Source organism: Oreochromis aureus, linkage group 3, assembly GCF_013358895.1.
Source record: "Oreochromis aureus strain Israel breed Guangdong linkage group 3, ZZ_aureus, whole genome shotgun sequence".
NCBI classification, from domain to species: Eukaryota; Metazoa; Chordata; class Actinopteri; order Cichliformes; family Cichlidae; genus Oreochromis; species Oreochromis aureus.
In genome coordinates, this window is record NC_052944.1 from 104,802,232 (window position 1) to 104,870,684 (window position 68,453).

At 40.3% G+C, this 68,453-nt stretch overlaps 1 protein-coding gene and 1 long non-coding RNA gene across 2 annotated transcripts; both read left to right on the top strand.

Annotated features, from left to right (window-relative positions):
- Window positions 1-23,898: 23,898 nt before the first annotated feature.
- Window positions 23,899-31,628, top strand: LOC120438646. Its single transcript, XM_039609088.1, has 6 exons — window positions 23,899-23,940; window positions 27,637-27,982; window positions 28,063-28,182; window positions 28,930-29,259; window positions 31,046-31,139; window positions 31,305-31,628. Exons 1-6 carry the CDS (start codon window positions 23,938-23,940, stop codon window positions 31,354-31,356), a joined length of 945 nt encoding a protein of 314 aa, XP_039465022.1. The 5' UTR covers window positions 23,899-23,937; the 3' UTR covers window positions 31,357-31,628.
- A 6,264-nt stretch (window positions 31,629-37,892) lies between these two features.
- LOC120438695 lies at window positions 37,893-42,987 on the top strand. Its single transcript, XR_005612052.1, has 4 exons — window positions 37,893-38,196; window positions 39,315-39,377; window positions 40,423-40,515; window positions 41,462-42,987. It is a non-coding gene; the product is annotated as an uncharacterized LOC120438695 (long non-coding RNA).
- The last annotated feature ends 25,466 nt before the right edge of the window (window positions 42,988-68,453 follow it).

A 68,453-nucleotide genomic window follows, 5' to 3' on the forward strand; every position in this document is an offset into this window, starting at 1 on the left:
CATTGGGCAGGGTCTTTGTCACGCTGCACTGAGACAGCAGGTCCTCATTCACACAGGGTAGAAAGGAATGGGGGACACAGCCCACACTTGGCAAGTCCATATCCCTCACAACCTTGCAGTCATTTTGTGTTAGTGAATTACACAATAAATGGGGTTGTGATAACTGATATGTATTCAGAACACCTGATTGGAGGCAGGCGTATGGCTGTGATATGTAAAGGTGATCAATCAATGTGTGTTTTTCGGTAGTTGCAGCAGTAATAAGTTGTGCATATCCTCTTGACTGAAACAGTTCTTGGATGGGTTTTTTTCCTCTGCTCATAAGGTCCTCATTGAAGTCTCCACAAACAATAATTGGTTGGCAATTCATCATTTCCAATGAGTCCAAAAGACATTGCATTTGTGGTAAAAACCTCACGTGGTTGTAATTTGGTGGCCTATACAGTTGCTATCAAAGCTGTGACTGACGATTCAACCTTGACGACAACAAATTCAAGGTCAGTCACATTTTGCAGGTATTTTCGAGACTCTGCTGTAAGAATTGTCTTGTAGTACATTGCAACTCCACCGCCATTGACCTTTGCCATGTCTGTATGGTTTGTGTAAGAGACGTCTGTTGCGTGTGGCCATGTTGTACTGTTCCAGCTGGAAGCGGGGAGAAACTGATGATCCAGACAAGTGAGTTTCTGTGATACATAAAACATCAGCAAGGCTGAGTTCATGGTGGCATCTCATGTCCTCCATGTGAGTTGGGAGACCTTGTGCATTGTGATGGATAATTGTCAACGTGGGTACTGTGGGAACTACTGATTTTGAGAATTGCAACAGTGGTCTTGCATTCTGAAATGATGCATGTCTCATATTTTTGAGTGCATCTGTGATGGCAGGATCAGCATAGATTTTCCTTTCATCAAAGTCTGTGATGTACAGTCCTTTAAGTGAGGTTGTGCGGCTAAGTGCAACATAGGCCATTCCAGGTTCAAAAACACGCTTCAAACATACTACTGCTGACTCCATTGTCATGCCTTGTACTTTGTGAGCTGTACATGCAAAGGCCAACTTCATTGGAAATTGCCTGCGAAGAACTCCTTTTACTTGTGGATTCTTCACATTTCTCAATATATACCAGGTTGTCTGAGGATCCTTGTATTTTTCTACAAAATTTTTGCCCAGAATTTTGATTGTCCAGCGTAAGTCCAATGAGATTCAGTTTTCGGTCCATCCTGTGTGGCTGTCACAATGTTCGTGATTGTTCCGAATGTCCCATTAACAAGCCCATCTTCAACATCCAAATTTCTAATAATCATAACACGCACTCCAGGTGCAGCTTGTATGTTATCAGGTAAATCTCTTTTGTTGCCTTGCATCATTTCTGCCAGGAGGACCATCTCACCCGTTCGTGGGTCTGTTCTGTAGTCTTCTGCCTGAATATTTATGATATCAGAATGAAGAGCAGTTACAGTTGCTGAATTGTCTTTGTCGACCTCTTTGTTTGTAGCATAAATGTGTAATACATTAGATGGACAGTCTTTTAGGTCATGGATAGCCTGAGTGAGCAAGGCTTTATCATTGGCTTCAAGAGAATCTGTTTTTTGCTTCACTCTTATCCTGTTCAGAACTTCAGCAAAAGAATGATCATCTTTCTGTCGCATGATTTCTGTCAGGTTGACCATGTGGAAATAGTCTTTCCAGAAATCAAGGACATTGTCCTCGTACACACAGAGTGGTTTGGCTTTTCCAAGGGGTGGCAGCTGGTAAGTCTCCTACTGCAAGGATAGACATCCCACCAAAAGGCTTCTTGTTTCCTTTAATCTGCTGAAGTCTCCAGTGGATGTAGGCAAAAAGGTCTTTAGAAACCATAGATATCTCATCAATGATCAGAATCTCTGCATTTGAAAGTGAAGCTCTCACTTCATCCAGTGCATTCCCCAGTCCCTGATAAGGCGGTTTTGGCAGCTTTAGCAGAGAGTGCACTGTTTTCCCAGATATGTTAAAAGCTGCAGTGCCAGTAAATGCAGTCAGCAGTACTGCAGGGTAGGACATGTCTGCTTGGTCACGGAATCTGGGGAGTTGGTGCAAAATCTTTGTTGCCTCCTCATATATGCACTTGATAACATGTGATTTTCCACAGCCAGCTCCTCCAGAGACAAAATAAAAGAACTGCTCAGGACAGTGACCCCACACAAGTTTGAAACACCACTCACGCACTGCGTAGAATATGGATGCTTGGGTTTCATTCAGACTTTGGTACATTTTTCTGACAAAGTCTGGGCTCAGCTTTGGTGCTATGATTGCTGGCATGGTTCCACTGCTGCTACCACTGACTTGGTAGTCTGGAACAATGTCCATTTCATTTTCGTCAGTGTCATGTCTGGATTGTCGTTGGGCCACACACTCTAAACGATCTACTTCAACCTCAGGTGCAAAGGTGTTCCATGCATTGATAAGTGGGCCTTGTTGTTCACTCTGTTCCAGTGCCCTTTCCATTGTTTTGCCATGGCTTTCATAACGCTTTTTGTTAAAGGTAACAATTGGCCGTACTGCAAAACCATGTTTTCGTCCACTTTTGTAGAACTGGTCGGATGTGGGGTATGTTGTGTTTTTAAGGTCATCATTTGATCGATGTGGAAAATAAAGTTTTAGTAGTCTGCTATAAAACTTCTCTGGTTGTTTCTTTTCTGAGAAGCGAGGATATCTGATTATTGCAGGTTTCCCTCTTGTTCTCTTTTGAATATAACCCATCTTATTCAAAAGAGGGATGGCATTTTTTGACTCTGTTTGACGGCTGTAGAGAATCCTGTACTCTGAAAGAATGTGTTTGGCTGAATTTGCTTCAAACTCAGGTGTTCTGGGTCTGTTTGCATATTTTTCTGGCAATCCAGACATCCACACATTTTCATCATCTGGTGCCATGCTCTGCAACCTGCTCATCGGGAGACTCATTTTCAGGGCATCATCATCAGTCTGTATGAACACCACACTGCGTGAACACTTTTTTTTTTAGTGGCAGGCTGCACGTCCTTGCCACGGATTCTTGGGCACTGACTTCTCTGTGTTTAGCATATGCCTGCATTATCTGTTTCATTTCATCTCTTTCATTGACATTGGACTTTTTTACCTCCTGGATGACTCCATTAAGAAATTGTCATCTCAAATTCGGGTTTAGAGACATAAGACATCATGTGTCTTTTCAGTTGTACCTGCAGGAGCTGGGCTTCATTGCTAGGTCTGGGAAGAGAGTTTACTGTGGTTTCCACATCCGACGGTACACAAACAACAGCCCCATGTACGGCTCTTTGCTGTCCTTTTGTTAATGCAATGATTTTGGCAAACGGGAGAATTTTAGCAATCAGTTGTCGTTCTAGTACATTTAATTGACTCAGTTCAATTGGAATGGGTGCTAGTGCTAAATTGTTTGCCACTGCGATGGAAGAGATCTTTCCTCGTTGTAGGTGGCTGTCACAGTTGTAGCAAATCCACTCTTGCATTCTTTGTTTTGGAAAGGTACAATTAGCTGTACATTCACTATGACAAACATGGACAAATTTTTCCTGTCAAGCAAGTGTCAACAATGTGACTATTTTTAACATAATTTGTTTCCTAATCAAGTTAAACACTGCAAAAGATCAGAGTTCTGTGGCACACTGTACAGACATGAGTGGGTCCTAACTGAATTGTTTCACGGAAAGCTAATGTGGCTGCTTGCATCACACTATTCACTACAAGCTGGGGCTGTGCTTCAGACTGTGGACCCTGCTGGAATTGTGTTACTAGTTGTCTGTATTTCTTCTTTATTCTCTGTGCACACAACTTTTTATAAATGGCGAAAGAGGCAGTGGTAGCCATTTTGTGTCTCTGGTACTGGGCACAGCGCTGTATATGGTGCAGTCTGAATCGTGAGTCATTGTGGTACCTGGCATGAATTGATTTTTTTTTTGTTTGTGCCTGTAGTTTGGATCCGATGCATATTTTGTTCTTATGTATGCCTTCTTCCTTTCTCTGACATGATCCTCTTTGTATTTCTGGTCCATATATTGTTTCTGTCTGGTTTGAAAGCTGGCATCCGTGTTGTACCTTTGGACCATATATTGTTTCTGTCTGGTTTGAAAGCTGGCATCCGTATTGTACCTCTGAACCACATATTTTTTCTGTCTGATTTGAAAGTCAGGATCTGTGGTATATCTTCTGATAATGTAGTCTCTCATTTTTTGTTGAAAATGATGATCACTTTGGTATCTCTTCACCTTGAGGGCTTTTACTTTTTCTTGAATATGAGGATTTGCATAATAATTTTTGGCTGATAACAGTCTTTGTTTACGGTAATGACAGTTTTCAGCATATTGAGTTTTCATAGTCTGTAATCTTTTCATTCGAAATTTATGACAGCAGGCATATCGTTCTCTTTCGTGTCTTTTTTTTTTTTTATTCGTCTTCCTTGCCACTTCTTCAGTTGAAGATTTGTCTTTAGCTTTTACATACTCCCTCTGACTTGTTTGAGCTTGACGAATAGCTTTCTGACGTCGTTGTTTATTTAATCTGCTCACATTTCTTGCTTTTTGGCGGGCTTTATCTGTTACTTTGGCCTCAATAATGAAAGAATTTTTTCTTGTTGTTCTTTCCGGATGTTGCTTGTTGGGTCAACAGAAGTTTCAAGTTGATGTTCACAGATTTGATTTGAAGCCATTTTGTCATGTGGTGAGTTTAAAGTATTGTCTAACATCGTCATGTGGGTTTGGGCTGATTCTGGTTCAGGCATTTGCGCAGTGGGATTCGTGATTTGTGGTTCATCATTTTGTGGTGATGATGTAGCTGTTGCTCCTTTTGCCCGAGTTGACTGTGCAGGCTGTTCGTTGTGAGTGCTGACTCTTTTGAAAGAAACAGGCACAAATTCATATCTTGCATACTTGCCCTGATTTTGAAAAAGGTTATACAGGTGGGTGATCAGGTCATTCACATGAGTGAAAGTGAGCATGACTGCTGTTCCATTTGGCTGGGGTAAACCTGCTGCACTTCTTGAATGTGAATCAAATAATCCATACCTCCCAGATTTGTCACGGAAAACTGCAATGCACTGAGGTGAGACCATGAGCAAAGCATAGCTCACATCTGTTGACAGACATACAAGGCGACTAGCAAGAGGCAACTACCACTCTTTTCTTTGATAAGTTTTGTCTGCTGCTTTCAGGTATCCATACCTTATGTTGTCCATTTTCACACTGTAGACGTTTATGTCAGCATGAACTTCTTTGGGCAGGTCCTCCATGGTCAGATGATCTTGTGTATAATGCCTCTCCTGCTGAAGATTTGTTTTAATCCTACAGTAGAGTGCATCTCCCTGTTCAAGCACCTTATCAAGTCAGGCTGTGTTGAACTGGTGTTCCTCATTAAGGTAGGCCAGGAATGTGAGGGCATTACATGTGCACTGATGATTTCGAGAGAATTCTGTGTACCTTTCATCACTTTGATAATGAGTTGCACTGACACACCAGAAGTGCTGAACTGCGTTGCTCTGTAGCTCCTCTGTCACTAGTTCTTCATTTGTGTTGTGGAAAGGCTGATCAAGGAACAGTAAAGGTGACATGTTATTGTTTAGTATTTAACGATATGCATTTCAAGGTTGAGCAAAAACATATGCAACTCTTGGTACAATGATGGAAGACATTTAAGTGGCAAGGGTTGTATAAATTTAGATTTTCTTTAAAGTAAAAACATTTTTAACTATGGTAAAACAATGAAGCAATGTTCAGGCAAATTAAGCCAAATTATATCACTCCTCAATCATATTACAGCATAATCTAAAGATACGCAGCATCAGATAAGCCAGAAAGAGGCAGGCAGAAAGAGTGAACAGTGAGAGAGAGAGAGCAGAGGTGGGAAGTAAAAATGACGAATATTTTAGATATCTGTAATTTGCTTGAGTGCTGTTTTTTTTTCCATATAACACATTAGCTGTGTCCTAAAACGTCGGCTGCATCCTTCGGAGGACCCGGCCTTCGCGGTCTACGTGGGCTGGGTCCTTCAAAGACCGAGAAGGCCGGAAGTGCGAGGCTGTGAAATGGGACGGTCTAGCCTGCAGATTTGCGTCACCACTGTCTCGGTGGAGTTCAATAAACTCAGCTGTCTGCTCCTTGCTATCTAAAATATAACAGGACACTGGCGAAAATTCTCGACTGTCTCACACGTCTGTTTAAGCAGTGTCACAAAGCCATGTTTGTATTTATTTGCACTGCTTTTCACTGTGGATGTCAATTTATCTGAAGCTTTAAGTATAAAATGGTATAAAAAAAATTTTCTGAACAATATATATAGAAATAGATAAATAGACAGAAATAGCTGTTGAGATTTCTGCATTTTAGGAATCTGATTAAATAAATAGACTAAACATGTACATTTGTCAATCATTTTAGTGTATTTAGTACGAGTTAGCAAGCATACTTAAGGTGAAAAGACTAAATATCAACCCCGGTTATTATACAGCAAAATTCACATGTATACTAAATCGTTATAGACATTTGTGGGCATACCTTTTTAGGTGGAGAATTTGATGCCGTGTGGAAATCATCAGTTGCCCAGACTCGTTTTGCTGGTGGACGAGTGTCTGAAATCTGATAATGATTAATACAGTTAATCAAAATTAGAAAACCTACTAACAAATTTGAAATGGAGTGTAACACTGGATACTTTAAAGAAAACATGAAACAGTAGTGGTTACTAAACTTACAAAGCAATAAAAAAAATCCCAGCTGTTTGCATAAGTACTAAGAAATTTGAAAGTGTGTGTAACTTTAGAAACTTTAAAGAAAACTAACAAAAGCGATACAACAAAATTCTTGCTGTTTGCATAATGCCAACATGTAACCATATGTCTTTAACATTTAATGGCAATGTAACTGTCCACTAAAAATCCTTAATGGAGGAATACTTTTTTTTTTAAATTTACCTTGCTGTCTGGAAGACATAAGGAGGTGGGCCTATTCTCCGTTTCCAAGGACAACCTGGCTGGTGCTGTCTGCTAACCCAGGAAAAACAGTAAATAATGTTAAGACATTAAGTGACCTGACACATTAATTTCACTGTAAAATGCAATGCATGGCATGAACTGGTATGCCAGTTGGGTAACATTACAAGATACCCATACAGTTGACCATTTGTAAGTGTTATAAAAATATATTGTATGTGCTCACTACCACTTCAGAATTACCTGTTCAGAGCCATAATAAAAACCCTTTATCATATTTGTCTTTTGTTTTGGATAGAAATTAGACAAAACCGAGTTAGCAAATATGCTTTAAGTGAAAGACTACATATCAACTGTAGTTATAGACACCAAAGATCAGAGAGATACAGACATGGGGGGGGGCATACCTTTTTAGGTGGAGAATTTGATGGTGTGTGGAAATCATTTCCCCAGGATCGTTTTGCTAGTGGATGTGTGTCTGAAATCTGATGAGAGGTTATGTACAGTTAGTCAAAATTATAAAACCTACTAACAGATTTGAAACAGAATGGAACATTTGATACTTTAAAGAAAACATAAAAACAGCAACTTACAAAGCAATTAAAAAAATCCCTGCTGTTTGCATAATGCTGAGATGTAACCATGAATATGCCTATAACATGTAATTGTCTGTTGTAAATTCTTAATAGAGGAATATTTTTTGATATTTGCCTTGATACCTGGGGAACATAAGAAGGTGGGTCTATCCTGTGTTTCCAAGGATAACCTGGCTGGTGCTGTCTGCTAACCCAGGAAAAAGGGTATAGAAGACATTAAGTGACCTGACACATTCATTTCATTTAAATGCTCTGCATACCATGTGCTGTTATGCCAGTTGTGTGACATTATAACAAAAAGTCCTAAACTGTATGGGTAGGTGTTCTTAACTGTCTCAAACGTGTTTCGAAAACTGTTCGACTGTCTGTGATCACTACCATATCTTCATTACCTGGTCAGATGGAAAACTACTGACTGCCTCATCTTGGTTGTGGCCAGTGAGCATTGGGACAGCAGGATCGACCAGGTCAAGTGGTTTCCAGCGCTTCTTTTGTGCCTGGGACCTTTTATTTTTTCTCGGCATCTGGTAGAATGTCAACATAAAAACAGAATATTAATTGTTGGCATTTCAAGCATGTGATCAGACCCAGCTTTCATTATAAGTGAAGCATAATAACCAGGTAGCTGCATTGGTAGCCAAAAGACTTTACCTTGAAGTAAATGGACAAACAGTAAACGAATCAAAAATTCTGATGTATACCAGCAATTTGTTATTTTAATCCTCTGATAAATTGATAGACAAGATGACTACAAGAACAAAAAAAAATCTCTTTTCTTTAAATAGACATATTGATAGTGTCACTACCCGGTCTTAAGGCTTTGTTAAGTAAAGTTCCATAACAGTTTGTATATTGTAATTGGGAAAGTGATTACCTTGAAAGTTGGGAGGCAGATTTGTTGACCATGACAGTTACTCCGTTTTGGTGTACAGTAATTGGGAAAGTGATTACCTTGCAAAGCTGGGAGGCAGTGTTGTTGCTGGGGCGCTGGTAGAATGCCAGCAGCAAGCAAACCCAGATGTTCACAGCTCACAGTTACCACCTCAAACTTTTTAAACAAATCTTACAAGAACATTTTGCAAAGTGATTGGCTTGCAAACATAGGAGACAGTCTTGTTGCCCACAACAGTTTTGTTATAGAGTAATTGGAAAATTGGGTACCTTGCAAGGCTGACAGGCAGTCTTGTTGCTGGGGCTCTGGCAGAATGCCAGCAGCAAGCAGACTCAGATGTTCACAGCTCCTACTTAACACCTTAAACTTTGCAAACAAATCTCACAAGAAAAATTAGTTTAAAGTTCTTTGTGTGATTTCAGATCAGTAATACTAATGCAGTATGTCGGTAAAAAAAACAACTAAATTCAGTTGAGCTGAAAAGAATGATGCCAAACAAGGCAAGGGGAAAAAATAAAATGAAACAATTTGAGGGTGAAATACAAACGTAAACTCAAAAGGAGTCAAAAATGTCCGGTTGTATTTCAGACCTCAGTGGGTTAATCCACCAAATCAAGAAAAATTAGGTTTAAATTTTTGTTCACGACAGTGCAGATTTCTGACATTTTGTGTAATTTAAGCTGTAACAATGTGATTGTTTTCTAACAAAAAACAGTGTGAAACTTAAGTTAGACTGTGTTTGTAAATGAACCGCCCCATGTTGTGTAGCTTTCTGGATTTTATACTTATTGGGCTCCATATTTATTTATTATACAGGCTATACAGTACATAACATCAAAACTCACATGTTTTATGTAACTAAAGTGTGTAATTATGTGGGCTACAGACAATAATTAAGTTATAGACTATATTTATATGAAAAACGTGTGTACTTACTGCATTTGAATCATTTTAACCATATGTAACCACCTGCATATGTGTTTGAAAAAAAAAGGCTTTGATTTTGCCACCCCATTTGATTTCTTTGCCACCCTCATGCCACCCTAAGAAAATTTCTCTAGATCCGCCCCTGTCCCAGACAGCTTAATGCCCACTCACACCCTGGGCCATCTGACCTCAGGAAATCGCATGATAGGGTGGGGCTAGGTTTCATAATGAGCTCATCCGAAACCCTGGCTGATTGTGACCCACACCCATTTTCACACCTTGTCTCATGTGATTAGGTAGAGGATCATCAGGGGGTCCTTTGGTCCCTCCTTGGGATACTCTCACGGGATTTTAAATCTGCCCTGAAGGAGCTACCCCAGGACCATGATTATTTTTAGCAGGCAAGGTTTCTGTTAGTAGTGCATTTTTTAGGGATTAGATCTTTATTAACAGGATTGTTTTCACCACTTGTTTTGCATCTTTCTGAATACATCTTAGTGACATGGCAGCGGTCAGTTACATCAGCCCTGCAAACCCAGGTGACAGATGATGCAGTGGACAGTGGAAACGACCATCCCTAGACCTTATGGAGACCAGCCTGTATGATGTTCCACTTACTAGCTAGAAATACAAACCAAGGTCTTGCTTGTGGCACCTCCTCCATCTCTCTGGTGCTGGTCCAGCACATTCAGCAGCACTGCTCGAGACTTCCTGCTCAGCCAAAGATCAGGCCTGGTTAAAAGTACCTGTGCTTACTGGGACACAGGTTAATCCTGGACTGTAATAATAAAAATGTTTTTTGTTTTTTTTTTTCCCATTGTTACTCTTTTCAGACATTTTAATTAATTGTGTTAAGAAAATGTATGTTGTAAAAAGAAAAAACAATGCAAATAAAGGTGAAACATTTACATTTTTATTTACAGAAATTTAATCTTTTTTTTTTTTTTTCCAACAAGTTTCTCAAGCAAGCCAAACAGTCTGTCCATTCTCTCTTGCCTCCTGTGCTCTTCTTTCCTCCATTTCCCTCTGCAACCTCATGTCCTCTCTGATTAAATCCAACAACTCATCATCCCTGTCCTTCTTTCTTTTTGTCTCTCTTATTGCTCCACCTGGCCCTCATCCTCCTGCTCTTTCTCATCCAACACTTGGTTGCCCACTGCTGGGTCCTGGAGTGTCCTCATGGATGGAGGCAATTAGCACTGGAGGCCTGGTAGAAGGCCTCTGTCCTAACGCCTCATGCATGGGAGCAAACCAGGGCCATGTAGCAGCAGTGGGCTTCCTGCTACTCCCTTGCCTGACCCTGGATACTTGAAATCCTAAAGGCAGAGGAAATAAAGTGGCAGTTGACAAAAAAAGCAACAGTACAGGTTTACATGAATAAGTTTATAACTAGTTAAAAACCTGTATTTGAATACAGCTGTACATACTTTGTATTTCTTTTTTAATTGTCCCATTTTTTTGGGCCTGCAAAGGGGTGACTTTTCCCTGCAGACCCATCTTCTCAAGAATCGCCTAACAGACAGAAAGCAATAGAACATATCGCTCTTGTTAATTCCTGAACAGCATCCACAGCAAAATGTACAAACTTCGGACTAAAAGAAAGAATAAGCACGCTCCCTTATGCCTAACAGATTAAAAACGGCACACTGTTGCTGTACCTCCGACCCACAGTGGCACCGGTAAACAGGTGCTTATTGTCGCTCCGGAATTTAATGAACTCAGTTGTCTGCTCTTTGCTCGCTAAAACATAACAGGACATTGGAGTACAATCAACCATCTCACATTTCTGTTTAATGGGTTTTCTGTTTGATGTTCATTCAGCTGTGTCAAAACTACTATAACTTTAATCTCAGCCAAACCGATTTACTGAGGAACAAATAAAACACTGAACATAGAAGTTATGTGAAGTCACTTAGAAGTGATTTAAGTAACTTATTTATCATGTTTAAAATAGTAGCGAAAGATGGCGCAGGGTCGGAAAACCGACAACTAGCCAGTGTTCTCGGTAGGTAATAGACATCTCTGAAAACGTCGGAGCACTTTTGCAATTATGTGATGTCTTGATAAACCGAGTAGATATTTGAAGTTTACACAGATACATTCTTGCCTGAAAATATGTTAAAAGTTTATATTGTGACACTGAGTAATATTAACTAACCTTTTAATGTTTAAAAATGAGCGGAACTGTATGTCTACGTTACCCATGTACATGTCATAAGTTTAACGACTGTAAAAATTACTTCCATTGAACTGCCTTTAACATCAACATCTTAACATTTGTGTCGCTACTTCAAAAACAACTGGCGTTTAAAAATGTAGTTGTCCTCGACCGCCGTTTCTACCGCCTCCATAGCTGCCGCAATTGCTGGAAACTGGAATCGGCAGAGCCGCGCTATGAATTCTGGGATATGGTGGGCTACAAACGATACACACGACCCATCCTTCAAATTCAGGGAAATGACGGACGCATTTGTCGCCACATTTGAAGGAGTCGACGAATTGTGACAGCCTTCGTCACCTGGCTATGACGTAATCGGCCTTCAAATGCGACCTCCAAAGGATTCAACCTATGGTTTGGGACACAGCTCATGTCTTTATCCTGTTTTCTTTCTCTCACCCCAACCGGTCGCAGCAGATGCCCCGCCCCTACCTGAGCCTGGTACTGCTGTAGGTTTCTTCCTGTTAAAAGGGAGTTTTTCCTTCCGACTGTCGCCAAAGTGCTTGCTCATAGGGGGTCATATGATATGATTGTTGGGGTTTTCTCTGTATGTATTATTGTAGGGTCTACCTTACAATATAAAGCACCGTGAGGCAACTGTTGTTATGATTTGACACAGTGTAAATTGATTTGATTTGAAAAGCAGTGCCTCTAGAGCCTCAAAAGGAGATTTGAAAAGGATGGTCGCTATAAAGACAAATACACCGCATGTGTAAACAACATGCTGGAAGGATATGCTGAATTTGTGTCTGCAGATCGTACGAGTTCTCATCCGATTTAGACAAGAGCCTGTTGCACTAATGGCTGACATTGATGCCATGTTTCACCAAGTTTACATATTAGAGAAACATGTCAAGTGTCTCTTTCCTGTGGTGGCAACATGGTGACACAGGAGTATAGGATGAAAGTGCATTTTTTTTTTGGAGGAGTATCTTCACCAAGCTGTCCAAATTATGCTCTGCAGAGAACTGCAAATGATAATGCACAACAGTTTCCAGCTGAAGTGGTGAATACAGTCAAAAATAACTTTTATGTTGATGAAATCTATTGCTTCATAAGAAGAAAAAGTACATATGGCGAAGAGCCTGACTGATATTTTCACTAATGGATCAGCAATACTCGCACAATGCTCATGTCAATCCCACAGGAAAGGAGAGCAAAGGAAATCAAGGATCTGGATTTGGACACAGATCAACTTCCAAGTGAGAGAGCCATGGGTTTACAGTGGTGCATAGAAACAGATGAGTTCACCTTTGTGCAGGACCATCCACCAACCAGAAGGCGCATTTAGTCTGTGGTCAGCTCATTGTATGGACCTTTGGGAATCTTGTCTCCCTACAGTATGCTATCTAAACTGTTGCTTCAGGAGATTGGTTGACAAAATTTGAAGTGGGATGAAGTTATTCCCCACACTATCCCAGCGGTGGTGTGATTGGCTGGAAGATCACCAGCTGATTTAAAAGTGAAACGCTGCATTAAACTGAGTTTCTATGGAAGACCAGATAAGGCACAACTTCATCATTCTTCTGATGCAAGTCAAGATGGTTATGGAACAGTGTCATATTTAAAACTGGAAAAGAATAACATCTCACATGTTGCCTTTATCCTGGGAAAAGCTAGAGTTGCTCCTCTTAAGAAAACTACAATTCCCAGGCTGGAATTCACTGCTGCAGTTCTTTCAGTTCCAGTGAACATGCTTCTGCAAAAAGAGTTGCAGATAAGGTTGGACAAATCATTTTTCTGGACTAATACAATGCATCTCCAATGAAAACCAAACATTTAGTATCTTTGTTGCAAACAGAATTTCTGTCATTCGAGAAGCAACAGATGTGAATCAGTGGAGAGATGTTTCCTCCAAGGAGAACCTTGCAGAGATGACCCATCCAGAAGTATGAAAGCTGGGGATTTCCTCAAATGTGCAGATGGTTAAATGGTCCAGAAGTTCCCTACAAGAAGAGGAGGAATGGCCTAAACTGGATATGTATCACAGTGTGATTCCTGCAGATGACCCAGGGATCAAAAAGGACCTGACAGACTACCTTCCCAGTCAGCTGTCTTAGATAATTATGGGCTATCATTGACCAGTTTTAGGTTAATTATGGAGTTCCACGCAGGTGTGTGTGTGTGTGTGTGTGTGTGTGTGTGTGTGTGTGTGTGTGTGTGTGTGTGTGTGTGTGTGTGTGTGTGTGTGTGTGTGTGTGATGGGCGATTACAGTGACTGCTGGAAAGTTTTAACATGAGAGTCTGTGGGACTGACTCACTGCTGCCTGTGCAGCAAAGGAGCTGCTTGATTTCTCAGCTCGGGTTGGTGAGCATGTTTTTTTTTTTTGTTTTGTTTTGTTTTTTGCTTCAGACTACGCAGTATTTTAAACAGCAGATTAAAATGCTGATTTCTGAATTTTCACACTGACATAGAGAGCTGCTCTGACTCGTATGAGGGTTTGCTGCCCCCTTGAGGACAGATTATGTTCTTATGGTTTAGGACAGAACGTCCTGCTTTTTCCTCTGTTTGTGTTCACACTGAGAAATTATACAGTCTTTGTTCAGTCATTGTTATTGAAGTGTGGAGGAGAACACACAGCATAACACTTTCATCAGAACAGATTTATTAAACCTGCACAGTTATCAGAACACTTAGCTTGAACTATACAGTACTATAAATTATAGCATATAGTATACTATAGTACAATTAAATAACTGTAAACACAATTTTGTATGTAATGTTTGTTTTTTATTGCATTACAATATCTCACTAACATTAAAAGTCCCTGAAGTGCATAGCTTTGTTCCTCAAATGACTGTCCACATTTCATCTTGCCAACTCTTTTACTTGAGGTCTTTGTTACAGTGAAGTTAATCTTCCGGCATTCCCAGAATTCCACCTTTGACGATGCAGTAGGTAACAGCCAATATGCTGTTTCTTGAGTCGCTGTCTTTGAGTCTCTCAACTTCACTGTTTCTTCAATGAGAAACAACAATGCAGCAACATGTGTGCACGTCTCTCCGAGGCCCGCCATGAATGTACAGCGGGCTCCAAGTATCCGGCCAGACTTCTCAGCATTTATCCAGGGATCCAGGGGTGTTACTCGGATTGATTGAGAATGGAGTATCTGAATATAAGACAAAGCAACAAAATAATACTGTATGAATAGAATAGAATAGTTTCTCACCATTTTACTTCAAAAAATAACAGGTAGCCTTATATATTATTATACATTCATACACTGCATTTTTTGCACTGTTTTCTTACATTTCTATTTCTATTTCTGTATTGCTACTGAATACTTGGTTTTAAACTCTGATAGTGATAAGTGCTCTGTAGTTTTTAGTGTACAGCGTATATAGAAATGTAGACAGTGCATATCAAATACTAATGCATATCAAACTGGAGGTCCTTGAAATGAAAAACTCATGGCTAACATTACACCCATGGTATTCATTCCTTACCAAAAAGTAGATATGCACGTGTGCTTCAAGTATACTAATTTTAAACTAAAAATAAGTATACTTCAGTTTACTCTTAATGTACTTATTTGAAGATATAATTTGCAAAGTTAATATTACTTATACTTTGCTTTTGCTAAAACAAAATATACTAAAAGTCTAAGTATTCTTAACTCATACTTATATTTCAACTTTTCACCGATATACTTAAGTAGTAGTTTTTTAATAGTACCTTTTACTTCAGACAGTTTTACACTCAGTGGACTGTTCTTTACACTGCAGTGATAAGGTTAGAGACTGAGGTTACATTTTACTGGAAATACCATCCATCCATTTTCTTCCACTTATCTGAGGCCAAGACGCGGGAGCAGCAGCACAAGCAGAGAAGCCCAGACCTCCCTCTCCCTGGCCACCTCCTCCAGCTTATTCGGAGTAACACCAAGGCGTTCCCAGGCCAGCTGAGAGATATAATCTCTCCAGTGTGTCCTGGGTCTGCCCCGGGGCCTCGTCTCGGTGGGACATGCCCGGAAAACCTCACCCAGGAGGCGCCCAGGGGGCATCCTTGTAAGATGCCCGAACCACCTCAACTGGCTCCTTTCGATGGAAATACTTTGGAGCCAAATAAAATACCTGAATCTATGTTTGTCACATTTTTTACTTAGCATTAAACATGGAGAAGAAGTATAACTAGAAGTTTATTGGTAGTAGTAATAGCAAACCTAAAAAGTTACATTCAGTATACTTCACAGTGTACTTTTTGTAAACTAAAATGGGCACTTGAAGTTTACTGGTAGTAAACTAATAGTATACCTAGAAGATGACTTTCAGTACACATTAAAGTGTACTTTCATTAACTAAAAGTAGATTTAAAGATCATTACAAGTAAACTAAAAGAGTACCTGAAAGATTACTTTAAGTGTACTTCAAAGTGAACAATATACATATAATATATAGCTTGACATAACTATTGTACCACTACTATTCCTATGTATAGACATGTACACACACACATGTACACAGTAAATATACATATGTATACATATACATACATATATACCTGCACATGTCCATACACATGGAAGGTCCATTATGCATGAAGTGGTGACCGTGGATGTTCAGTGTCCAGTGACTTATGACATCTTGATTGAGGAGTTATAGAGTCTAACTGCTGTTGGGATGAATGATCTGCGAAAGCGCTCCTTCCTGCAGTGAGGCTGTTTCAGTCTCTGACTAAAGGAGCTGCTCAACACACTCACAGACTCATGCAGTGGGTGATGTGGGTTGTTCATGATGGATGTCAGCTTTACTAACAAGTTAAGTTAACTACACTTCTTGGTAAATGGAGGCAAAGATGGACATTATAAGACAGATTAGCTTCCCCATAGAATACCTCCATGTCTTTCACAAAATCTGTTAGAAGTGCCTCAGACTCAGTAATCTGCTCTCTGGTTATATTTTCGCCCAACAGAAGGGATACTCCCTTGACTAGTTTAGACCAGTGATTCAGTAGTGGTTCTGGCAAGACACCTTTTAGTACAGGTAAGCTATAATAAAAAAGCCACATATACCACTCGTGGGCTTTCCAAAATTTCCTCAATGTGACAGACCTTGGCACACGAGGTACATTACATGGCGGTTTAATCTTTAAAAGCATTTCATCTAACAGTTTTGTAGACCTACCTATATACCAGTGCTTTTCAAAGTTTTCACTGTTTAACCACAGCCCTGTTACAGTTCTTGCGACACCCAGAAGTACTGAATGCATATAGTCTGGGACAGACCCTTCGATAATATCAAAACTGGGAAGTCTACACAACATACTTGGCCCTTTAACACCCATAACAGCTTTACCAGACTGTAGCGCAGCTTCTACAAATTCATTAGTTTGTTCCTGATTGCGGAGCTGAATGTCCTGCTGAAAAGGATATACATGAGTGGATCCTCTGCCTTTTTCAACTACCTTTCCTTCATGAAGGCAGTAGGAGCATCCATGCTCACCATTAAACTGTTTAAAATTCTGGATCAGAGGTCTGGCAACTGAGTCACTCATTAGAATTAGAGGGATTACTTTTGTATTGACAGAAACTCCTTTGTCATTTTCCCATGTAAAACCACTGTCCTGTAGGTCCACACACTCATCAATGAAAGGTTTTAAGAAACTTCTCACGTGAGGCTTCTCATCCCCAAACCATAGTCCACAAAGGAGTACATTATCCTGTCTTGTTTTCAATGGCAATTCATTAATGGTGCATAAAAGGGGCCAAATACTGCAAGGGGACTTTTTAAAAACTGGCACACCATCACAGCTAAATGTTAAGCTGAGGGTTTGAAGGGCTGTTTCTGAACCACTTAAAGCTTTCTGATACAAAAAACCATCACAAATGTCACTGAGAGAAGTAGATGTTTCTGCTTGCCTTCCTATTAATTCATCTGTAATTCCTGGCATTCTCAAGAGATTTTTGATTTGATTTGTGATGTTGCATTGAACACAATGAACTTGGTCCAGCTCAGCTGACATTATATTACTACACTGCTCACACACATAACAGATTTTCATGATGTCTTTTGTATCATCAAAAGCTTTGTAAAATGAATATTTTGTCCTGCATGCTGAATCACTGCCACCAACAACATTAAGGAATTTCATGATATCTTCAAGACAGTCATTGGTCAAACTGTGTTTGAGCTTAAGTGCCAGAAGTAGTAGTTGGTTTTGCTCTTTAGTTTGACCTGAATCCACTGGGACCTCTATCTGAACAGGACCTGCAGTGCACTCTTCATCATTAGTCATCAGCAGAGTTCTGTCCTCTGGAAGGGTGTCTTGGATTTCCTTGAAAAGAGAAGAGAGAGAGAGAATTATGGGTCCTGTAAACATCACATTATAAATCTTCAGTGTAAGAGCATTAACCTAGTGGACTCATAGACGCATTTATGTCTATATCGGTGAGATTTGCCCTGTAACCATCTTCTCTCAACTTTATTTATGCATCTCTTTTTTTAACATTACAGCAGACATTTGAAATTGGCCTTATTCACTAATTGTGCACTCTTTGACATGTCCATTCAGTCTTGCCAAAATCTAAGTGTGCTTTGGCTGTCCAAGATTAACTCTCAAACTGAATGCTTAGTGCTTTCTTTCATGATAAATTCTGTAAGAATATATGATTGCAGTAGAAAGTAGAAATTACCGTAAAAATCATAATTAGAACAATGATTACTTGTTTTATTTTTTCTTCTTCAATGCACTAATACATGAATATTCATGTATTAGTGCATCTGTTTATTAGTTGTTGTTGTTTCTTTTTTTTTTTCTTTTTTTTTTTTCAAATATAACCGATGTCTCTGAGGCGCAATTTCCAACAGTGAGTGGAATGGCCGAGATACAGACGGGACACAAGCGGATAATGTTCGCGTTAATTAAGTGGTTGGAAGATGGAAAGTTTTCAATTATGCCAACTGAACATATTCGGGATTTTGATGAGGAGGAATACTTAGACGTTTGGAGGAAAAGGACGTTTATTTGGTGGAGTGGTGACAAGGCGTCAAAGAGCCAAAAGGCGGGTGGCCGGTCTGTGAAGCCTCCATCATCAAGCTAGCAGGTGCCTTTTCTCCAATATAATATTACTTTATTCTCGCTTATTTGTTAATCAAAATATGTAACTTAATTAATTATATTATGATGTACTTTAGCATTTTTTTAAAATTATTCTGCCTCCTCAGAAAGGGAAAAAACTTTGCAAACAAAACTTAAGGAAACTGAAGAACAACTACCCAAGCCAGAGGTGGTTAAGAGAAAAAGTAAACCTTCTATGGTACTCCTTGAGGCCACAGAGGTGAGAGATGAACCAGCAGCTAGGAAAAAGGTGAGTGTTTTGCCACACGTACACACACTCACACAGACATATATACTACTATATATTTTTTTTAATAGTTGGTGCAGGACACTTTTTTTTATTTATGTAGACCAAACCCTGTTACATAGGTATCTGTAATTTTCTAGATGAATTTGTCCTTACAGTGTAACTCTTGAGTTTTTCTCATATTTTATTACCATTTTCTATAGTTACGACTGGTTTTAGTGTTGACAAAACACATTGCTGGCATTGCACCTTTCAACATGCCGGTGGGTGGATTTGGATGTAGCAGGGGTAAGTGCAGCCACTCAGCCTCTACTCAATGTGATCATAGAAGCAGGTGCAGATGTGTCACAAGTTAATCTAGTAGTAGGCTATGGTATTTGGCCACAGGTGGCAGCAGTGGACTGACCTCCAGTGGAGACTGCTCCAGCTGCTATGTGATAGTGGATCTGCTACAAATTGAAGATCATATGCACGTTTTGGAAATTAACCCTTGCATTATGTTGGGAAAAAAAATCACATTGATTATGTTGCGGGTCATTTTGACCTGTACTGTGTAAATCCACTCAGAATTGTCAAAAAACTGCAATATGACAATAGCAACTTTATTTTCCATTAGATAAACATTTAAAACACAGACATACAACAGTTAGACTTTCCATAACTATTTTTAGGAACAATTTGGTAAAGGTTTTTCGTTCCTACAAACACATTTCTTTTGAACTTGCCCGATGTTCTCAGTTTTTCAATGTTCAACATTTTCAATTTTGTCCACATGATGGACAGAATGTAACTGTGTGCTTTCTGCAGATGTACTTCTTGCATTTCTGACAAAAAATGCTTGTTTTAAAACATGAATCTTCCTAACTTAGATTTAAAACGAAAGATTTCTACGTCTCCTCCAGACTCAAAAACAGATGACAAACCAGAGTCACTGACTTTCTTAAATCCACTCACTCTCACTGGCTCTGTTTATTACTAATCACTGTGTAACTGCCGTAAATTCACAGTAACTGCCATCTCCTTACAAATGTTTATTGGATTAACCACACTTATACAGACTGTATATAACTACCAACTCTCCAGCCATGTTGATGAATTGCCTATATTGGCTGGAAATATTCATTTCCAGAGAAAAGACACAGACAGAAGATGCTTACAGGATGTGATGTGACAACACCAATGAACTATTGATGTGTCATATTTGTCCAAGGCGTATTTCATTGTTATGGAAAACAAAAATATTAAAACCATGAATACCAATTGGAGTGGTGATTTTGACTTTGTGTATATAATTTGGCATTTCTTACTGATGTAGGCCAAAAATAAATACATGATATCATTTAATTAATTTCAAAGGTTTATTTGCATGACGCACAAACAGACAACATTGAAAGTTACAAATGTATTGTGCATGAAACGATTTCAAACGTGGTGCAGATGTGTGTCACAAGTTGATCTGGCTGTAGGCTGTGGCACTCGGCCAGAGATGGCGCTGGTTGACTCGAGTCCATGTTAGTGCACACAAAGTAAACTCCAAGCTTTAGTTGTGAAGCAAAAACACTGAAATTGGAGAAATAAAACGTACGAGGGGGACGATAACGACGACTAGAGTCTCCCGATCGTTTACTCTTGCTGTCCTGTGAACAACATCGGCGTGGTGTTAATTGTTTGCTGTTTTCGCGATCGCGTTGCGCATGAGGATATCACCAGGTAAACTCGGACATTTTTAAACATTTTGTTGTTCAACAGCATCAAGACTGACGGAGTGTGTTTGAGATAACCTCACAAGTGTCACGGATGACACATTTGGCGTTTGTTGGTAGCAGCTCCTGAAACGCAAGTCTGCCACACATCTGTTCGACCAACGCCAGTTAATCTAAACGCCAGTTAATCTGGAACACCGGTCGGTGGTTCGATGAGGATCAGCTATAATGGGACATTTACCGAGGAGGAGGATGATGATGATCGTGCTGCTCTTACTCGGTAAGAAACCTGCTCTGAACACATACACACGCAGAGGTTGGTGTGGCTTCATACCGAGTGTGTAGCGGGCCAGTCAAAGCAAGCGAGCCAACTTCTGCTAACATCTAACTCCGTAAAAATCCACAAATCCTGTTTTCATGGATTTCTGGATGTTAAACGTAATTGTTACATCTGGTAAAGCAGCAACACTGATCATTTCATTAAAGGTTAAAGAATTTAGACAGTTTTTCAACACTCAGTAATGCTGCAGTGATCGTTTGACTTTGGGACCTGCAGCGGAGTTTGGGCCCAGACATGGCTAATGACTCAGACTTAAAGACCGGATAACTGCTCATGTCCACGTTCATTATTCTGTCATCTAGCTCGTTCATGCGATAAAGCTCGTCCCCACGGCCGTCGCTGGGCGGACCCCGCACTTTCAGCTGGTTTGATCCATTGACTGTAGAAAACATGGACAACGCCACAGCTCCCCAAAAATGAAGCCAAAACGTCTCTATCGCCCCCTGGTGTCTGGCTGCAGTATAGGTCATAAACCCCGCCTCCTCCATGTTAGCGGATGGGACTGGGGTCAGACTAAAATAAATTTATTCTCCTTAGATAATTTTTTTTCCAAAGATTCTTTCTTTTGTTATTAATAGTTCTCATCATGCTGATTGATGTCCAAGGGGTCTCCTTTCCCATAAGTTTGATTCTAATTCCTACAGCGGCGATGTTAAATTGGGGTGAAACGTCATCATAGCAGCTTTGACTGGAAGCTGCAGTAACGGAGAAACTTGCGTATCTCTGTTCGGGAATAGCAGATAGAGCGTAGGCTCTGAGAGGAGGGCCAGCGTTTACGCTATGAAAACACGACCGAGTGTTTTAACCTGACAGCCTGAGGTGTTCTTCAGTAAACTGGACTACCCGACAGAAGGACCCGAGGCCCCGCTGCACTTTTTCGGTAAGTTAATCGTGTTTGTAAGCTAATCCGTAACTACTGTCCTTAGCTAGGTCCTGAGACCTAGCTAGCTAAAATGAGCACTCGGCTGTCAGGGTTCGTTCAGCTAATCTGTGCAGGTGAATGAATTTACTAAAGAAATTAAGAGAAACGTTCCGGGCTAATCAGTCACTAATTACTGTTACTGTACTTTTATTACAAGTATTATACTGTAAAAGCAACAGGCTGCACGCTGCTTCAGCTCCTGTGCAGAGCTGAATATCAAATATATGCAAACAACAGCATGTTTTCAATCTCTTGCCACATCTGTAAAGACAGTAACATTTTTTTTAAAAGCTTGTACTTCAGTAACTCCTCATTAATCAGGAACTATGGATTAAAGTACTGTAGTGAACTGTAATACTAAAAAAAAGCAAGAGAAGAACTTCAGATCCTGAGTGTGTGAGGACAGAAGAATCAGCTTTATTTCAATTTTGAGGGATAAAATTTATATCTGAGTTTGATGGTTCTGTTCTCTTTGTGATTACAGGAGCTGCCCTCAGATTCAGACCTCAGCACCACCCAGTGACAGCAGACAGATCATCCAACATGTTAACTGCAAAATGAACTGATGAAAACAGTACAAAGGTTAAAGTACCACATGTGCTGTAGTGAAAGCTGCAGCTTTATTGATAAAGTTAAAGACAAAAAAACAAAAGGATTAATCACTCATGTAACTGTGTCACTATATATCAGCATTAATAGGACCTCAGTTTGGTGTTTCACAAAGCTGCTGATCTCAGACCTGCACAGCTTCCGTTTTAAACACTTGATGTACTCAGCTGCATGAAGAGCATATGAGATTTTTCTCTGGCACAATTAAATAAAACCTGATGAAGGTCAAAGGTCGTCACTTGTATGTTGAACTACAAACTTGTCATCTGGAATTCTTTCACAGTTTTTGCAGATAGTGTGTTATTTACCATAAAGTGATTCAGAGTTATTCATACCAGAGTAACCAGAGAGGATCATATATTTTTAAATATATAACTTTCTACAGGACTGAATATAATATCTTTATGTAAAAGTCTGGAGCCTCTGGGGAGTATCTGAGTATTTATAACATTACACAAAGCAAAGGTCTCCATCACAGTGTTCATGAAATGCTGGGTGTATCCATCTCCTGGGGCGGGCCTACGGAGGAGTGCTGAAGATTTCCCTGTGAGGGAGCTGCTGGTGAAGATCATGAGTCCTGCTTGATCAATGCGATGAGCTTCAGTCTTCCTGGTGTTTCTTAAATGAAGCCTCTCTCAGTGGGTCAACAGAACATCTGGCACAGGACATCTGTGATGAAAGAAAAGGAAGAAGTTTCTCCAAACCTCTGGACCCAGGAAACCCAGCTTGGTCCTGATGGTCTCCCTCACTAGTTTCTCTCCAGGGTGAATGTAGCTGTTGATATAATATGGACTCTGTTATTAAATGAAAAGAACAAATTAGACTGCACTACTGAAACGTTCTGCTGCTGTTTTTAAAGTCTCCATGTTACCAGGCTGTAGAGGGCTCTGAAGATTTAAACAGTTTTAGATCCATTACACTCACAATCTTATGTTAAAATCTCAAAGGACAGCATTATATTTTTGATATTAACAGTAACTCTGGGCTTCTGTAGAGTGTGCAGCTGATCTCATCGCTGTCTAAAAATGGATAAAAACAAACATAAGAAGTGCTGGATCCTTCAGTAACACAGACTATTAGAGTAGCAGGTGTGTAGCATCGCTAACTAGCTAGCAACAAGCCTCCAACACAGTGCGTATGCTAGGGGCTAATCTAGCAAACGAATTAACAACAAAGTGATTTTAGAACTATAAGATGATAAGCTGTGCGTCTTTTTTTTATAACAGTGACGTGGTTGTATTTACCTTAATTAAACGAGTCGTCAGTCGCGGTAAACCAGCAAAAAAACTGGAGCAGCCGGGCTACGTAAAAAGTGTAGGGGGGTGTGTTTGCGGTCATGTCCAGCGGGTGTGTGGGCGGGAACGTTACACAGTCGCTCCACCTCAAGTCACTACTGCGCAGACTCTGGCTCCAAATTTGCAAGATGGCAGCCTCCACAAGCGGGGTATTTTGGCTTCATTTTTGCACAATGGTAGGAGGCGGAGTCGCGTCGTCCATGTTTTCTACAGTCAATGGTTTGATCACACACACCGATCATGTGTGTATTTAAACGTGTGTAGAACAGACAGTGGGAGTGAAGGCTAACAGGCAGGACAGTGTTGACTTGTACACTGTTATACAGTACAACAGTGTACAGCTTACGTGTGTGTGCGTGTGATGATCTGACGTGTCTAACCTAAGCTGAGCGGTCAGCTCAGTGCTGTAACTACAGCTTTAATACTGATGGAGCTGAGACCTCCACCCACATCGCACACTCACACACACTATCTCTAAGGGAGAGGCCAGTTACACAGTCTGCTTGTATCCGCAATAGCGTTCTTTCAGTCACTACCCACAGCTCGTGATCATAAGATCACCTTTATTAGTCCCACATGTGGGAAATTTGTTTTGTTACAGCAGAAAGTGAACAGTGCAAAGATACATAGCAAAATTAGAAAACACTGGAATAGAATAAGAATAAGATACTGTACACAATAGAATAAAATAAAATAAAATAAAATACTATATACAATAGAATAAAATAGAATACAAATACTATATACAATTGAGTATAATACAATGATGCCAGAAAAGAGTATTGCACTTAGTGTTATTGTGTGTGTTTGATCGGTTGAAGTCTTTGTTGTGGAGTCTGACAGCAGTGGGGAGGAAAGACCTGCGAAATCTCTCCGTCCCACACTGTGGGTGCCGCAGCCACTGAAGGAGCTGCTCAGTGCTGTCACAGTCTCCTGCATGGGGTGGGAGATGTTGTCCAACAGGGATGACAGCTTAGCCACCATTCTCCTGTCACTCACCACCTCCACTGGGTCCAGAGGGCATCCTAGAACAGAGCTGGCCCTTCGGATCAGTCTGTTCAGTCTCTTCCTGTCCCTGGCAGAGATGTTGCCGCCCCAGCAGACCACACCGTAAAAGATGGCTGAGGCCACCACAGAGTCATAGAAGGTCTTCAGGAGTGGGCCCTCCACTCCAAACGACCTGAGTCTCCGCAGCAGGTACAGCCTGCTCTGCCCTTTCCTGTAGAGGGCGTCTGAATTATGAGTCCAGTCCAATTTGTTGTTCAGATGAACACCAAGGTACCTGTAGCTGTCCACAGCCTCAATGTCCATACCTTGGATGTTCAGTGGTTGCAGTGGAGGATGTTTGTGCCTGCGGAAGTCTACCACCAGCTCCTTGGTTTTACTGGTGTTGATCTGGAGGTAGTTCTGCCGGCACCAGTCCACAAAGCCATAGGTCAGTGTTCTGTACTCCCTGTCATCCCCATCAGTGATGAGGCCGACTATTGCAGAGTCATCAGAGAACGTCTGAAGGAAGCACTGGCTGGAGTTGTGGGAGAAGTCTGCAGTGTAGATGATGAAGAGGAACGGAGCCAGAACCGTTCCCTGTGGGGCCCCCGTACTGCAGATGCACCACCAGATCTGTCGATCTCCCACTCCCTTCTCCCATCACTCGTGAACAAGACCCCAAGATACTTAAACTCTTTCACTTGGGGCAGGAACTCGGTGACAAAGGGAAGCCCTGACGAGTTTATGACATTTCATTACAAGCAGACTCAGTGCGCTTAATACAGAAGAACATTTAAACCTGTGTAGGTGTCCACAGGCAGTGAAAACGGCAACATATAATAAAGTAAAACAAAATAGAACAGAAGAAAGTATATCACTACAGAGCCGTGCATTAAACAAAGCATCCAAACAAAGGATTTGGTTTGAGGATTTTTCATTATTGAATTATTCAAATTACTCAATCAGTCATTGCAGCCCTAGATATGACTGTTCAGCAGCCCATCAAGGACTGTTATTACATCCGTGATGGGCTTCTTCCTGCTGATGCACACGTATTTACATCAATATAAAATCACTCCTCCTCATCATCATTGTGATGCTATGTCTGTGAAGGTTCTCAGTCATCCAGGTCATCGTAGTCTAAGGAGCTTGGAAAGAAAAGTGTCTGGACTCTTCAAGTTGCTTCAAGACGTTTCACCTCTCATCCGAGAAGCTTCTTCAGTTCTAGGGTCAAATGTGGAGAGTCACAGATTTAAATCCTATGGGAGTGTCCCTCCAAAAAGGGACAAATGGACCCCCTGATGATCCTCTACCTAATCACATGAGCCAAGGTGTGAAAACGGGTGTGGGTCACAATCAGCCAGGGTTTCGAGTGAGTTCATTGTGAAACCTGGCCCCACCCTATCACCCTGTCAAAAAATGTTTTAGTCCGACTTTGATTGCTAGCGACACAGCTATGTTAGCATAACATAAACAGTGAAGCTGGAGGATGAACACTAACTTTTTTCCACTCTGTAAAAGTTAACGTGAGGGTTCCCGATGGTTAGGGACAAATGCAATCGCATGGCAGGATGCTGTAAATGGACCAAACTTCAGTCAGGATAACAACTGAGATAATCCATCCACAATACCAGGTTAGTCATTAATATACTGCAACAACATGGGAATAGAGCAGCTGTGAGAGAATTCAACATTAATGAATCAATGGTAGCGTAGTTTTTGGCTTTCTTCATATTCCAAAACATGCTTTGTCTCTTTGCTATTACTATCTCCTGGCATAATCTGCAGTTGATGCGATGCTTTCAACCAAAATAGGCACAGCTTGATGACATCATCAACATGCGCTATCGCAGTAGAGCGGTATAGTCAATCTCTACCGTTGGCCAAATTCATATCGTTTCTACCGTATACCATTTATACTGCCCACCCCTAGTTCTAACCTTTAGGGCCCTATATGGTCAAGCTCCCCAATATTTATCTGACCTGCTGAAACCACATTCATCTTCTCGAGCTTTAAGGTCATTAGGTCAGAGACTGCTGGTGGTACCGCGCACTCGTTTTAAAACTCGTGGTGATCGGGCCTTTCAGGCAGTGGTTCTCTTCCACTGTCTCTACGCTGTACGAACTCCATTGATTCTTTTAAAAAACAGCTGAAGACATTTTCATATAGAAAAGCTTTTGATTAATTTGTTCTTATGTTCTTTTTATTGTTTTAATGTTTTACATTGCTGTTTTATTTACTGTTACATTGTTTTATATTTCCTTTTCTTGTGTTGTAAACCACTTTTTGATTATTATCTGTGAAAAGCACTATATAAATAAATTTTACTCACTTACTTACACGTGACTGCAGACAGATGAGCTTTATCTACCTGCCTGAGTCTGTCTTTCACTGCTCACCTGTTGATGGACCTGAGTGACACTCACAGCAAGCTTCTTTCAGCTGTTTCCTCTGTGATGTTCTGAGTACAGAGCAGGTTTCTAACTGTGTGATAGGAGAAGACAGGGCCTGCTGTGTGTGCATTATTGTCCTATACTGCACACTTGTGTTTGTGTTGTGTTGGTGATTTGAGCTGGATGGAGACACTGAGCTGGACAGGTTCACCGTGACAGACCTGAGCTGCGGTGTTTGTTTCTTTCTTGTCCTTTATGTTTGTTTTCCTGAGAGTTTAGGATGTGTTTGAAGGAGTTAGCAGAGACTTCATGGTGACAGGAGAGTCTCAGATCTGATGCTTGGATCAGCTTTAAAGTTCAACTACAGCTGAAGAGTGTGTGGGATCATTAACATGCAGAGACAAAACATCATAGAGAACATCACTGTGTGTGTGAAAAGTCATGTGACTGTGAAGCACAGATCTCACCTGTTTCATGTTTCTCCTCCTCAGTTTCCCAGCATGCCTCAGGGGTGGAGGTGTATGAGGGGGGTGGAGTCTGTCCTGCTGCCCTGTCAGGTACCAGCTGATGTTTCCAGGAGCTCCACATCAGCAGTGTGGGACTGTGAGGAGTTCAGGAACCCAACAGTTCACCTGCGTCTACAGAGCAATGACGATCTTAGTGGTCAAAACGATCGTTACACCAACCGAACATCAATGTTCACCGACGCTCTGCAGACTGGAGACCTCAGCCTCACTCTGAGGAACCCCACAGTCTCTGACAGTGGAACCTACTGCTGTATCGCCCTCAGGTTTGGAGACAGGCTGAGCCAGACTGAAGTACAGCTGAAGGTCTCAGGTCAGTGGACAGAGGTCAGATTGATGTGAGTTCATATGAACATGTTGATGATGTTCATGTCTCCTGTGTTTGTGTTACAGAACCTCCTCCAGTGTGGCCCAAAGTCCTCTCAGCTGTGCTGGTTACTCTGATCATCCTGGCTGCTGCCTTTGGTCTGTTTGTGTGCCGTGCATATGTAAGGATGAAGAAGAGGAGTGAAGGTACGTGTGTGTGTGGCTCAGTAACAGAGCGAGCTCTACCATCACTCTGACTGATGTCTGTGACCTCTGACCTCCACACATGAATCCAGCAGCTCCTCACAGATCACTGAAACCAGCTGCTGATGTTTCCAACACGTCTGTAACATCTGGACGCAGTGTTAGCTTCAGCTCCTCCTTTCACAGGTGGAGGCTCCACCCACTGAGAAGGAGTCATCATGACTGTAAATAACAGATCACATGGATACAAACGATCTAAGGAGCGTGGAAACAAAAGCAGTGTCTCTGAGTTTGAGATGTTTCATCTGAGAAGCTTCTTCTGACCAAACGGTGGAGAGTCCCAGATTGACACCCTGTCATCTATGTCCAATGACCATCTTTTTTTAACAACTACTGGACTGCTGCTGTGTTCAGTGTACAGCAGCACTGCTTCATGCACAACTTCCACTTTTACTCCATCACCTCCACCTTTGGTTGTATATAAAGAGCTGCTGGTTACATGATGGAGGATCTGACTCACTGACATCTGTGTAACAAAGATTTATTATCACCGTCACAGTGTCGGACTAAGCTAAGAACACTACTTACCTTTGTAATGACACTGTGGTGAGTTCGCCAAACACCACCAACAGCATGTACAATAACATATATACACATGTGTAATAACACAGGTGAGGTCATTGTATATTACTGTGTTTCACATTTAAATACAAGGACACTGATGTCTGTCTGTACATGTTCTCCTCTCAGCTCTGCAACAAGAGGTGGTGGAGGCACCACAGGGGGAGGAGTCTGTCCTTCTACCCTTTAAACCCACAGCTGACCTTCCTCAGGACGTCACAGTGGAGTGGACACACAACAACATGAAGGTCCACGTGTATGAGAGTGGAAACAATCAGCCAGATAAACAGGACCAGAGTTACAGAGGTCGCACAGAGATGAAGGAAGATCCACTGAGAACTAAAGACCTCAGTCTGACCCTGAAACACCTCCACCTCACTGACAGTGGAGTCTACACCTGCACCGTCTACAAGGATGGAGACATGCTGACACAGAAAGTAGTGACTCTCAGTGTCAGAGGTGAGAGTAACACATTACAGGTCACAGAGAAGCTAAATAGATGATTTCTAAAGACTAATTAATAAATGATGAGGTCATTGTGAGCTCCTCCTAAATGTTTGAAGTGTGGATCTGTGTCTGTGTCCAACACCAGTGTTTCCTTCACCTTCATCCATAAACTGATATTAATACCTGATCACATACTACTAACAGTAACAGTAAAAATACATTTTCACCAATTGTATGAATTATATGTGCTGTTAATGCAGAGAGGTTCATCTGAACCAACTATTGTTAAAAAAAAAAGAGTTTGTGGAGTACACCTGCAAACAGCAGTCAGGCTCACTCACTCAATACAGGGCTCTAGACTAACTTGTTGCCACGGTTGCACTGGTGTGCTTAACTTTTTTTTGTTAGGCGCACCAGCACAAAAGTTAGGTGCACCCAAATTTTTCAACCCCATGGCTTAACACCGCAGCTTTACATGTTCACTTTTTTTCTTTTAATTTCTGTCCAAACAGACAATATTGATTTGAAAATGATTAACTAACAATCTTGTCAACACAAAGTTCTTTATTTGGAGCACATTTCTACAAGAAAGATAAGTATTTTCAGACCATAGCTCACCGGATTATAAGGCGTTAAACAAAACAGTCAGGTAAATCAAACTTTACTCATTCTTCTTGCTTCTTCCACTATCATTGATTCATTAATGTTGAATTCTCTCGCAGCTGCTCTATTCCCGTATTCTACTGCGTGACTGATAGCCTTGAATTTAAAATCTGCTTCATAAGCATGTCTCTGAACAGGAGCCATTTTACACGCACAATACAGTAATATTATGTTGAAGCAGAGTACGTATTACTCCACGAGGCTCCTGACTACGGCAGCCGTAATTCTCCAACAATCGATCAAGCGGTGCAGCTTCGTAGTTTACTAAAGGTCATACTAAAACATTTTTTGACAGATTTTGAGCGCCGTGTAGCACATAAAATCGGTTCGAGGTCAGTAAGCACAACCAGAATTCATACATAAGGCACACTTTTGAGATAATGAAAGGAGGTATTAAGACATACATGTACACTATTTTTATTAATAGAGATTTCGCTGCTGAGGTTAAACATGATATATAAGTCACTTAGATCACTTCTAAATGTTAATGTTTGGTTTATTTCAGTGTTTTATTTGTTCCTGAGTAAACCGGTTTGGCTGTGATTAAAGTTAAGCTTCATAACATGTTACTCACAGTTAAATTAAGAGGGGACGGCAGTGAAAACTCCAGACCTGTGACATCATCAAGTACGCTGGTGTTTCCAGCTCAGAGTCAGGTCAGAAGGCCTAAAGCTCCCTGTGGGCTCAGGTCTCTGATTATTATTAGATTATTAACCACAGACGATGGATCCATGTGTTCTTTAAACGGTGCTTCTTAAACCGTTGATTTGCTCATACAATCATTCCCAGACTGCCGATCCCTCCTCACCTTTACTTTGACTGCGTGTGACTCAGTTGGGCGGTCTGACTACTTGCTCATTGGCTAACGTTATTGACAAGTTATTAGCAATTAGCAAGTGGATAAAATGCACCAAATTTTCCACTTTGAAAGATAAGATAAATTGTGCTAATATTGTGTTTAATCTGAGCCAGAATAAGTGAGTCAGCAGTAAAGTGTGCAGAGGTCAGGAAGCTGTTTCCCTATAGACTCCTGTAGGACCAGAGTCTGTGTGCATCCACAGCTGTTTCTGTCGGGTGGTTATCATGTTTTATACTGTCTGTGATCAGAGCTGACCCTCTCTCCTCTCCTCTGCAGCAACCCTGATGGGCACCATGGCTGAGATGCTTCCACATTGTCTGTGTTACAGGCAGTGGAGTGTACAGCGAGCACAGTCTGACCAGGAACACAGGTATGTTCATCCTGTCTAACTGTGTCCAAATATGTCCATGTATGATTACAGGATGAGACAATATTAAGATTCTGGTGGAGGTACCAGTTCACCTTTGTCCTCAGCTGCCCTGCCTCTCTCCCTGTCCACTGTCTAAGCTGCTCTGTCTGTCCTCTGTGTCCTCAGGAACAGGAACCATGAAGACGTTCCTCTGATGGATCTCCACAGAGTGTCCTGACTCTGTGTCACATGTTAGCTCCATGTGGCTCAAAGGTCAAAGCTGCTGACTGTCAGGAAGCTTCAGACAAACATCATGAAACACCCCCTCTCCAATCAGAGCAGGAAGGACCCATGATGGAGGCCCTGAGGCCACACCCACACTTCCTGTCAGTGCCTGTGATTGACAGCTGCCTCCATCAGTATCGTATATATCCATATAAATCACCCTGAGGTCACTGATGTTGTGATGTTGGTGCTGTATGAACCACATTAAATGTTTTTACATATTAACATGATGTCTCTGTGTCTCTCTGTCACATATACAGTATTTAAACATTTTCTCATACTGTTCTTTAGAAGTTTAATGTGAGCTCTGTCCCTCACTTAAATACAAATGTCAGATATTCTGGATGCTAACAGATAACCTGTGGCTTGCTAACATCTTTGCTGAAGGCTGAATTGTAGGATTGAGTCCACCAGCAGCAACACTGTCAGAAATGACACAGTCTATACAAACATGTCAGTAATGAAACAGACAAACACTGTGCTGTTGTGTTGCAGCTGCACAAACACACTCATGTTTGTGCTTTGTGTTCACTGCTGTTGGGTCAAAACTGTGTTTAGATCAGGCTGTCCTGCTCTGATGGATCTGCCTGTTCAAACAGTGAATGACCTGGTGGAGGGTCCGTCATGTTCTGATGGAGCTGTGGGGTTCTTCCAGTGTGGGCAGAGGGCAGCCATCGATTTTCCATCTTAATGTTTTCCTCTGAGCCGCGGTGCAGCTGTGAGTCAATATGCTCTCTATAGAGCACCAGTAAAGGGACACACCTACAGGGGAGGGTGGTGTCAGTAGTTGATGAAGCTGGAAATATGGGGTTTAATGATAGAGGAGGACTTCAGGCAGTGTGGGACAGACTCCTTCCAGCTGGTTTAGGTCACTGTCAGGACCAGTAGCCTTCCTCAGGTCGACAGGCCGCAGTGACCTCGTACTGTGAGGGTGGAGCTTGTGAGGTGAGTGGGTTGTGGTGCAGCACAGTGACTGATAGATAAATACCATCCTAGTGATTCCAGCAGATGTCACATGAGGTCATAGTCTCTCCATCACTGATTAAACACCTCAGCTGTGAAAAGTATGACCAGGTTTGCATTTGTGGTTGGATTTAATAACACATTCAATATAAAGTCCAATAAGAGCCGCTTGCTGTTACAGCTGGGCTTTACGGTTTAATGGCTGTTCAAAATAATCATGTAACATCTCTGGTAGAATGAGCTTGACTCTAAACAGTGGACTGGTTAGTGAGCTCAAAGGGCCAAAAACTAACTGCTATAAGCCAACTGTTGATTTCTTGACCTAGCCAAAAAAAAGAAAACTGTATGAGGTCACGTGGTTTATGACATCACTAGAGTGAGGATACTTGCAGTACCCCAAGTGTTTTGTTCAGGGCATTAAAGTTAGAAAATACCATAAATATGAACTTTGAACCTATGTTATTGTTGTACGCCGTTCATCTTATGATTACAAGTGTGTTCGTATGGTCTGGGTTCACTCTTTGTAATATTCAGGTACAGCACAATACTCCCATTTTATTTTCAGTGTGGATATGTCCTTTAAGTTCATTGGCCCGGTGTATTAATATCACTGTTGTGTTTTACATCATAGGCACAGAGACTTGTGCAGGGACATCATGCAAACCTCCCACAAAAAACCTGAATGGTCATCTGTACCTCTGTGACTGTACTCATTACTTACCCACAATGCACCACTCCTCTCAGTCAAGGATTTTAACCCATCTACATCCCTGAAGTGAAATATTAGTCATTAATAATCCAAATGGGTAGTATGTTTGCACAGTGGTTAGCACTGTTACCTCACAGCAACAAGGTCCTGACTCTATTTGCATGTTCTCTCCATGTCTCTGTGGGTTCCTCCGACAGTCCATTCCATGCAGTTAGTGGGGTTAGGTTAACTGGTAACTTCTCATAGGTGTGAGCAGCTAATGAACTGGATTAGCAGAAGATCCATGGATGGATAATTATCCAAAGTGAAGGACATTTATGAAATAAAGTTCTCTGCCATAGTATGATAAGGCCTGTGTTAATAAAGCCCTGTAATATTGATGTAACCATGAAGTCTCATCATTTCCTGTGTGGATCAGGATCACAGTAGGCGTCTTTAACCTAGAATGTATATTTATTGTAGGAGAAGGTGGAGGCTATTGATCAACACCAGATCAATATCTCTGATCACAGATGGATCACAGAGTCTTACAGATGATCTCTGGCAGCACCACCAGTTACTCTGTGACCTCACAGAGCCTTCCAGACCTAGGCTCTTCCGCCACAGCACACTGGCTCCCGTAGTGCCAGGTCTCACTTTCCCTTTCAAGTGGACTCTGTGTGAGATCCTCTCCACCTCGAATTATCTGGTCCAGCTTGGACCCGACCTCTTCCTCTTGAGCCCTTTCCGACAGACCCACTTCTCTGGCACCGCATGCTCCTGGTGTCTGTACTGCTTACAGAACCATAACTCCATCGCTCCACCTGTAACTGAAAAATGAAACTCCCCAGAAAACCGTCTTTTGGCACATGGACCTTGCCATGCGTCAACTCCACACAATTAAAGATGCACAAGAAAGTTGCACATCCTCTCTCAAATAATTCCCAGGGCTTCTCCCTTGGAGTAACTCTACTCCAGGCCTGTAACCCTGTCATAAGAAAACATTAGCCAGTGATTAAATGTTAAGATTGTTCAACTCCCAGCTCCACCTGGAGCCTGTCTCCTAGAAGACAAATCTGTAAGTTAGTCAAACTTCACATTTGCAACCAACTGTATCTCATAAGAGTAATAAAGTATTCAGCATCACAGAGACAAGTATCACTGCAGGTTTATTCAAATCATTAAGCCCATTACTATTGCTATAATTTGCCCCAAATCATGAATCATCCCCATTTATTCCACATTGTAATCAGTGACTTTCCTTAAGCAATGTCACCCCACTCATGAGCTCAATAGTGGTCAGATAATGAGCCCAATATTAAACTATTCTGTAATCACTGCACGTCTTATTTTCTCATGTCACTTGTCCGTCTGTGCTGAATGCTCTACAAGCACTCTTAAAGAAAAACAAACATTAGCAAAACACACAGATCATCCTGGTGGTCAGGCATAGGTCAACAGGCTCCAGAGGTGCTATAAAAGGTCATAAAGTTAACACTGCTGTAAAAAGAAGTAATACTGGTCTCAACACAGTATGTGTCTCACACTATAGTCAACATTTTCTCAACAACACAGTGTAATAGCACAACCAACACACAGCCTGTAAACACAGTTCCCTTGACACAAAAACCAGTAACCATGTGGTAGAAAAAACATTAACCAGTGGTGCGTGTGACAAAATGGAGGAGCATTTGCAATGCTTTCCATTTGTCCCATATGTGTTGACCTTTTTTTTTTTTTTTTTTTTTTGCACATTATACACATTATTCTGTTTCTATTTATTTGCTATGATTTGCTATTTGTCAAGTAACATTACTTCACTCACTATCCCGGGTTTGTTTGTGTAAGCATTCTGTTGCCGGCAAATCAAACATTCTGCAAATTAAGGCAAATACTCAGTTACAGGTTTCTTTATATTTTATTATGTTACAGATTAAGTCATTCGTTCATACTTACTTTGTTCTGTCTTTTCAGTCTTCATGAGGGTCAGGTGTGGGGAAATGTCCACTTAGCATTTCCTCATTTTAAAGTTCTTCTTCTTCTTCAGTCAAGTTTAACGGCAGCTTGCATCCAAAATTGTTGCGTTACTGCCATCTCCTGGCTGTTAATCGTCCGTCACTCCTGAATCCTTAGATCCTCTTGATGAGACCAGTATTTCTCAAAAAACGAAAAACCACCACTTTCCCTTCACCATGACTTAACTTATTAACCACTTGTTCAAACGGAAGTTCCCTTCCACCACTCATTTCACCCCACATCACCCTCCTGCAATGTTCCCTCTAATTTTTCATGTGTCTGAGCGAACACACAAACTCCCTGAGCGGTCCCTTGGACCACTGTGAGCGACATCAGACGTGTGCACTGCGGTCGCGCCGGCATCTAATCCATCCAAGTTACATGGTTTATTAAAATAATCAAATTACAGCATTTACATTTATGTTAGACTACTTTTAATTAACTGCTTTAGCCCACTTACAATGAAAATTTAAAAAATCTTGTTCATGACCTGTGTAGCATGTTAACACTATTGGAAGTAAAAATAACTTGAACTCCAATTTTGAAAACACAACTTTCTTTCTTTTTTAAAAAAGCTCTGACTTGTATTATGAGTCTGTGGTCTGGGAGAGAGTCCTGTAACTCTCTGTCTGCAAAATATGCTGGGCAATTAATTATATAGTTACTTCTTCAAAAAAGTAACTCAGTTTGGCAAACAACAAAGATTTTTGCAGCTATTTTTTTTTTTAAATGCAGCCAAGGCGTTTTTAAATAAACATTTCAAACTATTTACAGAACAATCAGCTGTTCTGCATCAAATTTGATGCCACACAAATTATTTGTGTCACTCCAAAAAATAATTTCTGTCCACTATGTGATAAAGGAGAACAACAGCCTGATACCTGCAGGCCTGACAACAGGAGATGTATCACTGCTGTAACACCTGTAACATTCAGCAGTCGCCTCATTGTTCTGACACACACAGCAAAACTACACTACACACTAACTACACAAGATTTGCGCTAAACATCGCAAATCTCTCACATATCAAAGCACCGCCGTCACTCCTAAAACTTCCCCCCTTTTCTTAACAACTAGATGCCACGTTGCCATATCATTTTTTGATTGGTCGACATGGTACTTTTTTGGACGAATAGGAAAGGGAGAGGGGGGTGGAGTTTGTTTTTGCTCACAGGCGGAGAGTGCTTTCGAGCCTTTTTTCTTTTAAAACGCCGTTTTTACCGTTTATTCCGCAGTAAATATAAATAACGACAGTATTCAGGAAGAAAACTAAACATTGCAGATATTTTTATCATAACTCTGGTTTTACGTGGCCTATCAACACAATTTAAAAACTGGTATAAAGTCCACACTTTTTCCATCAATTGTTCCGTCTGTCCTGCTCACATCTCCAATGTTTGTACACGTTGTCATTAACGTGGCTTCACTCCACATCAGCCACGCAGCTTTGCTAGCTAAAACACCGGTGTCGGCACATAAGGACGCTGTCATAGCCTGTCAACCACGTTGATTAGCTGTGTATATACGAATGTAAATCGCATTATTGGCTGGACTATGGGATAAGGTGGCATCGTTCTAATACAATATGGGAGCAGCCAGTCACTTACTGACTAACACTGCAAAACAGAATTGTTAAAGTATTAATTTTAATTTCAAATCAGGTTAATTTTTTTTGTGCGTAACACAGATTTTCTGTGCGCAGAGACCGGGCCAGCAGTGCGCAATTGCGCACGTGTGCAGCTTAGAGGGAACATTGCCCTCCTGTGACTTGCATACTTCCTACAACTAAGGAGTACATGCTCAACCGTCATTTTAAAGTTCTGATGATGTCACACATGACATCAGCAGGTCAAACCAAGTGGAGGGGTTTCTTTTTCCATAGAAATGCTTCCTTTTGTTTATGTTAAGGTCTAAAGGGATTTGTTGAATGTTTTTCTTTTCATTAATACCGCCATTTAGTTGTGTAAATGTGCATATTAGAAGTGTGAAGAGGTTTGTGTCTTTTTAGATCATCTGTGTAGAGTTTTAGATCCCTCAGTTCGAGTGAGTGGTACTGGCTGGGCTAATTGGAGGGAAATTGATGGCCCTATTTAAAGCCAGTCTCTACCAGATTCAGACAAGAGGTGAGTGCATGAGTTACAGATGGTTTTGCAGTTTATACTGGGGAGCTTGTAGCAATTTTAATGGCTTTGACCTGGGTGGAGGACGCACCACTGGGGAGGTATTTGGTTTGCTCAGACTCTAGCAGCGCACTGGTGAGTATAGGTAGTGATGGGCAGATGAAGCTTCATGAAGCACTGAAGCTTTTCATCCAACTGGTTCACCCCAGTGCAAAGCTTCGTGAAGCTTCATTTGCTCTAGTAGGACATCTAGTGGACGTGAAAATATTAGTTGCCATGAATTTGAAGAGTGTGGCATTTTGCACAGCCTGTAAATGTCAACAACAAAAGGAGTGTGTAAAACATGTATATTGTAGTGATGGCAGTATACTGTGTATATTTATACTGGCAGTATGGAAAATGATCATTTGGAAATGCTTAAAATGGAAATGATCATTTGCTGTGAGGTGAGGTGTGGTTGGGGTATGGACAGTGGTTGTGCTTTTGTAACGTTGAGGTATGGACAGCTACACACTGAGGCTTTGAGCCTCAGTCCTGCCTCTTCACATTTTATTCTGTAAAAACTACATTGTCACTGCTTTTATGACCTTTTTAGTGGGGAGAACATAGCTAGGATTTAATGATTTAACAAATCTTTTAAATCCTTTGTCCTCCACAATGCTAAATGACTGCACTCTAAAAAATGAAACATGGGCTTTTTAAAAATTAATTCATAGTTTTATGTTCAATATACTTAAAATTGTTAATCTTATGTGTGTAATTAATATTTTTAAATTTGATTTAATTAATTCTAAACCGTTTTAATGTTAAATAATAGTGATATTTTCAATTTATTGAACACATTTAATTAAATCCAAAGAGCCCTTTCCACATCCTTTCTGAGCATGCGCAGAGAATGAAAAAAATCTTCGCGCATACGCATTCACCTTCTTCATCTACGCCACAGTGTGCTTTGGCCACGTGTCTGGAAAGAGGGATTAATCACGGTTCATCCGCTGGAGTTAAGGTAATTTCTTCGTATTTTTAGTAGAATATAATTTAACTAGTACTTTGTGATAATATATGACGTACATTTTTCCGGTAAATATATGGACCGTGTGTGTTCTGTAGGTTTTAGCATTTTGTAGCATTTAGCTAGCATTGGAAACATTGATTTAAATATTCGATGTTACTGCACATTTGAATATTGCCCCATCTGCGTTTAAAATTTCATTTGCACTCCGAATAGCACACTTATTTTATTTGTTTTATTGCAGTATCAAGTTAGGAGAAAGTTAGCTATCCACTGCTTGCTTAGATTCGCCTGTGTGAGTGTGTCACGCAGGAGACCTCTGAAGGTGACCCCCACCTTGTGTCGGTTTGTGCTGTTAAAATCATCATTTGTATCACTATGGTGTCAAAGTGATTACACTTTTATTTCATAGGTCATTCAGAGTTCACCAGTCCTCCCCAAGCAACACAAAAACGGCCCAGAATAGGCCAAAACATGCCACAAAATGCTCTGCTTGGTTAGTGCTTGTTTGTGCCGGTAAAATTAACATTTGTGCTGCTACGGTTTTGCAGTTATTAATGTTTAATTTTTCGCGATGACGTCACGGGCGTCGAGCACGCTCCCCGTGCTTACGGGCGCGAGTGAGCGTCCAGGTGATGTAGACGTCGTAGGGAACGCTCGCTCGCACCCGAGCATTTTGTGGCATGTTTTGACTTATTTTGGGCCATTTTCGTGTTGCTTGGGGGGGCTCGTGAACTCTGAATGACCTATTAAATAAAAGTGTAATATCCTTGACACCGTAGCAATACAAACGATGATTTTACCAGCACAAACCGACACTAACGGAGCACTAACCACCTAGTATACTTGATTTTATTTTTGGGGGCAAGGGGGTCACGTTCAGACTGGGCTGCTCCGGTATATAATGGTAAATGTGGTCACATGAACAGAAGACAATCGATTGGAGATAGAAGGCATGATTTATGAAATGAGTAACAGAAATGTTGGAGCATTTGAAATTTAACTTGTATTATTAGCACATTTTAAAAGAAACAGGAGTTAGACCATCTCCGTGCAACCCCTTGCATGTGTCTCACTGTACACGATTTTTTTTGTGGTCTTTTTTCTCTCAGGTTGCTGCTTGAGGAATTTGGAGCTGTGGAGATTTGAGCTGTGCTCCAAAAGTGCATGTAAAGGTACAAAATGCTTTCATATTATTTACTTTTTCCTTAATATGCAACTTTACATTTTGAATTCTCTTATTTGGTCTTTTAGGTTATAAATGTGGTGTTGTAAGCTTTGCTCTTTAAGTGTATCTAAAAGGTACCAAATTCTAAAACACTTGAGACTTAAACACTCAATTCTTGGTCTGAGACGTATCCGTGCATTTACAGTCATTGTCCTTGTACTTTCAAAACATGGGGTGGTCTTAGGACTCATCTAAGTCGTGCACATGTTGCTAAGCCCTCTCACACTGTAGAACATGTTATTTTGACTTGTCCTTCTTGTTCTGAAAGCCACATATCAACAAGCAGAGAATGCTTCCTCCATATTAATAAACATCTCAGGAGGTTTGAGACAGTAGATTGTTTATCAAAATTGTTCTTTCAAAACTAATGTATATGGTACTTTCCAGACACAAGAATAGAAAACATTCATACATGCATGCTAAGAGATTTCAAAAATGAAATAGTGAAAAGAACTGAATTTACAAGTAAAAATGATCTTTCTGAGGAGTCTGCAGATGAAGGGTCTTCTGACTTGCATTGTGAAGCTGGTGTAGTTAGTGAAAATTTGGAGGAAGCTGTAGTTAAAAACCTTGCCTTGGTTTTATTGACGTTGGAGGTCTTTTCACATGTACCAACATCAGCAATCAACAATTTAATCGAGGGGCTACATTTTCTATTCACTACTTCTGCTTTACCCTTAACAAATAGTTTAACTTTGGCTTTTTGGAAAAGCAGACATTTGTGAAAGTAGGTGTCTGCTGTGCATCCAGTTAAAAACCATACATCTAGATTGTCAACTAGCAGGCTACGTTACATTACTGTGACATTGTTTCTCCCTGCAAGTTGTGAAATGAGGATTATAAATTCATCTTTATGGGGAAAAAGCATGTTTAAAATTACTTACAAACAATTATGAATTGGTTAAACAACAATAAAAATTGTCTTTTTATGTTTGTGGGGGTCTCTACTAACATCAAAACAGTAATTGCCCTGCATGTGTTGTTTTGTTTAGAGTTCCCGAATCGAAGTGAAGTGTGAATGCATCCTTCAAGCTGTGATTATATACCTGAATGAGAAGCCTCAAAATATCATCAAAGAGTACATGGTAAGTTTATTTTTAAAGGGATATTTTCACCCTCAGTAAAATTTTGACTGTCATAATTCCCAGAGTTTTGTAAGTTGAAAAATGCTGCCAGATCAGGCATTCTCCTGATCTGGCAGCAATCAGTTTTCTTTAAATTAGCTTACAACAATAAAGTGCATGGGAACTACTAGGATTTTGTTTCCATTCACTTACATTGTTTTATGCTAAACTAAAGAAAATAACCCTGGTCAACACAATATTAATATTATTATTAATAATATTATTACTTTGGCACAGGTCCATCTGAGTGAGGTGTAAATTAACTCTTCAGTCAGTGTAGAGGGCAAAGTACTCGCCACCTGTTGTGTAGCAGGTAGCATCCAGCTGCTGCTGGATTCCAACCCTTCATCTTACAGCCATTTTATTGTTTTTGTTATCCTTTCCGTTACAACTCACACAACTATTGGAAATGCCCCCTCCTTGGCCAACTTGGTTATTTACTCCAAAGTCACATTTTATCTCAAGAGGGTTTGAGATTTGCTGTTTGCCCTGGGAATGTTCGCGAGAAAAATGTGCTCATAGGGTGTTTCATTAGCATCGTGCGGCTGTACACCACACATGGTAGGGTCACCCACAAGTGTCAGTTTTTTAGTTTTGTTTTTGTCATTCGATACGTGTGCAGTCTGGAACTCTCTCGGCCGTTTGAAACTCCTGCCGTGTGAACCGGGCTTAACGGTGTGCACCGCTGCATGCTCCTTCTGCCCAGTCCATGTTTCATTTCTCTTCTTCTTGGTCTTTATTTGGTGATAGTCTTAAATCCACACTTTTCTTTGGTCTGTTCTCCTCAGTCTCATTCAGGGATCTGTGTAATTATGGTAGTGTGGACCATTTAACTAAAATGGAGTGAATAGACAGATGATGGGATGACCAAAATACAACGGATTTAAAATATTTCTGTCCTTTTCAGGATTTCAACGTGATGGAAGCTGAAGAGCCCGAAAGGATGGATTTGGGGTGTTTATAAAATAATCCACGAAGGAGCACAGCCTGAGATGACTCCCTTGAAGATGTTGGCATCATTATCAAGAGATGCACCGTCTTGCAGGATCTTCACGATGTGGCGAGCAGGTGTGCACTTTTGTTTGGGCTAATTAACTGCCTCAATCTGAGTTACCCAAAGCCACTTCGCTACACATTTGAGTTCTTCCAGAAGGTGCTCATGGGACTGGAAGACAAAAAACTGTCTAACAAAATACAAGTGCTGAAGAACAAACTCTGCCAAAAGGAGACTCAATGACTCTTCCAGATCGAAATGTCCCCCAAAATAAGTGCTCTGTTTTCTTGCTGACTAAAAGTTTTACTGTTTAAAAGTTTATAAATATATATATATATATATATGTATGTTGATCCTTGTTTGTAAATATTTTGTCATAGCTTTTAATATTTAAGAGATTTACTGAATGCTATTTTTCTTTTGATTGTGGAAAAGAAAACATAATTCAGAAACTGAGTTTTTTGAACTGGGGACAAAATTACCCAGATGGATATATTTTCTTGTTTCACAACATTTTCTTCAGTTTGAGTTGCTGTGGTAATTCTGCAGACTGTAGCCATTGCAGACCTACAACTGTAGATCCTGAAATCATTCTGGCAGGTTTGACATCCTACTCCTCACTACACTGTCACTTAGTTGAAACTGGAAAGTTGTTTCAGATGTTTACATTTTGTTTTACACACTTCATTTAATGTTGCATTATGCAGTGTTGTTTCCCTGTTTAAGCTTTGCCTCATTAAAGGCTTTTGTTCAAGTTGTTAAAGCAACACAATTTTTTTTTTTTTTTTTTTTTTTTTTTTGTATTTACACTTCATATTAGCTCTGGTGTACCAGGTTTCCATTGTAGTTCAAGGATCTTGAGTGTTATAAATGTTAAAGTGTATGTGCAAACAAATGTGAAAAGGTTCTAAGGTTGTCACCTGTACTCAAGTTAAGTGCTGGATTTTTGGTCTTAGCATTTAATTAAGAATATTTTGAGATTTGCTATATGCATTTTCTTAATTGTAAAATTATGATTTTTATTATAAAATTTATTATATAATAGAAAACTTATAATTCTGAATCAGATTTTTGGAACTGGGAACTAAATTGTCCAGATTTACCTTTTTGTGTCACTTAAGTATTTTCTGTAATTGCATTATACAGTGATTTTTAAGTTGCTGTGGTAAATCTGCAGATCTGACTAGAATCACAAGTTGTTGTATTGAATTTGACATCTTACAGCACACTACAATGTCACTTTGTTGAAACTCGAAAGTTGTTTCCAATGTTTAAATTTTGGTCATGCATTTTAAGCATTTAATATTGCCTTATGCGGTGTTGTTCCCTGTAGAAGCTTTGCCTTGTTAAGGCTTACCGTAAATAAAGTTGTTGATGCAGCACCCTTTTTTGCATTTACACTTTATGTAAGCTTTAGTGTAAGAGTTTTCTATTGAAGTGCAAGGATCTTGAATGTTACAAATGTTAACGTGTGAGCAAGTGCAAAAAGGTTCTTGAGTTGTCACCTGTACTCTGTAGTTAAGTGTTAGACCTTTGCTGAAGACCTCTGAAAGGTCCAAACACCTAATTACAATGTATAGATGACAACTCAGGAACCTTTCTAGACTTGTTTTGTTGATACCTAAACATTTAGCATATAGATGAAACTATTCATTAAATCATTATTAATCAAATTAATTAGGTCCAAAACACAATCTAAATGGTGCCATTAAATTCAAATTAATATTGTCAATTGAACCTAAAGCAATACAGTTAATAAAATGAACAAAGTGTTTAAATTCTAATTAATAGTGTTAAATAGTAACAATGAAAGGAAAGCTGTTGCTTTTATAGAACAATTTCACTTCTGATATACATCACCATTGAAATTGCAGATAACAACCATATTGATTTATGTTTAATTGACCAGGTTTTGTGGAAAAGATTGCCTTAACTTTGTCAATTAAATCCAACGTTTTATTTCTTAGAGTGTGGGAGTCCTCAATCACCATGCTAACCAGGTCTTCATCTATTTGAGATTGTTCTCCTGAGGAAAGACAATAAAAACAAAGCACAAATATAAATATCACACACGTAACTTATTACAGTTGTATAATATTGTTCTATCATTTAGTAAGATTACTGCATGCTATATTATCATGGCATTTGATGGCTCACCTGGTCTTGCTCCACAATCGGTGTTCCCCTTATTCTCATGCAAAGCTCTGTAGTGCCTAAGCATGGATGAGGTGTTGTTGTTATATCCCAGCTCCCTGGCACATAGCAAACACTTCACCTTGTACAAAAGTAAAGACAGCTTAACATAAATTGTATTACACCATCAGTATTATGAAAATACATCATCTGTAGAAATGTACATACCTTGTTGGGAGGAATAAAATCAAAATGTTCCCACACAGGGGAGGACATCCTCCTCTTCTTAGCTGGCTCCATTCTCTCCTGACTTTCTCTCCTCACTCTCATAAACCTCCAAACTGTCTCCAAACTGTCTCCAAACTCTCACTAACCGTAACTCTCCATCAAACACCCACATTTTGAATGAAGTCTGAGGGGTTTATATCGCTGTCATAGCTCGCGGCAAAGTTCGAACCGCTTCATGAACCAGTCACGTGGTTTAGCCGGGCAGCGAGGCTTCGGACGTCATCATTTTCAACTCCTCCCATAAACGAAGCAAGCCTCGATCTGGCGCAGCAGGAAACGCCCCTCCATTACTCGACACACGCTTCGAAGCCTCGATACAGAACGTCACATCACTAAGTATAGGTAATATGTCTTCGGACTCTAGACAAGATGTTGTTTTTGAGATATTTCATTTATTGTATAGGATTAAACATAGAGGGATAGAAGTGGTTTTCTTATGAGTTCCTGCGCATATCGGTGTTGATGGTAATGAACAGGCTGATAAGTTTGCAAAAAGTGCAGCAAGAAGAAGTTATGTGGGTTTGACTATCAAATACAGTAAAAGTGAGGTGAAAAGTTTAATCAAGGTAAAGTTGAAGGAGAAGTGGCAGGCACAATGGAACAGGGACGGGAAAGGCAGGTATTATTATAGCATGCAGAAAACAGTCGGGCAATGTAGAAGAAGCTTTAGAAGTAGAAGAGACGAGGATATAATGTCGAGAGTAAGATTTGGTCACACAGGCTTGAATAGCATGCTTAAAAAGATGGGCAAACATGACACGGGGACTTGTGACTTGTGACTTCTGTGGACAGGAGGAGACGTTTGAGCATGTAGTGTTGGAGTGCGGTAAGTACAAGCGAGAAAGGGACAGATTGAAGTCTGAATTGCAAGGAAATAGTGTTCACCTAAGGGTGAGAGACATATTTCAAAGGGATGCAGGGGATGTTGTTTATAGGGCAGTGTTTGGGTTTTTAAGATTGACGGGTGTGTATCCGAGACTGTAGCTTACAAAACCGTTCTGACCCACACTCCTTTCCAGAAGGTGGCGGTAAATGCACCTAAAAGTTGTTTGCCAACCGCCATTAAAATGTAGAAGAAGAACGTTTTAGAGTGTATGGCTATATTGCTGTTAGATATGATAGGGAAGAAGGAAATGGTGGTGGTTTAATGCTCACCCTTCGTTATGGGGGAGTAAGAAAACAGACTACAATGGGGAAGTGTTAGAGGAATTTCTTGACAATAAAAATCTGGTCTGTTTGACCAGAAGACGACACGGTTTGATATTAGCTCTGGTAAGGAATCCATATTACACTTAATGTGTTGAGGTGTTTAGCAGGACTGACATGGGGTGCAAATTTTGATGCACTTAAAAGTATTTATGTCACGTTAATTCGATCATGATTAGATTATGGGTGTGTGTGGTATATGGATCAGCGGCTAAAACTTCCTTAAAGAAGCTGGACGTAATCCAAGCTCGAGCACTGAGACTTTGCTTAGGGACAGTTAAAACAACACCAATATGTGCTCTACAAGTGGAATTGGGAGAAATGCCGCTGTATATTAGAAAGCAACAGCTGATGGTTAATTATTTGATAAATTTGAAAGGTCATGACAAAAACTATCCTGTTAAGTGTTACAGTGTGTTCACACTGAACGCGATAGAGGCGGCCAGAGCATCAGGTTTACATGTAAAGTCAATGGAAAAGCGCGATGACCCGCGATTGCGGGTCCCGCGAAAATTCGGAAGCAGATTTGCGTCGCGAAAACGCCAAAATGCGTGAAACGCGCGTCAGTGTACCGCGTCCGACGCGTTTGACTCGCGAAAAAAACCACGCGTGTCAGTTTTTGTGTTGCATTTTGTGCATACGCGCGTTTCGCCTCTTCTGCACGAGTTGGAAAATCTGAACTCCAGCGTCAAATCACGCCGCGACAACCAATCAGGAGCCTGGTGACGTTGCTCTGACCTAGGTCAAAGGGGCAGATCCAGCCAAAGCCCTTCATTCTTCATTCAGTATGGAGGAAAAGCTCATCAGTGCTGTGGCTAATCATCCAGAGCTATATGATGCTAGCTGCTACTTCTACCGAGACAGGAATAAAAAGGACCGAGCTTGGAGGCACATAAGTGAGGAGATCGGGCAACCTGGTAAGTTCATTCATTCTTCTTTTTAATTTTCAGACTGACCCGATGAAGCCGCGCAAAAGCTAGCAAGCCCGCCTACTGTCCCGCTATTTTCCCACTGATCTACAAATACCGTTCTGGTTTTATGCATGTTGTCATATAGGAATATATTGTTTATTAATAAACAGCACACAGTGGTCCCGCTCATCCGTCACTGCCTCGCTTTTTCGCTGATTTTTTTTTTTGTTTTGTTTTTTTTGTTTGCACAGTACAGCATTGCATTCTGCAGCCTGACTGACAAATCTCCTCCGTGTCGTGTCTCCTGCGCTTGCCGAATTTATCATGTTTGGTTTTGATAATCATCACATCCAATAGATAAAACAGCACAAAAACACCCATAACTATGACTCTCATTCGGAAATGCACACCTGCACCGCGAGGGAAAAAGGCGCACAAGTGGCAGGCAGACGAAGACAAAACGCGGCATAATACTTTTACGTTTTGCAATCTACAAAGGTTTGCACTTTGAGAATCAACTTGTGAGAACTGTGACTAATGTTCGTGTGTGTGGGGGGAAGTGTATAAAGTGCGTGGCGAGGGGCTAGTTATTCTGAGAACCCATGCTGCAATAAAAGGGGGACCACTGTAAATACTTTCCCTATGACTATTGTTTTCAACCTGTTAACATTTAATGTTGTCTTGACAGAGCCAACTGATTCTGCAGCAGAGCATCCCCTGTTGCTTCTCCTGGCTCCCCAGTCCCTGAGCTCCTGCTGCTGCACCCACAGGTATGTAATTGTAGCATCAGATGTACAGCAAGCACTGATAACTTTTTACTCTGTGTTATTGCCTTGTGATCACCTTTACTAAATGTCTACAACCAATCTGATTATATCCTGTTTTTGTTTTCAATGTGGAAATTAAAATCTAGTAGCAGCCTTCTCATTTCTTTGTGTTTTGTGCTGTTTTACAGGCCCAGAGAGGAGGACAGCTCCGAGGCAGATGAGGGACTGGTCCCAGGACGGTCCATCGGCGGTGGAGCTGGCCATCCTGGAGTCCCTGAAGAGGCCACGCCAGTCTCCAATGGAGCATTTCCTCCTCAGCCTTGTTCCTGCTCTGGAGAGCAGCTGGGTCCTTTTGTATTCCTGTCTCTCTGTAAATGGTTATATTTTATATATTTATGTTTAATGTTTTTCTGTTTGAGAATTTTAATATTACTTCAAATAAATTTTTATTATGACTAATGTCTCAGTTCTACTACACAGCAAATGTTGGCACACGGCTTGACACATGTAGAATTTATTTCATATTATACTAATGACAAAATATAGTAATACAGTGGGATGCAAAAGTTTGGGCAACCTTGTTAATAGCCATTATTTTCCTGTATAAATCGTTGGTTGTTACAATAAAAAATGTCAGTTAAATATATCATACAGGAGACACACACAGATATTTGAGAAGTGAAAAGAAGTTTACTGGATTTACAAAACGTGTGCAATAACTGTTTAAACAAAATCAAGCAGGTGCATAAATTTGGGCACCACAAAAAAGAAATGAAATAAATATTTAGTGTATATCAATGTGTGTGTCTCCTATATGATATATGGGGTGCCTTTGTCTGGACGTGCTTCCCATCCAGAGCTCCACAGCAGAGAGGGAAGTTCCAGCGCTCCTGGAATCCCTCTGTGATGGACCGCCAGTCTCCAGGTGAAGGCACAGCCATGAAGTCGTCCACTAGACAGTCCCAGATGGCCGTCGCTACCTGGGGGGTGATCTGGCACACCGTGGACACACCGACTCTGAAACTGAACGCGATGGTCCTGAAGGAGTCCCCGGTGGCAAGGAACCTGGACAAAATTGTTCAAAATTAGTATTATGTGTACTGCAGTTACAAAATACTTTTGTGATGTCAGATTTAAATTACAAAACATAAATCTTACATAAAACATTTTGTAATTATTAAGGATAATTACATAATATATATTAGATATAATACAAAACAGTCAGTTGTGTTTTGTTTTAACTTTAACATATCATAATTTGATTGGTAGCAACTTTTACCACTACAGTGAGCCAATCTCTCATAATTCCTAGACATGTCAATCAGGTAGGAATGAAGTAAGACATTAATAGAAATAAAGAGTTGTATGTTGACATGTAGACCTTTCCTTGCTTATATCATTGTTAATATTTTTGAAAAATTAACCTGTGATAAGACATAGCATATCAAGATAGAATATGCTAGACAGAACCATATAACTAAAGATGAACCAAACTGTTCACAATTTTATCTAGCTCTGTTTTAAAAAAGGCTGGTGACCCCTGTTACAGTCTTGCAGTGCCTCTGAGGACCCTTCTGGCCACACCTGTACCTGCTTACGAACTGGTTTGGTGACTTTGACCAGGGGCCTGGGGGAACCCATGGCACACCTAGGCTGCCTGTAGTACTGACCCTTATGCAAAATAGGTGGAATTAAGACACAGTTCCAAAAGCAAACACAGTTGATCAGTGCTGAGAGTGGTCCTGTTGCTGAGGTTGGGGTGATCCTGTAATCTCTTATGAACTACCTCCAACGCTTCTATGACTGGGATGCAAGTGAAGACAGAACATCTCTCTCTCACTGTACATGTACTGTTTAGAAAATTAGGGAAACATAACCTGCACAAACAAAATAATTTGCAGGACAAATGTTTGACATCAATTTTGTTCGATTTGAAGAAGGTAGGGGGGCCAACTTCACTCACATGTGTTTATAAGCTTGGGGAAACCTGCAGTCAGCTGAGACTGAAGAAGTCACTTGGATGAGTGACGAAACGTTTCTCCAGCTGAAAATGTCCAGATGAACAGAATCAACCTTTTGGGATTTACTTACCTGGATGATTAAGCACGCATCAAGACGTTATTTTATTAAAATTTTTAAAATGATAGCAGCACAAACAAAAGTTTTTGCAGCACAAACGTTTGACATCAAATTTTGTTTGATTCCATTAATGTGGGGGGGGGGGGGGGCTGGTTGACCTCTAGAAATTTTAATTAATGTCTTTAAAATGATAGCAGCACAAACGAAAATTTTTGCACCACAAACGTAGCACAAACATTTGATACCACTTTTGTTGGATTTGAAGAAGGTGGGGGTGGCAACTTCACTCACATACCCACAACAGATATCACCTTCCTCAGCAGTGTCCACTGGTGAGCCATGAGCGTATCAGGGAGTCCATATTCAGACACGAATATTCCCAGAGCCCGTTTCTGCTGGATCAAAGACTGTATCATATAAAAGGTGCTGTTCCAGCGGGTCTGACCGTCTTGGTTTAGCCGCTTCACAGCCTGGTTGATCTGCCCACAGCAGAATGTTTAAAATGTCCAATTATTTTGCGGCCAACTACCACTGCATCAGCAACACTCGTCTGTGACAGAAGTCCCTCATGAACAACCAGCTGGAGAATGTGAGTATACAAGGTAGGCTGGGCAGCTCAGCATCACTCATGGCCTTTATCATATTTCTTGCGTTGGGCACACACTGCTTGTCCAAATGTCTGTAGTGAAACTTAAGGCTGAAACCTCCTGCATGAGGTTATGTACATGTTTTTTCTACTCTTCAAAAAGCTTTGGCATCATTATGTCCATGATTTATGGGCGGCTGGGAATTTCATATCGCGGCTCTTGTATGCTGAGAAGACGGCAAAATCCTACGTTTTGAGTCAGAGCCTCTGTTATTTTAACTGCCGGGGGATTCATGAATTGTGTTAGCCCTAGAAAACTCTGTGTACTCCAGCGCATGATGTGTCCTCAGATGTTTTATTAAATTGCTTGTATTGAACGAAGTACTCTCCTTCCCTCCCCTGTACACCTTACCAGTACACAGTTTGCATTCGGCCTTGCTTCTGTCATCTTCACATATCATGAAGTCCACACTGCCTCCAAAGTGTCACCCTCACTTGGAGGATGGCATTAAATGTAGTTATAAAAATCGTGCAATGAAAAATAGCGTTTATAATGGTTTTCAATGGGGCACAAATCGAGCACTAGGAACACTAGCGGATGTGTTTCTGTAGCCTAGCCACTGAAGCGAATTTAAGGAAGTCAGACTGAAATTCGAAAATGAAATACCAAAAAAAATAAGTTTTGGAAAGTTTTTGCAAGATGCCATGCACTACATTGAAAATGGCTTGAAATGAAAGAAACGCTAAAGGCCACAAAATGGTCCCAGGAACACTTAGGGTTGGATTTTTGTAGGGCTTGTCTTTCTGGAGCTGTCTAGAGTGGTCTTTGTGGGTCTTTCCAGATGGGCCTTTCTAGGTCCTTCAAGAGCGGTGTTTTCTAGATCTTTATAGATCGGCCTTTCTAGGTCGTTCTAGAGCGGTATTTTCTAGGTCTTTCTAGAACAGTATTTTCTAGATCCATCTAGAGAGGGCTCTAGATCCGGCATGATCTAGAAAGATCTAGATCCCATCTTCTGGAGTTTTCCGCATGATCTAGAAAGATCTAGATCCCATCCCATTTTCTGGAGTTTTCCGCATGATCTAGAAAGATCTAGATCCCATTTTCTGGAGTTTTCCGCATGATCTAGAAAGATCTAGATCCCATTTTCTGGAGTTTTCCGCATGATCTAGAAAGATCTAGATCCCATTTTCTGGAGGTTTCCGGATAGCTCTTTCTAGATCTCTCCCAATCTAGAGCCCTCTCTAGCAGGATCTAGCAACACCGTTCTAGAAAGATCCAGAAAATACCGCTCTAGAACGACCTAGAACGGCCGATCTGGACAGTTCCAGAAAGACCACTCTAGACAGCTCCAGAAAGACAAGCCCTACAAAAATCTTACCCTAAGTGTTCCTGGGACCATTTTGTGGCCTTTAGCGTTTCTTTCATTTCAAGCCATTTTTCAATGTATTGTACGGAGCCCCTCTGATGACATGGGCCAAAAAATAAATACATTGTGGCCACGAAATAATACCTCGAGGCCACTAAATAGGTATAACGCGGCCACGAAATACTTATATGTGGGCACGAATTGCGTATAACCTGGCAACGAATTACACATTTGTGGCCACGAAATAGATAACGTGCGCACATCATATTGATACAATTCCTGGACAGCTGCGTAGAGACACAAGCATAAGAGTAGGCTGAACCTATACACCATGGACAGAGACAGTCTGATTGAGTTTTATTTTAGGCTGGGAATGAGCTACAAATGCATTTTGAAAAGCCTGGCAATGCAAGGAACCATTATTACGGAGAGACATTTAAACCGGATATTGAGAGCCAAGTCGCTTTACAGACGTAAGTACGACCTGGACGCCGGGATCAGAAAAGAAAACGTCAGGATCCTCATCTCTTTACTGGACCCAGTAGGTTCAAAGGTTCGCCAGACCAGACGTCTCAGAAGGAGGCAATATTTTGCTCAAGGGCCTAACTTTGTGTGGCACATAGACTCTTATGACAAAGTGAAGCCATATGTATTAATGGATGCATTGACGGTTTCTCACACAGCATCATTTGGCTGCGGGCCGCACACACTAACAGTGACCCAAAGGTTATCGGAGGTTACTTTGTGGAAGCAGTGGAGAGTCGTGGGGGTTTCCCCAGGCTCGTACGAACTGACATGGGCACTGAGAACGTGTTGGTCAGAGACCTCCAGCGTTATTTACGGAGAAATGATGGGGATGATAGAGCAGGAGACAGAAGCTACGTCACAGGAGCAACTACCGCAAACCAGAGAATTGAGACCTGGTGGGGAGTGATGAGAAAAGGAGTCGAGCCATGGATCACGCTTCTAGGAGAACTGAAGGACGAAGGATTCTTCTTTGGGGATTTCATTGACAAAGCTCTGTCACAGTTCTGCTTCATGCCAATCATTCAGGTAAATGGCCCATATTATGATAACCAGTGGTGGTAATTAATTACATTAAATTACGCTGTTTTAGCAGTAAGGGTAACAAAATTACCGTTTACATTGTTAAAACGACGTTACCTTTACCGAACGGTAAATGCAATGTATTCCTAACATTGTGGAAGTAGGTCAACTGCGCTCTGTATGTGCGTAATGAAGGCTGAAGCATCAACCCAGCCAAAGTTTTGAAATCAGGGAACACTTTGCCAATTGAACTGATCAGAAGTCAGCACGACTTAAATGTTGTTTTTTTTTTTTCTGATCGGAGGACACTCTGCATCAGCAGTTATGCTGCAGCTACCGATCTGTCACTGCCAGTCTGTCAAAAGCAGTCAGAGGCTTCACGCATCAGTAACTCTTCAGCGCTCTATCATTGGTACATTCAGGTCCGAGATGATATTGGACACCCTCATGGGACTGAAAAATATTGATTTTGTCACCTGTATTATGCGCATAAAGTTGAAAAGCTTTGCGCATCCGCACCAAGATTAGTATTAGTATTAGTATAAAGCCCAGATCCCACAACTCAGTGGTTTGCCTGGTGTGGTTCTTTCTTTTCTTTTTTTGCCATCACTCCCTCTTCCTTTGGTTTTCATTAAACTGCATCCAAACATTGCTGCTTTTCAATTCATTTAAGGATACACCACACTTATTTTAGGCCATAATGACATTTTAAAAATTCATTGTATTTCAGCTCTGACCTAATTCTTGTTTCTTCATCAGGATGTATTGGATGACATCCGGAGTGTTTGGAATGCTCACCGTATAAGGCCCTCAAAGAATAACAACGTGCCCTGTGGGATACCTGATGTCATGCACATGGCCCCTCACCTTTGGGGTGCAGAAGACTGTCTCGTTCCACTGGCAGAAGATTTGACCTTGTGTAAAAATAGCTGCACTTTTGTTAGTTCAGTCCCATGTGATGTGGAAGTGTTTGATTTGTGCACAATAATAATGGAGGAATCAAGCTTGGAATTCCCATCTACCATGTCCCAGGCCCTTGATTTATATTTTCATCTCAGGGATACAGTGCGTTCACAGTTATTTGAGGCTACTTAAATGGACACAAACATACAAATGTAGTACATTTTGTACTTTAGTACGTATTCCTACAGCTTAATGTACTTATTATTAAGTAATTATTTTTCTCCAGTGTGTAGTTATCTTGTCTTTGTATCAAAATTATCAGAAAAGACTGTATAACATAATTTTCATTTTATCCATGTCAGTAAATGAACTCATCATGAAGTGTTGCTTGCTCTTGGTAGCTACAAAGCGTGGAGTATTAAACTAAAATATGATACAGGTTAGAAAAAATAAATCCTTTTGGGATTGAGTTAAACTTATCACACTGTTAAAGCATCAAAAGTTGTTCATAATAGTTTTTGGTAGCAAAAATGTGTTCATTTCTAACAGAAACAAGAGCACCTTGGATAACAACCACATAGACTGGCAATATATCTAATGTTGTGATCAATTAGACAAGAAGACCAAGTCGGCTAAAGTGTAGAATCATAGTTGTGTCACCAATGCTCCAAATGTTTCTTGAGCCTATAATTTTGTTATTGTGGAATAGATTAAAGCAATCCCATGTTTGATAAAGCTTCTTTTGTTAAAAATCACACCACGTGTATGACATTATAGAATGAGTAGTTAAATAACTTTCAGCGGTGTCAATAGACATGTTCATGTTTAAAGATGTATAGAATGTAACAGAGAGGACAATGTTTTGTACAAATGAGAATGGTTTACTGGTGTCTTTCAAAATACACCATACTCAAAAACAGGTTGTATTTTGCATATAATAACAGGATAAAATAACAGTTATTTCTAAAATGTTTTACAAACCTCTTTACAATGTAATCAATCTCTGTAATTGACAACTTTTCTTCTAAACCCATTAGGAACATAAAGGTTCACATTCTTGTTTCTATTAAGATTTCTGCAAACATCTGAAATACTTTAATATAGAACATGCTTAATCAGTTGGAATATGGTATTTGTAATGGTGTTGTACTTATGTTTGTATATACAGTAGACAGCACTCTGCAATCTTCCAGTTTGTAGAACTGTTACTGTATGCTATATTGGAAATATTTGTTACTCTTCCTGTAGTAAAAAAGTATTAGAATGTTAAAATTAGTAATTTATTTTGGCACTAACCAGAAACACAGTAACAATGTGTGCAGCAGGAACAGATGCACTTCTATGTTTAGTGTACGGATTCCTACCAGGTGAAGCACTGAAAATATTATTTAAATATGTACATGTATTTTCAACTGGTGTTGTTTTGTGGTCTCATTCCCCAAGCAATTTCTTGTCTAATTTTGTCCCCAACACTCACTGCTGCTTCTGCAAAGTCAGAGTGCTAAGTGCTGTCTACCACAGGTAACTCCACTTCAAAAAACCTGAACATTCCCTTTAGCTTACTATTTTAATTGGGGGGAGAAACTAAGAAAGCACTTACTGACCAGATGAAAAAAAAAAAAGGCTGCACATGAAAAAGGCACAACAGGCTACACTGTTAAGAGAACTTAACCACCCAGTCTATTGAACATTCACATTCACTCCTTCATGTTACTGTTAACTACACCCGTGTTTCTATGAACTGTTAGGGTGGAAAACCTAAAACGTGTAGGGCAGAGTGCCTTGAGGACCAAGGTTGGGTAACACTGACCTACACCACATCCATCACCCACATAGAGCTTGCGAGAATGCTGTTAAATTCACTGCGAAAGTCTGGATAGCTGTGATAACCAAGGGCCAGCTTTAGTACACATCCACATGTGTGGGATTGTGGTCTGCGGAGGAAATCTGTAGTTTCTATGAACTCAATTAGTATGGCTTTATCCAACAGATTGGATCCTGTACAGAACCGCAGGAAAAGCTGAAGATAATTGAAATCAATTTCTCCAATGTACCTTTTCAGGTAACGAGAAACTGTTGACTGGGCAGCTGTCATCTCCTCTGGAAAGATTAGGAGCTCCTTCACTGTTTTTACAGTTGGTTTTTTTTTTTCTGCAATGAAATGATGCAGTCCTTCTGGTGGGAGTAAACCAGCTACAGAACCCACAACGGGACGCCAGCACTTGATTACAAACATTGGGGCCTGAATAAGTACTTTGTGTCCTATCTGTGCCAAAACAGGGAGCAGTGTGTCCTTGGTAGGGACCTGCTTGCACTCATGTGCATCAAGTACTTCCAGCAATTCATCTGTATCCACTGAACTGAAGTCATCCAAAGCCTTCAGGAGAACAGATCGCTCTTCTTGTGAGACGTACAAAAGAAAGGAATCTTTTAAACTACTGGTTGTCGAACCGTACAATATCTCCTCCAGAAAGGGTATTGCAAGCTTCACTGGGAAGTAACCAGCTTGTTTCCACCCTACAACAAACACTCTAGCTATAGCCTGCCATTCTTCACACTGAAAGTCATGACGGATGAATGGGACTTTCACATCAACTCCCAATGTGCAGCTGTCATAGAAATCCATCCAAAATTCTGTCAGGCAGTCCCGCAAAACACCACTTCCTTCCCCCTGTTCAAGCTCTCCATTTGGTAACAACATTTTGATATTGACCTCAGATGAAATAATGTTTGAGTCCTTAAAGGCACTGATCAAATCAGTAAGACAATGACCTCTTCTAACAGTCAGTATTACGGGGCAAGATCATGGTTCAGGGGGTGCTTGGTCAGGAATATTGGCCTCTCCTGTCAGCCCCGGTGAGAGAGACAATGTGTGATGAGGTGGATCAGACTCTTTTTCTGTAAACAGTGTTTCAGGGTTTAGTTCAACCACACTTATATCCACCCTGTTATCCCCACTAATAATAACAACTGCATCAGAATCTTCACTTTCACCTACATTTGGCAGACCATCCCGTGGTAATGTGTCATTCAGTTCCAAATATCCACTTATGGAAGCTCCATCATTAATTACAAAGTGGTTTGATGGTTCTGAATTTATGTTTTCCACCAACAGATCATCAGTGGCCTGATTACGTTCATTGTCAGTGAGATCTACCACAGAGGGCTGGGTTATTGCATGATCGGCCTCTACGTCTTGAGGCTGCTGTTGTGTTTTCTTTTTGGTACACAGATAAAGTCGCAGAATTTTGACCTTACTTTGCTTATACAACTCATCAACTGTACTGGAAGCATCCACATGCATCTGTGAGCTCTCAATATGAGTTGAATAGTGTGAAAGACTTTTGGGTTTTTTTGAGATGCCATTGGGGAAAAAAAGATTTTCAGCCATAAGTTTGATATTTGACACCGTTTCATTTTTATCTACAGATAAATGCCTTGTTCCACCACCACTTACAGACTTCACCTGTTTGAACCTGTCCTTTTCCTCATCAAAATCCATCCAGCCAACCTCAATTCGTCTCACTGTTCGTTTTGCATTTGTATTTTCTGCCCACTGAGACAATCTCTTTTTAGGAGGCATTCCCTCAGCTCCTGTCAGTCTTTGTCGTAGCCTTGAGAGTATAGATTCTTTCCTGGATGGTGACGTCCGTGACAGTGTTGCTTGTCTGCAGAAGGCCACAGTGGAGACTCTATCGCCAACTTTGGGGATGTACTTTGCCAGGTCACTGTCTGTCATTAAGGGAATGACAGTTTCATCAATCTGAAAAATATAAACAACAAATTAATAAAATTGTCAATATTAAAACAAACAATGAATACATACAACTGCATATTTTAGAGTTGTTTTTTGCTATCTACTTTTGATAACAGATACTTTTGGTAATGTGGTACACAATGTCCAACATAAGATGAACAAGAACAAGGTCAGACGGTACAGGTCACATAAAACCAGAACAAACAGATTCAGGGATAGCTTCTTTCCCAGAGCTATCACCATTGCAAATAAGCACAAAAACAATTGAACCTGCTTAGCCATACCATATTGTCACTGCCATTATATTATGCTATTATTATTATGCTGCTATTCATACTGTCATACTGTCATTATATTAATGCTGCTATCCTGTAAATATCATACTTACTTTTGTTTGAGTACTTATGTTTGTTTTATTGTACCTTTTATATCTTACTATTTTTTTTTATTTTTATTATATTTATTACTGCATTTTGCACCAAGGGAGTGGCACTCCAATTTCGTTGTACCCTGTACAATGACAATAAAGGCTATTCTATTCTATTCTATTCTATTCTTTTTAAATTACTCTTTAAACATATCATGTCATTAATTAATGTCACTGATTAAACAAAAATATGAAATTCAGTAACTTTTTTTAGAATGTGCATAGTAAATTGTGGATTGCGGGTCTCCGTTCAAAAACAAACACACAGACACACACACGCACGCACACAGCAACAGCTGCAGTGGCTTACATTCTCATCTTCAAGTTTCTTGATCACATCTTCTTCAACTTTGCGCTCTGTTAAAAATTCTCGCAGCCGAGTATCCATAGCTGACCTCTAAACCACATGAAAATGAAATTAGTATTTTTACACTCAGTTATAAATTTTATGTAGCAGATTTAAACATGATAGCCTACCTATAAAATCACTTTATCTATGGCAAAACAGGATTTGATAATGATTGTTTTATTACTTATATATTATCTATGGTAATGAGGAATGGAGCGATTGTCTACTTGGAGTTTAAGTAGTTCAGTATGAGCAATGACAACCTGCATCAATACAAAATCATTCCGATCACTGTATGCTTTATTAGTTCCCTTGGCAACGTGATACCCCCTGTGAACTACTGTAACTGCAAGGCTTCATCCGGTGAAGCATTGAAAGCTACGGCTCATTTAGCATGTATTACCTTAACAAGTGTGACTCACATGATGCTACTTTCAAAGGAGATGTTCAGCGAAAAGAAGAGGCAATTTTAAGATGCTTTCCATCTAAAACTGTTATTATTGTCCAGACCAGATTAGTTGCACCAGCTAGCATGGTGATGTGGCCAGGGTAATAGAGAGACACCTTCGTGACACAGAGAACTAAGGTTTTATGTTGAACATACCTCGTTTATTAGTAGCCTTCAGCTTTGCTCTACTTTGAAAGTGTGCTGCGGGGCCGCCGCATGTCCTACAGTTAAAAATGAGTTTACGGCTACATATTAGCACAACAAAACAACGTGTAGTAACAACATGAGGATACAACGTTTGAAACATCAGCAGATACCATTTAGAACATAGTAACAAAGATAGGTCTGAATAAATAACTGCCGAAATGCGGGATAACAATATAAAATAAATATAAAATATAATACACTCACCTTAAGGACATCACCAACAGCAAGGACTCCGTACTATGGCTGACGCAGGTTCTAGTGAACGCGCCCTGGGATGATATATATATATCATCAAGTGTTTCATGGCCACAAATAAGTATTTCGTGGGCACGTTATACCTATTTCGTGGCCTCGAAGTAGTATTTCGTGGCCACAATTTATTTATTTTTTGGACCATGTCATCAGAGGGGCTCCGTAGTATTGCATGGAGTCTTGCAAAAATTTTGGCAACAAATTAAAAATCCTTGACGTAAAGGGATTGTCTGAAATACCGGAAGTGACACAACGATTAGCCTAATAGGGCTTTTGGAGAGTGATGTCACGAGAGGGGGTGTGGCCAGGATTTTTGGTTGAGGCGCCATGTTTGTGGGCCGAACAAAGTGCTAGCGAAAAAGGAGCGAAAGTACACGGATAACACCAGCTATGGTTCGTACTTGCTGTGCGGTCGGTTGTAAAGTTAGATCGCACGACCGGCAAGGGAATAAGGTTGAAAATGGTTTATCTTTTCATTCTTTCCCCACCTGGAAGCAACACGAGGCAGCTCATGTATCGGATGTTACCAAAAGAAGGCGTCTAGTCTGGATAGCAGCTGTGAGACGAGCTGATATCCACTTCTCTTCCATCTCCAAATATCTGTTGGTGCGCTCCAGACATTTTCATTCCGGTAAATTATAGATATGTTCATATCACTCTTTATCTGGTCTTTAAGTCTGACATCACTAGCCGTGTCTGGGCTCAAACTTCGCTGCAGGTCCATAAATCACACGATCACTGTGGCATCACTGAGAGTTGAAAAACTATCTAAAGTCTTTCATCTGTAATAAAATGATCAGCATTCTGCTCTACCATGTGTAACAATTGAGTTTATCATCCAGGCATCCATGAAAACAAAATTAGCAGGAAGTTAGCTTGCTAGATTCCATCTAAATACAATATAGCATGTCCTAACTGAGGGAATTTGGAAACAAATTCAAACGTACAGCTCTGCTATCACTTCCAACATAAATGAAGAAAGAAAACTAAACAGCAGTGACGTTTGTAGGGTACTGTGAGTAAAATACGTTTGATTTTCCCCCGAACATTCAAATTAGTACAATCATAAATTCATTCATGAGGGACAAATTACAGTGAGAGCATGTGGAGGCTCTGGCTACGTTCACACTGCACACGAAAGCGCATCAAATCGGACTCTTTTGACCGTATGCGACCCATATCCAATCATGGTATGACAGTGTAAAAACAGCACAAATCCGATATTTTCAAATCCGATCTGGGTCACTTTTGTATGTGGTACTGAATCCGATACATATCTGATGTTTTAGAAAGCAACTGCTGTTTGAATAGTCATGTCGCATTAAATCCGTCTTTTATGTCACTGACACAAAACATATGCCAATTATCAGCGCTGGAGAAGCATCCGAGAAGACATTGAGAACACATGAGCGCTTCGTGTCCATCCCGTGTAGATGTTAGTGAAACTGTTGGGAAGACAACGTAAACATTTTATTTATACTGTATAATCTGCAGATTCTGACAGAAATCTGCAACTATCCTTTGAAGCTTTAAAGGATAAAGCTTTATCCTCCTCTCTAAAAACGGCAATAAGGATAATTATTAGGCCATATGTAAATAACAAAATAACTTAAAGCAAAGTCTGAAACAAGTCTTTATATTAAGGGCCATCAGTCAAACAATACTGTTTGGTCTGGGTCTAAACAGAGCGTGTTGTGTGTGACGTCTGCTTTTGCGTATGCGGGCCGCTTTGAGGGTTCACAAAGGAGCGCGTTTGCTGTCACATTTTATTTGTAGTGTGAACAAGCAGACAAAAAATCAGATTGAAATAAAAAAAATCGGAATTGAGCATTAAGACCTGCAGTGTGCACGTAGCCATAGTGAGTTCAGTGCATTGATGTGACATTGTCCTGAAGGATTTAGTTATTCTCAGTGGTTAAAGAAATTGCAATTATTTATTCATATTTATTAGAAATAATCCTAATTACATATCTTGCTTCCATGTTTGTGTCCTGTGTCACAAAAATTCATTTTTTACTATAATACATTGATTAATGACCTGCAGAATCTCCTTATCATATTACGTGTCCATAATTGTCACCTAAAGTCAAACTTTATGCTTTCTCCATCTTGAAAGTGATTACATCCTTGCATTACATACTTTAGTTTCATTTTCTGAAGGCAGGTTTCTGAAAGAGAACAGGCAGATTTGGAATATAACTTGCAGCGTTCAATAGATAGATACATAAAAAAATGGAAAATTACATGTATGTGCTAACTTTCTAAACACTTTGTTACATTTATGATAAATGGATTTGAAAGTAGGTAAAACACATTTATGTTGGCCTTGGCTCATTAGTCTTTGTCTTTAAATTAACTTTGTATGTTTCAGGTACTGCACTCTCAAAGACTGAATGAACCAGCACTGCAGCCATGGGTCACTGTGAGCATCACAGGGAAGGTTGAAGCCGCCCACTGCACCTGTATGGCCGGAGTCGTGGAGACCTGCACCCATGTCGCTGCTCTTCTTTTTAAAGTAGAAGCAACAGTGCAGATCTGTGGCACAAGGGCTGTTACAAATGAACCTGCATACTGGGTTTTGCCTGGTAATATGACCAAGATACAGCCAGTGGTTGGCCATAAGATAGACTTCTCCTCTTCAGCTGCCCAAAAACGGCTCTGGATCAAAACATAAACAGACCGTCCGTATTGAAAGGTAAAAGGAGCCGTCCTCAAAAAAGAAAAATCCCACCTGCTACTGTGGAGGAGTTGTCACTGCTATTGGATACTTTGCTGGAGCACAGTAAAGCTGTGGGTTGTGGGAATGACCCATAATGTTTTATCTAGGGGTCTAGATTTATGCCTGTAGTGCACTGCCATGTAAATAATTTGCATTTACTGAATATGTACTGAGTACCACTGTTCAAAAGTTCAATAAAGAAACAAACTAATTTTTGCCTCTTTTTTATTAAAACCACTTTATAGAACATCACATCAGTTACAATGTAGAATCCATGTCATTTATAGTTTAGAAAAGACAAAATGTTTACACAAAATCATGACAGCATTTACACGATCTCACCCACTACGAACACTACTTAATTTACTATCAATTACTTCAATTTGTCTTCTGAAAAATTACCGCTATCTATACAGCACAAGACTTAAGAATATTTAACAGGAGCAAGTTTCATTTTTCCCCGGTTTTACTACCACACTGTTCACCAAAACGGCAGCAAACCTTCACCGTCTTATCCAGAAGGGTCACCTCTTCACCCTCACATGGAAGAAGTAATTTGATTGGCATGGTGGTATGTTTGAAGCAGGTCCCTTGTGTAGCGCTGGAACCCAGTCACGATGTTTCATCCATTTCATTGGCTGGTTTGCCTGCAATAATGCCAAATAATTAGCAAGTTTATAAATAGAACGTAGTTCTGCAAAATCACTCACTAGGATGTTTTTTTTTCTAATTTGCTATGCTTTGCAGAGTGCATCAAAAAGAAAACTAATAGGCTATCTGGTCTTTAAGTGATGGCGTGACAAATCCTGCTTCCGGGCCTAAAGTAGTCTGCGTTTAATATGGGTTTTGTGTTGTTAACATGTTTAATGTTTTGTATTGTCTTCTATTTAATCTCAAAAAGCTACTAACACTGTCAGTGATCACTGTTGGCCTCCCTCGGCTTTTATCACCACTAATCATTTGAAAGCTCAGTTTTTAAAACCTTACGATGTAGCTACAGCCCAGCCCATGCAGCAGTATATGAATGACTAATCCTATTCATCCTTGTGGATGGATTATCTCAGTTGTTCTCCTGGCTGAAGTTTGGTCCGTTTACAGCATCCTGCCATGAGATTACATTTGTTCCTGACCACCGAGAATCCTCACAATAACTTGTGTTTATATTATGTGTGTTTAAATTATGCTCACAGCTGTGTCACTAGCAATCACGTAGCACATCCTTATACACCAGCTAGCCAAACTTCAGTAACCCTACAAACGTCACTGCTGTTTAGTTTTCTGTCTTCATTTATGTTGGAAGTGATAGCAGAGCTGTACGTTTGAATTTGTTTCCAAAATCCCTCAGTTAGGACATGCTATATTGTATTTAGATGGAATCTAGCAAGCTAACTTCCTGCTAATTTTGTTTTCATGGATGCCTGGATGATAAACTCAATTGTTACACATGGTAGAGCAGAATGCTGATCATTTTATTACAGATGAAAGACTTTAGATAGTTTTTCAACTCTCAGTGATGCCACAGTGATCGTGTGATTTATGGACCTGCAGCGAAGTTTGAGCCCAGACACGGCTAGTGATGTCAGACTTAAAGACCGGATAAAGAGTGATATGAACATATCTATAATTTACCGGAATGAAAATGTCTGGAGCGCACCAACAGATATTTGGAGATGGAAGAGAAGTGGATATCAGCTCGTCTCACAGCTGCTATCCAGACTAGACGCCTTCTTTTGGTAACATCCGATACATGAGCTGCCTCGTGTTGCTTCCAGGTGGGGAAAGAATGAAAAGATAAACCATTTTCAACCTTATTCCCTTGCCGGTCGTGCGATCTAACTTTACAACCGACCGCACAGCAAGTACGAACCATAGCTGGTGTTATCCGTGTACTTTCGCTCCTTTTTCGCTAGCGCTTTGTTCGGCCCACAAACATGGCGCCTCAACCAAAAATCCTGGCCACGCCCCCTCTCATGACATCACTCTCCAAAAGCCCTATTAGGCTAATCGTTGTGTCACTTCCGGTATTTCAGACAATCCCTTTACGTCAAGGATTTTTAATTTGTTGCCATTTTTTAATTTGTTGTGGATTTTTAATTTGTTGCGGTTTTTTAATTTGTTGTGGATTTTTAATTTTGTTGCGGTTTTTTAATTTGTTGTAGATTTTTAATTTGTTGTGGATTTTTAATTTGTTGTGGTTTTTTAATTTGTTGTGGATTTTTAATTTGTTGCGCTTTGCACTTTCCAGCCACCGTACCTGAGAGGCCAAATGGACTGCAACTTCAGAAAACACTTGCAAAAAGAAAAATGCTGCAAAAAGAAAAACACCTGCAAAAAGAAAAACACCTGCAAAAAGAAAAACACTTGCAAAAAGAAAAATGCTGCAAAAAGAAATATGCTGCAAAAAAAACACCTGCAAAAAGAAAAACACCTGCAAAAAGAAAAACACTTGCAAAAAGAAAAATGCTGCAAAAAGAAATATGCTGCAAAAAAAACACCTGCAAAAAGAAAAACAGTTGCAAAAAGAAAAACACCTGCAAAAGCGCACAAGACACAACGGAAATGTTTCTGGGGAGACAATAACCTGACGGACCAGTTGCACGAACCAAAGCATGTAGTATGGCTGTATCCCAATTCAGGGTCTGCAGCCTTAAAGGTCCACAAGGGCCACATACTCAAAGACCGCTAAGGCCGGAAGTGCGAGGCTCGTGAAAGGGGACGGTCTAGCCTGCGTCGCGCTACCCAGGTTGCCTAGCAACCATGATACTAACTGCTGGAAACGTTTCATACAGCTTTGTTTGACAGAAATGAAGGAGAACATATTTTGTTCGTTTGTTTGTTTTTATATGAGCTTTGTGTGATTTGATAAGTATCTGAGGCTGAGACCACGGGACTGTAAAACATGATTGTTGGGCTTCATTTCTGTACTGAACAGTCATTTTAAGATTAGCTAGTAAATAACAATTACCTAATGTTGTTCATGAGACTAAAGTCATCTCACTTTGGTAATGTAAATATAATATGGCCAATAATAAAGTTATTATTATATTAATCAATATTAGTTATTACAGCAGTTAACTTGAACTCAAATACTGAGCTTCAGTAAAGATTCAAGTTGCAGTTATTTATATTTCCTATCAATTTATAGCTTCACTCAAAGACAAGTATTTTTTTCAATGTATCTATAGATGTATTATATATAAGAGACAAATATTGTTATTTTATCATGTTGGCATTACAAAATTTGGCTCAGTGCTTACAAATATGTGTAGAAAGAAAATGTACGAGCTGTGAAAACTGTTTCTGATAGAATGAAGATCAGACTGATATATTAAATATTCCTTTATTGGGTGAGAAAATCAGACCATGTCATAACTGCTTTAAGTCATACAGAATAGATATCAGAGCCTTAAACAGGCTGACTTCTGCTAAATGGGTCAAACTGGGCAGAAAGTAAACAAACACATAACATCCTTATAGAATATGATGTAACACTATAGATCAACTTACCTCAGAATATATAAAGCATATAAACAATTACAGCAATATGATGCAACAAACACAGCAGTGCTACTAATCCAAAATACTCAAAGCTTCATAGAACTGAAACAAACATTTATTTTTAGCTCCATTCTGCTGCTGATACATACTTTAGGTTTCTGAATATTAAACTTGTTGCTGCCTTTCATAGTGTGTAACTTGAAGGCCCTGAGTACTTTCTCCCACACTGAAAACACTGGGATGATAACATTATTTGAACATTACCTAATAAGACTGATTCAGGACAGACAATTAGTTATAACTTTTCTAGCAGTCCTTCACAAACAGGGAACAGTCTGTCTATTCTCTCCATCTGTCAGCTGCTGCTGGCTCTTCCTCCTCCTCTTCCTCACACACTGCTGAGTTTGTCCTGGTGGATCATCAGGGGTGCAAAGCCTCACAGATGATGTGCAGCAGTGGGTCACTCAGTCTGTCCTCACTGTGGACACTTGCAGTTGTCACACATGGAAATCAAATGTGTGATAAGCTGCAGGATTCAAACACAAGTGTAACTAGTGATGGGTCCTGCAACACTGACGCACCGGCGCATGTATCAAGCTCACCTAGCGATGCCTGTATCGGTGCGTGCGTCGCTTTAAGAAAAAGTCACGTGATCGATACAGCTGCTGTATCGCTCATTACCAACGCGCCAAGCTGTGTTTAAAAGGTACCGCATCCGCATCTGTCAACGGAAAGAGTCGCCACCAAAAAAAACCCACAAATTGACTCTCGCAAAGATAAATAAAAATACACATCTCTCCATAACAAAATGGAAATGTTTCTGCTGTGTGGGATCATTTTGATCTTTTAACTGCAAATAGTTTGTCTGTCTTTGTTTCAGTGTAATCTATCAGAATAGGAAAAACAGCAATGTGACCCTACAGTGTAAATTATTTATTTCATTTTATGCAGGTTAAATGTTGCATCTGTTCTGCATTTCTTACACAAACAAAAGCACCTCCTCAGTGTTTAGGCATTACAGAGCCAAACATGAAAATGAGGAGACAAACACACTGAGAATGAACACAGGTCGGCCTATATAGACACTGAACAGCTTTATCAACACTTTTTTTTTTTTATTAATATGTGTTTTATTATTTTGAAATCAAGCATCTAGGAAGACTGTTCTGGACCAGGCAGTCCTGAAGTTTATTATAAAGGACTGCCAACCCCTTAGTACTGTGGAGAGTGTCGGAGAGAAACATTCCAAGATTAGAGGATCCTTTAAGGCACTGGGGGAATAGAAATACATCTTATCAGAACCTTTTCCACCTGACTTTACAGTTTTTGTGTACCCCAGCTTCATCTGTGCCTGTGAGTTTTCCAAAGCTGGAGAAATGGTGTGAAAACCCCCCCCCCCGCAATAGACTGAATGCAAAAACATTGGATAAACTTATTTTTCTGAATAGAAATTTATAATAAACTCTGAGTCAATTACATTTAAATGGGTAATATTATATTCACAATACTTTCATTTTAATTTTTACTTTATGTCATTCACAATATATTTTAAAGATGTCTACAATATTTGCAATGTAAAACATATAAAATGATTCCATGGAAAGTGCAATACCTTACCAGGGCTCTAGAGTGCGACCAATTTGGTCGCAAATGCGACCAAATTTTTCAGTGGTGCGACTAAAAAAAATATTTGGTCGCACCGGTGCGACCAACTGTTCGGGTAACAAAAAAAAAAAAAAAAAAAAAAAAAAAATCTCTGCAACTCTCCGTGTGGTCAACAACAAGCACACATTATGCCCCTATCGTGGACTAAACCAATCAGAGATAGTCAGGGGCGGGACCTCTCTGATTGGCCGTGGTCCAGTTGAAAGTGCAGTTGGAAGAGGGAGGTGAGTAGCTTGAATAAAGCGATATCGATTCATTAAATCCTGAATGGACTTTTAAATATAACTGTGTTTTGCCAGAAACGCCAGATTCTCAGATTAAAGCTCACAAAACTATTTCAACAACCACCAAACATTAAGTGAGAGCAGGTACACGGATTCCACACAAAGACGTAAACACAGAGCGACCCGACGCATCAGAATCAGCTTTGTCTTTCTCGGCTTTCTCACCCGATGGCCCGTACACGGACACGCTGTCGGAACTCTGATGTGTCGGGTCCGCGCTGTGTTTACGTCTTTTTGCGCTGATTCTGAGCTGCAGGTTTTGTCTCTCTCCAACCAAAATTCGCTTATTACCCACCAGTCTACCGTTGTTTACAGCGCTGTCTTTTTCTTTTTTTCACTTAAATGACCTCTGACAAGAAAGCCTAATTTCTGTTGTTCAATACAGAAGAAATTTAAACTTCTTAAAATTATGCAAAATTGCAGAATATTTTTAAGGTTATCTGCTATAAAAAGCCAGACCAGGAAAATCTCCTTCATGTTTTTCTGTGTTTTATTCTCAGTTACTTTGACACAAAGCCATCTGCTGTGATGTTCACAATTCTGATGAAGTCTCACATGTATCAGTACTGATAAATGATCAGAATTATAATATTTCTGACTGTCTGAGGCTAAATTGAATTGAATCAGGACTTTGAGAACCGGAATCAAATGGATTATAGAAATCAGTGATGATGCCCAGCCCTAGTGAGCAGCCTAGGCCTGACAGAAGTGGATGTAGCTGTGGGTAATAAGAAAAGATGAAAAGAAAAATTGATAACTTTTTTGTCAAGTTAAGGCCTGATCCATCTGAAATTCATAGCCAGCTCTGACACGGTGCCATCAGTCTTTGAATGCTGAAAAAGCACAGTGTATCCAGAAAACACACTTTATGCTGCAATAAACGCACTGCTCAAGTGTCCCCTCTCCCCACTGCCTTTCAGCAGCAGGCAGCAGCAAACAGGTCGTCAGAGGAGGCCGAGATGATGATTAAGTTTAACAATTTCTACAATATTGACAAAGCAATTTAAGCACAAGATTGTTAGTTAATAATTTAGAAATTAATATTGTCTGTATAGACTGCAACTTCCCCCAAAGAAAGTGCACATGTAAAACTGCAGTATTAAGCGATGCGGTTGAAAAATTTGAGTGCGCCTAACTTTTGTGCTGGTGCGCCTAAATTTTTAAAGTTGGGCACACCGGTGCGCCTATGTCAAAAAGTTAGTCTAGAGCCCTGCTTACAGTGTATACACATGTGACTATGTCATTGAATCAGTGTCTGTTGTGAGTCTCAAGTAAGTTCCCTGCAATGATATTTAAGGTCCAGCAGGTGTCAGTATGGAGCAAAACAGCAACAGTGTGTCGACACAGTATCGATACAGTTTGGGGAATGTGCTGAAACGCTTCACGAGGCCTCATCTACCCATCACTAAGTGTAACTTATAAATACATGTTCATACTTTTATTCCACAATCAGAGAGAAAGAAACAGAGAGAGAGAGTGCAGGACAGACAGACAGGTGACAGTCTCAGGTGTACACACTGCTACAAAACAGCACGAGAGAAGGAGGATTTAGTGTTTGTGTTATTACGAGTGCTAAACAAGAAGAGTTCCAGATGGTACAGTGGACACATGTGTGACTCCTGTGATTAAAGTATCTTTCTTTCAGCTTAACGAGTGAACCGTCAGCTCGTTCAAACACACGTTAAAGTCCGTTTGGCTCGACACCACCGAACAGAGGCAGCAATATAACATAGCTAACATTAACAGTGCAGTGAATCCTGCTTGTGCCGTGATATTCAGGACTGCAAACCGAGCAGCATCACTGACTTTCAGCTTGTTGTGTTTGTGGATATATGACTGACTTTAATTATCCACAAAATCATCAGATTCTCTGTAAGATTAAGGTCAACTATCGAACGGCGTATAAAGTAAAGGCTTTAAAACCAAGTTACCGCTGAAAGTACAAACATCGCTAATGTCACATAACTTTGCCGGCATGTGGCCAACAGTAATGTTTTAATGTTCTTCATTAT

Coding starts and splice junctions, on each gene's coding strand:
- LOC120438646 (XM_039609088.1), top strand. Junction 27,983..28,062: donor AGTACAGCTGAAGGTCTCAG/GTCAGTGGACAG, acceptor TTTGTGTTACAG/AACCTCCTCCAGTGTGGCCC. Junction 31,140..31,304: donor CAGTCTGACCAGGAACACAG/GTATGTTCATCC, acceptor CTGTGTCCTCAG/GAACAGGAACCATGAAGACG.